This window comes from Nicotiana tomentosiformis, chromosome 8 (assembly GCF_000390325.3).
Source record: "Nicotiana tomentosiformis chromosome 8, ASM39032v3, whole genome shotgun sequence".
Classification (NCBI taxonomy): Eukaryota; Viridiplantae; Streptophyta; class Magnoliopsida; order Solanales; family Solanaceae; genus Nicotiana; species Nicotiana tomentosiformis.
In genome coordinates this window covers 52,166,779-52,238,867 of record NC_090819.1, presented here as the reverse complement: position 1 = coordinate 52,238,867, position 72,089 = coordinate 52,166,779, and the positions used below count along the sequence as shown (strand labels likewise).

Sequence of the window (72,089 nt, the reverse complement as noted above, 5' to 3'; positions counted from 1 at the left end):
TATTTTCGGACGGTTACGCATATTTGGTTGGGGTCCAGGGTTACCTGAGCGCATTTCGGAGCTTTGATGATCGATTCTTGCTATTTGATTTGAGGTAGCGAGCAAGTTTGTAGGATGTTATTACACTCGTGTGCATGTTCGGTTTGGAGCCCGAGGGGCTCAGATGAGTTTTGGATGAGATTCGGAAGGTCTTGGATTGCTGATGCCTTTGCTGGTGTCTCAGGTCTGCATGTCTCACATTTGCAATGACCTGTTCGCAATTGCAAGTCCCGCTTATGCGAAGTTGGACTTGAAAATGCGATGACTGAGGAGGGGCTAATGGCTACACTATTGTAAAGATAGTATTGCAAATGTGATCGTTAAGGCCTTCAAATTTGTTGTTGATTGGTCACAAATGTGACTGGAGCTTAGCCGGACAACCTTCGCAAATGCGAAGGTAGGGATCGCAAATACGAACGGGGAGGTTCGCAAGTGCGAGTTTTCTATCGCTTTTGCGATAACTGATGGCTGGACAACTATTCACTTTTGTGAACACTGCAATTGCGAACTAGCAACGTATGCAGCTGGGTAAAAGAAGGGAAAGTCGGAACTTAGCTCATTTGTCACGCCCCAAACCTGGGGGCAAGACCGGCACTCGGTGCCTCACCTATCCTCGCGTACCAACTTGCGACTAAGGGACTCTGAACATATAATGTCATACTTTGGCCATGGGACACATTGCAAGACAATTGCGAATACTGACTAAATATCAATAAAAAGCTGGGCCAAAAAGGCCGTCATAACTACTACAGCTGACAATCCAACAAAATGTACATAAAAGGCCTACAAGCCCCACATACTACATTAAGTGACAGGATATGTCTACAAGCCTCTATTGATGGATATACTGTGATCGGAACAAGGCTCCGACCTACTCATAATATATATATATATATATATATATATATATATATATATATATATATATATATATATATATATATATATACAAAGATGTATGTAAAGCTCTAGACCCGGCAACTCCGAAGGGTATGGAGCTTACCAATCAAGCTGAACTTGGGCAACACCTAATAAAGAGGTCTACTCGTCTGTCTGTCTGAACCTGCATGCATGAAATGCAGAGCCCCCAGAAAAGGGACGTTAGTACAAAATAATGTACCGAGTATGTAAGGCACTATACTGAAAGCTGAAACTGAACTGATAATATAATAACTTAAAGCAACTGGAAGTCAATGATAATCTGAAGATATGCTTACCTGCTGATACTGACTCAACTCTCTTAATATAGTAAGTAAAATAGTTGTCTGGCCTTATAAAGCTCAGTATATATATAACTGCTCCGCCGTAGTAGGCTCGCTCATAGGCGCTCGGCCATACTAGGCTCTGTATCTCGGCCAACTGGGCTCGCTCATAGGCGCTCGGCCACAGTAGGCTCGGTATATAACTTACCATCTAATCAGAGGTTGCCCATCGATTATAGCTCGATGGTAATGAAAATACTGTAATATTGTATATATAGACTCTCTGCTCTCTTAACTGGAAGAAGGAAATACTCAATTGAATATTGTACTTACAAGACTAGGAAAAATATACGTAAATTCCGGGACATAATTCTTTTCTTCATACCTCATTATCAAACTTGTGTAATTACGAGATCATGCAAAATGAAGGAAGAGCTTAGCCTTAGCATACCTGGAGTAGGGAAAAATTCGTATGTTATACTTTGAGAAATATTGCACCGTACTCCCTTAAAATCGCAAAATCTCACGTTGCTAAGATACTAAAAATTCTCGTTTGAATTCTTGAAGATGCTTATGAGATTTTGTTGAATTGTTGAAGATGAAAATTCTCACGCTACACTGTGTTATGAAGCCTCAAATGAGCTATGGTCATCCGTCAGTTAACAAGCTCACGTCCAAAGCCTTGGAGTTCAAAATGATTTCTTTGAAGTTTCAAAATGAATTCTTTCAATGACTTGCTTGGTAGGCCCAACTTGACTTTAATGCTTAGAAAGACTACTTATCTCAAAGTGTGACACCAACTTATAACACCTATTAGTCATACTAACCTTTAGTTGTCATGGTCCCACATGGACAAGACAATTTTACTCTTACCCACTTAAATTAATAATTAACCAATTATCTCAAATTACTTAAAATACTACTCCTTTTTAATACACTTTATACATCATATTAACATGGTCATATGGTACCTTGTATGGCACTAGTCCATAAATACCTGGTATTATATCTCGGACCGTATTTTATCCTAAATTGCCAAACTTCGACAAAATTTAATTTCTTCGATTTGCTTACCCTCTCACCTTCACGAATTTACTTATCACTTGTTTGAAATAACATAATACTTATAATCCCAAGATAATCTCATTCCCGAACTTATGTTGCTTAATTTACGATGAAACTTTAACGTATCAAAAATGCAGGATGTAATATCTAATTTCCGAGCTTATATCAATTTACTTATGGCGTACTTTCACGTACGAAAACATGGGGTGTAACATTATTCCCCCCTTTGGAACATTCGTCCTTGAATATTGACTGATGCATTTATCATTCACATAACCCATAGCTCTTGCGAATACTTTAATACTCTTCTTGCCATTTAGGCAACTGTTCTTTGAATAATTTCAAAGGCCAGGGCATTCCCCCCTTTAGGCCTCTTTCTCGCACCACGGTTTGTGGTCGGGATTCATCCAATCTCGTAACTCTTGCTATCTTCTGTCATGCAGCTTGTACGACTTTTTCCTTGTATGTGCGCCTATGTGATTCTTCTCTCCTCTTTCATCCAGCTTTTAGCCAATCTTTAGGCCTCACCTTGCAAATATATATATAGAGCTTCATAAAATGTCCCTCTAGGCATCTGTAGGTATACTGAAGTTCTTCGCTCGGTACTTTGTCAAACTTACGAATATTGCTATACCTTATTTCATAGATCCGCTTATCCATTCGTACGACTTTACTGCATCTAAGTAGGTCTTATTATATCATAACTCTTACTTCGATTCATTGTTACTAAGGTCTGCTACCGAACTCCAGGTTACTTTCGTTACTTATCCCATATGTATAAATCTAAGTCCTTTAATGCCTCCTTATTACTTGTTCATCTTAAGAATGACAGCCTAATCTCACCTCATACCTTGTGACTTTTGTCTGTCCACTGTTGATTCACCTTAATATTGATCTATCATCTACCACTGATGACTTGATCTCTTATGTAACACTGCCGCTAGGGCTCACGTCTCATCAGGGACATCTGGAGTAATTAGATTGATCCACCTAGGGGCGATACTATACTTCCATAACCGTATTTTTTAGCATCCCAATATGACTTACCTTACATGGTTATTTTAATCCTGTATAATTCATGAAATCCTCTTCAAGTCATTACTCAATCGAAGGCCCAAACGTCATCCTTTATCCATCACAATTACACCCTCATTCTACTACCAGGGCAGCATTCCATTTCTTCTAAATGCCATTAGTCTTAGACTCTTTTGAGTTCATTCAGGCTATACTGAGCTTTGTATAACTTAGAGAAACCATCAGTTCTTCTTGGTTTCATGGGCTTAATCTCGAGGACTTATCCATTCTCGTCACCTTCTTACTCACCTTTTCTTATCCTTACTCCTGTCTTCCTAAAACCTTGTCTCTCTACCATACTTTAGCTTGCGACCTATACCTGCTTATACTATTCACAACCTTATTTCAACTTGCTTGCACCATAGATTTCCTTATGTTATTCTAGAACATCAAGTGAGACATCACACCGTCTATAACTCCTCTTCACTCTCTTGGCTAAATCTTTCGGTACTTAGAAACCATAGGCTGGAAGGTACGCCACTGACGCCGCCGCTATCATTCCTGGATACTGAATCCCAACACTTCTAACCTTCTATCCGAAGTACGGACTACTCACGATCTTCTGCCTTTGAGTATCTCGTACGTTGTTCACATTTACCTTACTTACCTTAAAACCTCGCATCATATCTTCTACGGCTATATGATTGTCAATATATATGCTGCATGGATAATACTCTGAACTCTTAAGTGTGTTCATAATGTAACCAACTCTGGACCATTAATTGAATAATTCCTTCCGTTCCTTCTCAACTTTCTTTAAACGTAGGTAATTACTTTTCCTAGTCTTTCTGCCTCCTTGTTGCGCGCATACTTAGCTTATCTTAGTGCCCACGCATATTGGAATTCCATACAACTCATATGATCTTGGTTATCACTTCTGATTTTACTTCCCGTTCATTAGCCATGGTAGGTGCCATTTTCTTATGGAGTACATACAATGTTGTTGTGAGACTGTTGTTATAAGACCATTTCCGCCTTAGGTCACTGAGCTTAGGTTGAAGCCTTTTACCTTACTTTCTCAGCTAGTCTTTCATTGTAGTATTTAGGGAGGATCCTCTGACTCTTGTAAAGCTGTGAGCTTATTACGGACCTTTTGATGTCCTTCCTTGCCTATAATTATTCGTAGTTACTTATCTCCACGCCCTTGTGCTTGTAGGGTTGCCTCTGAACTAATATTTTGACTGTCTTCCCAGTAGCACTCTCTTTTATTCCCGTAACATTCATACGATACCCTTAACTACCCCGACTCCTATCTGAATATTTCCCAAGGGTCCTGATATCATATCTGCGAGATTGAATTCTCCATGTTGGGGTTCACTATGTTTATCTTACATGATCTGCTGATTTGTCTGTAACCTCTTGTCTAGCCATAACTAGGCTCTTCCTGAATCAACTGCTACCTAGTCATTAGCCCATTCTCATGTCAATATTCCGCGTAATCTTTCTTGGGTTATTTCCTTTGTCTTAACTTACCTCTCGCACTGGCTCCTTATTCATCAATAACATCTCGGGCAGGAACCCTTACTTCCTCTCCTTGACGCCATGTTTGAATAATGTTCTGGAATCATAGCATATCTGTAGGCTTTGAATAAGTGCAATCGCAACCCTTTTTCATTTTATCGCATTCTTCCTTTACCGTTCCATAATTACTATAAACACTTAATTCTAACTTAATGCCACATCACTCCATATTCCCCCCTTTAGAGGAGTGCTTAATATTTAGTGCTACGACGATCTACCTATTGATGTTTTACCTCTTTATCTTTGGCGTCTTCTCACATCATTGATGACCCTTACTCGCTTTGTGGTGATCCTTCTGTACCAAGGATAGCAACTTCCCGTACTCGTGAGGGTGACACTTAGTATAACTGGCACATACAATCCCTTAAGCTTAACTTTGCTCACATTGCTTGCTTTAGGGAAGCGTCTTCTTGAATGACCTTTCTCTGAATTTCTTATGAATCTTCTTCTGTTGTCCATTCTATTATCGCTGGAATGCAAATCTGAAATTCTCATAATGCCGATCATTATCAAATTACTCAGTCCCTAATTCATGTTTAGCTTAACTTGTTCACCAGCCCATACTGATTTCTATTACTTTGAGGTCTAACTTTTCCTCCTGACAATCGCGTTGGAGTCACGAACTTATTTCTCGAAATGAGGATACAACCTTATGACCTATACTCTATTGTTGTCTCCAAGGCTGGCACCTCTCATCTTTTCCTTCCCTCGATTATAGACTATGTAACACTTAACATTCTCTCTCTACTAGGGACGGGAGCCATACTAAGATAATATTTATCTCTTTCAAGGCTTCCAGTGCCTATCTTTGTAATACTCATATCTAACCATACTATTTTAGAGTGCACCATCTGGGTGCCTCACAAGGAAATCTATTAGCATATTTGCACTATCCTTCGGAAATGTCAACTAACGCAAACATTCCATCCCCCATTTTGGGTCACTCTAACCCCAGCCAGATCCTGATATTCGTCCTTCTGTTATAGTACTTTTGTTAACTTCCATAGGACATAAATGAGATGGGTGTGGCCATTTGTACATACCTCTACTACCGTTGAAGGTAACTCAAAATGCTTATATCTCCCGTCCTGAATGGTAAATAATGATAGTCTTCATTAACTGGGCGCCTCGTACCTTTCTTCACCTTGCTTCTTTTACTTATTGAGACTTGTACTATCTTTTGAATCTTTGATTGCCTTTCACCATAGGGGTGGATAGATATCCTTGTCTTAAGGCTCCTTATCAAGAAGCTTACACGTCTTAGTACACACATTATCTACTGAAGACCTTACATTTCCTCATCATAAGCATCATGAAAAATCGAGTTCCTCTGACACAACTCTTCCATATCCGCATTCAATCTCTTACCAACTGGAGGTATCGTCATATAACGGATAAAATAAAAGCTAGGAGTTTGAATTCTTATAAATGAGCTCTACCACACGATCTAGAGCAAGAAGAAAGAATGACAGTCCTAAATGCCCTGTAGCCTCCTGCTTATAAGTGTGGTGCACGACACACCCACAAACAAGACTCTACTAGACACAGCTTGTAGACTCCCTAGGACAGAACTGCTCTGATACCACTTTTGTCACGCCTCGAACCTGGGGGCGAGACTGGAACTCGGTGCCTCACCTATCCTCGCGAACCAACTTGCCGCTAAGGGACTCTGAACATATAATGTCATACTTTGGTCATGGGCCACATTGCAAGACAATTGCGAATACTGACTAAATATCAATAAAAAGCTGGGCCGAGAAGGCCGTCATAACTACTACAGCTGACAATCCAACAAAATGTACATAAAAGGCCTACAAGCCCAACATACTGCATTAACTGACAGGATATGTCTACAAACCTCTACTGATGGATATGCTATGATCGGAACAAGGCTCTGACCTACTCATAACATATATATATATATATATATATATATATATATATATATATACACACACAAAGATGTACGTAAAGCTCTAGACCCGGCAACTCCGAAGGGTAAGGAGATTACCGATCAAGCTAAACTTGGGCAACACCTAATAAGGAGGTCTACCTGTCTGTCTGTCTGAACCTGCACGCATGAAATGCAGCGCCCCCAGAAAAGGAACGTCAGTACGAAATAATGTACCGAGTATGTAAGGCACTATACTGAAAGCTGAAACTGAACTAATAATATAATAACTGAAAGCAACTAGAAGTCAATGATAATCTGAAGATGTGCTTACCTGCTGATACTGACTCAACTCTCTCAATATAGTAAGTAAAATAGCTATACGTCCTTATAAGTCTCGGTATATATATAACTGCTCTGTCGTAGTAGGCTCTCTCATAGGCGCTCAGCCATACTAGGCTCTGTATCTCGGCCAACTGGGCTCGCTCATAGGCGCTCGGCTACAGCAGGCTCGGTATATAACTTACCATCTAATCAAAGGTTGCCCAATAAGGGCCTGCCCATCGATTATAGCTCGATGGTAATGAAAATACTGCAATACTGTGTATATATAGACTCTCTACTCTCTTGACTGGAAGAAGGAAATACTCAATTGAATATTGTACTTACAAGACTAGGAAAAATATAGGTAAATTCTGGGACATAATTGTTTTCTTTATACCTCGTTATCAAACTTGTGTAATTACGAGATCATGCAAAATGAAGGAAGAGCTTAGCCTTAACATACATGGAGTAGGGAAAAATTCGTATATTATTCTTTAAGAAATATTGCACTGTACTCCCTTAAAATCACAAAATCTCACGTTGCTAAGATACTAAGAATTCTCATTTGAATTCTTGATGATGCTTATGAGATTTTGTTGATTTGTTGAAGATGAAAATTCTCACGCTATACTGTGTTATGAAGCCTCAAATGAGCTATGGTCATCCGTCACTTAATAAGCTCACGTCCAAAGCCTTGGAGTTCAAAATGATTTCTTTGAAGTTTCGAAATGAATTCTTTCAATGACTTGCTTGGTAAGCCCCACTTAACTTTAATGCTTAGAAAGACTACTTATCTCAAAGTGTGACACCAACGTATGATACCAATTAGTCATACTAACCTTTAGTTGTCATGGTCCCACGTGGACAAGACAATTTTACTCTTACCCACTTAAATTAATAATTAACCAATTATCTCAAATTACTTAAAATACTACTCCTTTTTAATACACTTTATACATCATATTAACATGGTCATATGGTACCTTGTATGGCACTAGTCCATAAATATCAGGTATTATAGCTTGGACCGTATTTTATCTCAAATTGCCAAACTTTGACGAAATTTAATTTCTTCGATTTGCTTACCCTCTCACCTTCACGAATTTACTTATCACTTGTTTGAAATAACATAATACTTATAATCCCAAGATAATCTCATTCCCGAACTTATGTTGCTTAACTTATGATGAAACTTTAATGTACGAAAAAAATGTGGGATGTAACATCTCATTTCCGAGCTTATATCAATTTACTTATGGCGTACTTCCACGTACGAAAACATGGGGTGTAACATTATTTCACTCTATTTTTCAACCCTAAACACTCTAGATGCAATTTTCTTGAGAGCATTTCTTCTCAAAATCATTGGTAAGCAACTTTAACTAGTTTTCAATCTATTCCCATTACTTTTCATGAATTTTTAACATCAAATCTAGGAATTTTATGGTAGAAATTAGGAGTTTTGGGTAGAATTTTACGGATTTTATAAATTTAAGATTTAGACCTCAAATTGGGGTCGGATTTCAAAACAAATCACATAACTAGGCCCCGGGGTTAATGGGTAATCGAGTTTTGGTCCGAATCTCAGATTTCGACCAAACGAGTCCGGGGTAGACTTTTGTTGACTTTTTAAAAAATAATCAAAATCGAACCTTTTTCATTCGTGGGTAGTATCTAAAGCTTACTTTGAATTGTTTGAACGATAATTGGCTAGATTCGGTTGGTCTGGAGGCTTGTTCAAAATGAAAAGTTGTGGTTGGTTATTGATTTGACTGCGGAAAGAGGTAAGTGTCGTATTTAACTTTGACTTGAGGGAATTAGGACTTGTTGATCTATTTGTTACGTGAATTATATGTAGGGACGACGTATATACGAGGTGACTAGTGTATATGCGTTTTCATGGGTTAAAGCCTGCGGGTTGGGCTATTTATCTTTATATCTTTAATTATTTTATGTTATATTTCGTTACTTTCTTTGATTTGCTACATGTACTTACTTGTCACTCATGCCTGATTTGTTATTTGTCAATTAGTTGCTATATGTTTCGGTTTATTCATTCTTTAATCAATGCTTGCTTACCTGCTATATGTTCCTACATGTATTAATTGTATATCTTCAGTGATGCATGTCTTTACTTGTCTTTATTGTCCTTAACTTACTTGTGCACTTTATTATATTATGTTCCATTGTAGGAGTCTTTTAGCTATTCTTGTATTGATGACTTGTCGAGATTTGTAAATACGAGGTATTGGTTATTCTCTGTTTGTAATGGTAGTTCCTTGATGTTCTATACACTTTATTTACATTTGTGCTGAGATTACGGAATTTGGTTGTGTTGAGTTGTTCATATTAATGAGTAGACATTGGGAAAGCATTGTGCGCCGCAACATTATTGAAATGAATTGATAATGGGATCGGGTTGCACGCTGCAACATATATTGATGTGATAATGGGATCGGGTTGCACGTCGCAACATATATTGTGATGAATGTTGGGATCAAGTTACGCGTCGCAATGGAGTATGATGTGTTGTAATGTTGTAGCTGTAATTGTTATACCCCATGTTTTCGTACATGAGAGTACGTCGTATGCCAATTCATGTAAGCTCAGAAATGAGGTCATCTTTTAAAGTACATAAAGTAAGTTAATCATGTTACCTTGGAGGTTACAAATATTTAAGATCATGGATAACAAGTACCAATAGGGTTGGAAGGCTTAGAAGCTAAACGAATTGAAGAAAATAAGTTTCGTCGAAAGTCGACAAGTTGGGAATGTTATAACATGTACTTCTGGGGTGAGAATAGGGTGCTTAACAAGATAAGGAGGTTATTTTATAAGTTATTTCAGTCTTATGATAGTCGTGTGTTATGTTTTGAAGTCAAGCGAGTTGTCGAACAAAAGTTGGCAAAGGTCATCACAAGTTACATTCATAAATGTGATGAAAATTAGGTCAAATATAGCTGAGCTTTTCTCCCAATATACTTGGAATTACGGGATGATCAACCTACTAAATTGAATATCTACGAGTCTACTTTCTAACGCATTAAACTGTTTGTCAATATGATATCGGAGTAGAGAGATATTCATATTGCAAAACTGCGCAAGATGCTTCAATTGGGACCCACTTAGGCGGTGGATGATTCTCCAACCTTTAAAGATCGGGGCAAGGCTCATTTGGATTCATTTTTCGACCAAACCAGACCCTATAATCTCCCAAAACACTCTCAAAGCAGTCTCCATGATTCTAGAGTGAAAACCAAAGATAAAAACATGAATCAAACGCTAGAAATCCCATTGTGCTAGTGAGTTTCTTGTTCTTCTTGTGGTTGCTGATTTTGGTGTGGTTCCAGCTCGTGTGGGTGATTGTTTTAAGTGGTATATGTTCTGGAAAATACTTTCTTGAGGGTTTCATATTATCACGCTCTGAACTCAGAGAGCGCGACCGGCACTCAACCGAGTAAACCCAGTCGAGCAAGCCTAATTTACATTAACCTCTCATCATTACCCACGCATGATTTACCATAACATAATTAGATCTTGACTTTCATATAGAATACATTTGGCTCAATGGCCCATAAATTCTTTCTCATGATGGTTACATAGCTTTATAAATACACATAGAATCACATTTCAAGTCTTATTATACTTGCACCATTCTAAACTTCTTTTAGGATCAACTGAGCCATATGAACTATATGTGGAATACATCATATAATGTAATTGTAACAACATGTACAAACAAAGCCAATGAAAGTGGCACCTTCCTCTCTTATTTTACACATATACATTTCGTAGACTGTCCTTAGTGTTCACATATCATATTATACACCTATGCGTCTCATAGACCATTCACAGTATTTACTTACACAATACAAATACACCTATTCAAGGGCTTGGAATACAACATGAATATGATCAATCATGGTAACAATAAAAGGGCTTAGATAGCCATCAACGTCGAGCCAATTTACTAAGAGCTTCCATTAATCATTTATAGATATTAAGTCAGGGATCCTCTATAACCACCTTTACACAAAGCGGCCCTGCCGCCTCACCCCAACATATGCAAGTGGAGGTGTATCACGATACCACAATCTCTACACAAATCGGCCCTACCGCCTCACCCCAATATATGCGATGGAGGTGAATCACAATACCACAATCCCTACACAAAGCGGCACTACCGCCTCACCCCAATATATGCGGGTGGAGGTGTATCACAATACCATAATCCGTACACAAAGCGGCCCTACTGCCTCACCCCAATATATGCGGGTGGAGGTGTATCATAATACCACAATCCCAACACAAAGCGGCCCTACCGCCTCACCCAAATATATGCGGGTGGAGGTGTATCACAATACCACAATCCCAACACAAAGCGGCCCTACCCGCCTCACCCTAATATATGCGGGTGGAGGTATATCACAATACCACAATCCCAACACAAAGCGGCCCTGCCGCCTCACCCCAATATATGTGGGTGGAGGTGTAATCCCAATCACAATACCATATATAAACTCATAGCGACATAGTTTGTCATTACATTTACGGTCGTAATTTATCATATCATTTGAATACTTCATGTTCATGCTCATCATAGAGAAACACAATTCATTATATTAGAACATGCATGGTAAATCAATAAGTCGATAACAATGCGCATGGCCCAAATACGCTATCCATAAGATTTATCATCACTTAGCATAGGACATCCCTCTTCCACTACATTATATACTCTCTTGTTATCTAAAGGTCATCGGCTAAGTTCATGATTCTTGGGGACTTAAAATTGAAGTCATTTACATACATTATTTCAGAAGCATACAACTATAGTTGAAACCATTGGGACATACAACACCTCATAATTCTCATTTAGGCAAACGGCCACACTTCATGTTCATACCATCACTTACTTGTACTTGCCATGGGTGATCATAGGACATCAAGAACATTTAAAATATTTAGGAACACCATAGCCTCTCCTCATGAGGGCATAGGATCTTATAACACATTGGAAACATAAGCACAAAGACGTTCATCTCATAACCTTTCACACCATATATCACTTCACAATTTCTTTAAACTACTTACAACATCATTATTTCATTGGATCCCTTGGCTATACATATTATTCTTCATTCATGGCACTGTGGCCGTATATCATATTCCGCACTTTCATTTCTTTACTTTCAAGGATTATAATCATAAACATCATCATATAGAATACTCTTGAAATAGTTTTCCCTAAAAGGGCAATACACATTTTCAACTCATGAATATGTATGAACTCAAAACATATTAGAAATACCTACCAAGCATAGCATTAGTTAGAACAACCACATTTGGACATGACTTGAGTACATAAGCTTTTGGATAATTCTATTTTCGGAGTCAATTTGGAACAGTTGAATCAAGGCTCATTTCATAATATTTCACACATCATTTTATTTCATCGGCGCTATTGGCCACAAGTATAACTTTCATTCTAAGCACGGTGTCCACACTTTATATCCCCAACTCACTACTTTCACTTTCAAGCATCTTTATAGATTATTGACAACAAAGAATTTCTAATCACGACTTTTAGTACACCTATGAGCAATTAAGAGTCTTAAGCACATTGAGATTTTTTACACAATTTGGCATAATAGCCTTCATTTGAAATACTACTTGGAGTCATAACATTTTTATACACAACTCATGCTTTGAACACATTCCTGAAGGATAACATCATATGATAAGAGCATCCTAAACACATTTTGAACATATACCTTTCAATACAAAGCTTATTCGGAATAGTTAATTTATAATGGATAACTCGGGACTTACAAGAATATCATGGGATTCAATTCTAGGAGAGAAGTTTAGCCAACATACCTCACTTTGAGCTTTCCTTAAATTACCACAACGTTCCGGAAATTCTAGCAATCCCAATCTATTTTGAGACATAACAAAATTGAACACAAATTAGGAAGATATTCATGGTTTCAAATTATTTGAGCATTTTATCAAACACTAGGTGTGCAAATTTGGCTACAAGGTTCTTCTACAAGATTTCCTTCACTCCTCAACACAACGTTTACTTATTTTAGCTTAGAAATCTTCCCACAAACCTTATTGGTACACGCATGTATAATTAATACTCTTACACCCAAGAATCATACTCTCAATCACTCATCTTTTACCCCAAACTCAAAATTGAAGACTAAGGGTTTGAATCTTACCTCTTGAGTGAATATCTTGTGAGATTTCCTTGTTGGATTTCAAGGCTTGAACAAGATCTTGATGAACAAAACACTTCATCTACTTACTCTCTCTAGAACACTCTCACTTCATTCTAAAAATATCAGGTTATAACTCAGAAATGACTTAACCCACATCTCTACCTGGCCTTGGGGTTATTTAATGGGCTCCTACATATGCGGCCGTGCACCTGGGCAAGTGGTCACGCATCTGGCCGCGCACACAAGGTAGAAACTCTCAAATATGTGCGGCCGCACATCTGGGTGTGCATATGACACAGGTCCAGTAACATGGCCATACATTTCTGTATACATATCCAAATGATGAACGGTTTGATGAGTTGGAAACTAGACTCAAAGGGGTTTAATTTGATAGGTAGATCACCTCCTAAGTCTTTATAGTTTGGTAGCAGCATACATTTGAAGTAGGATATTGTGCGAATTGGGATATCCTTTCCACTTAATGTATCCAACTTGTTCCACACAAGTTCTTGCCATTCACAAAACTCCTTAGTATGTTTCAACACACCTTAAACATACATTATCAATTCAAAATGATGTGGCTCTATCCCATAGGTCTCCTTTAATACCCAAATACGTTATTCCCAAATACCATTGGCGCACTTTAAAATCTTAAATCATTAGAAAATTTTTACGGAGCCTTACACATATCAACCCTAAATTATTTCAAGTATTTCAAAGTGATTCTACTGCCGAGAAACCTGAAGTGCTTGCTAGTTTCTTTTTCTTGTTCTTGTGGCTGCATTGGAACGATACTTTGTTGTGAAGTAATCTCAAATTCGAGTTGTTCTATCTGTTTGAAGGTAAGGAACCTCTTACTCTACGTGTATTTGAGTTTATCAAAGTTACGGCTAAGTTATTGAAGCTAGAACTTGTGAGATATCGATTGAAAGGCTTGTTAGTAATGTTGTTGATTGTTGGATTGTTTGGGAGGTGTTCTTGCAGCGTTTTATGGCTGGAAAATTTATGGAATAACCTGAGTATATTGTGTTGTTATTATCAACAATTTCCTGAATATAAATAAGAGGGGAAGGCTTAAAAATATAGTGTTATTAGACATGAACCGAGCTTGCCGCTCGACGTGTTATTGTGTTGGTTGTGTTCCATAAAGCTACTGGTTGTTGTTTGGGTTATTGTTGCAATATAGGATGTGGGAAATGTAACAAAATCAGGGTAGATGTTGCCCATTTTAATATAGAATTAGCTTGTCGTTCGTTGTACGTTAGTTGTACTTTTCGTAGCTTAATGATAGCATCATTATAGTGGTTGTAGATTAAGGTGCGACCAGTTGAGTTCAGCATGGTTATTGGGCAGATTGCTATAGGTATGTTAAGGCTAAACCTTTCTTTCATTTTGGCATTATCTCATAACTACATGCATTTGATAATGAGACATAATGAGAAGTTCGTATTCCTAAATTTATATACATTACCGTAGTCTCATAAATTATCGTATTCTCCCTTATCGGGACTTTATATTCAGTTAAGTATTGTCTTCTTCCAGTCAAGGGAGAAGAGGGTCTATATATATATATATATATATATATATATATATATATATATATATATATAGTATTACATTATTTTAATCACCATCGAGCTATAATCGGTGGGCAGGCCCCTATTGGGCAGTATTACAGTATTTTTGCCACCACCGAGCTATAATAAGTGGGCAGGCCCCTATTGGGCAACCTCTAATCAGATTGTAAGTTATATACCGAGCCTACTATGGCCGAGCGCCTATGAGCGAGCCTAGAATGGCCGAGATACCGAGCCTAGTATGGTCAAGCGCCTATGAGCGAGCCTACTACGGTAGAGCAGTTATACGTACCGAGCCTTATAGGGCCGGACAAATTACTTACTATATTGAGAGAGTTGAGTCAATATTCGCAGGCAAGCATATCTTCAGATAATCTTTGACTCCCAGTTACTTTCAGTTATTATATTATCAGTTCAGTCTAAGCTTTCAATTATTCTATTACCTTACGTACTCGGTACATTATTTCGTACTGACGTCCATTTTCTGGGGATGCTGCATTTCATGCCTGCAGGTCCTGATAGACAGCTGGATAAACCTTCCCAGTAGATAGAGCCAAACATCAGCCTAATTGGTAAGCTCCACTACCCCCGGAGTTACCAGATCCAGACTTTGGAGTCCATTTTATATATACAGGTTTGATGGGTAGGTCGAGGCCCTGTCCCGACCATGATTTAGTTCAGTTATCTATAGAAACTTGTAGACGAGTCCTATATATTTTGTATATCAGTATTGTGGCCTTGCCAGTCCTGTGTACATGTTGAGTTTGGTATTGTTAGTTGTAGATGTTCATGGCGGCCTCGTCATCCTACATAGTTATATATATGATCTTTTGGGTATGTTTACCCCTTAGATGAGAGAGACGTTATTTTCAGATGATTCAAAATATGGCCTCGTCCACTTTGATTGGTATTATCAACTTGCAGGTAGGCCTCGTCGGCCTAAGTTTAGGGCTAGCCATCCAGAGTTCACAGTTACAGAGTGGTACGCCTGGGCCGAGTATGGCACCGGGTGCCTTCCATGCCTCCCCAGGTTTGGGGCGTGACAGTAATGTTTTATTCCGGTACTGTGATATGAGTATTTTGAGAGGATGTTATTCTGGGGCCCTCTGTTAGTTGACCTTCGGGTCTCGTTCTTATGAGTTTATCAGTTTTTTATATACTGTTGTATTTTATTTACTACCCATACATATTTATTCTGAGTGTCTTGTCATAGCCTCGTCACTACTTCATCGAGGTTAGGCTCGACACTTACAAAGTACACAGGATCGGTTGTACTCATACTACACTTATGCACTTCTTGTGTAGATCCCGGTGTTGGTCCTAGCGGCACGTAGAGGAGACTACTCAGATGTGACTTCTACAAGAGACTTGAGGTAGATCTGCTCGGCGTTCGCAGTCCCTGAAGTCCCTTTCTATCATATATTCTTTACTGTTCATCTAGTTTCAGACAATTGTATTTTATTTCAGATCATATTTGTAGTATTCTAGTCGCTCATGTACTTGTGACTCCGGATTTCTGGAATATGTTTAGACTACATTAAGATTTCATTTATCACGTGTATTTCAGTTTTAAATTATCAATGTTATGCTTTTAAATTGTTAAAATTGGTTAACACTTTAGCTAACGTTCGCTTGCCTAGCAAGTGGATGTTAGGCGCCATCATGACTCCGTGGTTGGGATTTCGAGTAGTGAGAATTTTATTTATTAAATTTTTTCTTATTGTAATTATGCTGGAAGTCCTAATATTTAGGACTTTGAAACCGATTAAAATGATACCTTATATAATTTCTTTCCTTATTAAAAAAATAATCTGTATTGAAAAAAGATGCTACGAACTAAAAGAATAGGACTATGAATATTATTTCATTGAAAGATTAATTTCGACACCAAATCTCATAAGGAATCCTTAGAGGTTATGGATACCAACATTCATTGTTGGAGATTAGTCAACCAAATATAAATATTTATAATCAAAAAATTAAAGTAGAGTAGTGCACATTTAAATAATTAAAACTTGAATAAATAATTAAAACTTGAATAGAATACAATACAATAATATACCCAGTATTATCTCACACCGTGGGGTCTGGGGAGGGTAGTATGTACGCAGACCTTACCCCTGCCTTGTGAGGATAGAGGGGTTGTTTCCAATAGACCCTCGGCTCAGGAAAGCATAAGCACCAAATTAATGAAATTATAGACAAGAAGGTACAATACCAAAAAGCCATATAAAAGCAGAATAAAAACGACAAGACTGTAAGGTGATCAACAATGAAAGAAAATAAAGGTTAGTCATAAAAACCTACTACCAACAGAAAGCGAGATTGCGTGCCAATACCACTGTTATGAACATTCTAGACTACCAACTTTACTACCCTAATCCTCAACCTCCATACCTTCCTATCAAGGGTCATGTCCTCGGTCAGCTGAAGTTGCGCCATGTCTTGCCTAATCACCTCTTTCCACCTCTTCTTTGGCCTACCTCTACCTCTCTGTAGGCCCTCCAATGTCAACCTCTCACACCTCCTCACCAGGGCGTCTGTGCTCCTCCTCCTCACATGAACAAACCACCTAAGCCATGCTTCCCCCATCTTGTCCTCAATAGGGGCCACACCCACCTTGTCGCGAAGTATTTGGAGTTAAGTTGAAAAATGATGTTTGGAACTTGAAATTATTTTTGGACATACATTTTATTTGAAAAATTGTTACAATTTTGTGAGCGGGGAAATTGTTTTTTGAAAATTTTGAAAAGTAGTTAAAACTATTTTTTGATTTTAGAAAAATTCATTTTCGAAAATTTCCAAAAACTTGTAAGATTCCACAAATACACTTTTGAAAAACTATTTCGAAAAAAAGAAAAAAGTTTTTATGGACAATCTATGTTTCCGCTTATGTTTGGTAAAAAAGTAGTATTTGTTATAAATATATTATGGATGTTTATTTAGTACTCCGTTGTAAATAAGTTTCCTGAAGAAGTTTATCTATATGAGACTCCACCGTGAATATGTTTATCTATTTAGTACTCTATTGGAAATAAGTCTCCTGAAGAAGCTTATCCTTTCGGTACCCCGTTATGGATAAACATTACCCCCGAAAGAAGATTATCTATACCTGGTACAATGAGCTTATCCTTTCAATACCCCCGTTATGGATAAACATCACACCCGGTAGAAGATTATCTATATCTGGTATAATGAGCTTATCCTTTCGGTACCCCGCTATGGATAAATATTATCCCCAGTAGAAGATTATCTATATCTGATATAATGAGCTTATCCTTTCGGTACCCGCTATGGATAAACATTACCCCGGTAGAAGATTATCTATATCTGGTATAATGAGCTTATCCTTTCGGTACACCGTTATGGATAAACATTATCCCCGGTAGAAAATTATCTATATCTAGTATAATGAGCTTATGCTTTCGGTATTCCATTATGAATAAACATTACCCCTAGTAGAAGATTATCTATATCTGGTACAGTAGCAGAAGCAGATTACACATCAGCTTGCTTTCTTCTATAAATAGAGGAGATTCCAGTTCATTATGTACATAAGTTTGAAGTTTGAATAATATATCAGTTTCTCTCTATACTTGTCTTTACTTTACAATCTTTATTTTATAACACGTTATTAGCACGAGACTCTGCCATCTCGAGCAAATACTTTGAAAGTATCAGAGGTACAAACTTTTTTTTTCTAAATAATGTCAAATCTTTCTAAACTTGAATTTGTAACCCTGGATATATCGGGCAAAAGATACATGTCTTGGGTACTTGATGCTGAAATTCATCTTGATGCGATGGGTCTGGCAGATACCATCAAGGACAAAAATCAAGCATCAAACCAAGACTGTGCCAGAGCAATGATATTCCTATGCCATCACCTTGATGAAGGCTTGAAATGGAATATCTCACTATTAAAGATCCAGTCATACTGTGGAATAATTTGAAAGATAGATATGACCATCTGAATATGGTCGTTCTTCCACAGGCACATTATGATTGGACTCATCTAAGGCTACAAGATTTTAAATCTATCAATGAGTATAATTCTACTATGTTCAGAATTATTTCCCATTTGAAATTATGTGGTGATAATATTACTAAACATGATATGTTGGATAAAACTTTCACCACTTTTCATGCCTCGAATATGCTCATGCAGCAGCAATATCAAGAGATGGGATTCAAAAAGTATTCTGAACTTATCTCACATCTTCTTGTAGCCGAGCAACATAATGGGCTATTAATGAAAAACCATGAAAGCCGACCAACTGGTTCTTGTCCATTCCCTGAAGTGAATGAGACAAACTTCCACCAAGCTAAGCGTGGAAGAGGATGTGGCCCCAGTCATGGTCATGGCCGTGGTCGGGGAAGAAACGCTAATCATGGTAATAATAATGCACCAAAGAACCCTCCTCACCACCAGCAGTGGAAAAGAAAGGAACAAAAGCATGAAGCGGTGCAAGCAGTAAAGGCAAAAAATGCATGCTATAGATGTGGAGGAAAAGGGCACTGGTCACGTACATGTCGTACGCCAAAGAAACTGGTTGAGCTGTATCAAACCTCCCTGAAGAAGACAGAGAAAAATGCTAAAGCAAATTTTATTTCTGAAGATAATTTAGACTTCATGCATTTGGGTGTAGCTGATTACTTTACACTCCCGGAAAGAGAAACAAGTCATATGATCGGTAATGAATCTGTAGAAATGTAAATATTTTAATTTTTTTGTTTATAGTAGATAGTATGGTTATGTAATTATTATACATAAATAAAAATTATGCTTTGATAATAATGTTTACTATCATATTTATTTTGTTTATATCATTTTGAAAAAAAATTCTCTCATGATACTAGAAGTGTGTGAGAAATATTTGATAGTACAAAATGTATCAACAACTCCTGAAGAGCTAGCTTTTTGTCTAGAAGACACATGACACCAATAGTGTTCGATAAATATTAGATTGAAGTTTGAATAATATATCAGTTTCTCTCTATACTTGTCTTTACTTTACCGTCTTTATTTTATTACACGTTATCAGTACGAGGCTTTGCCATCTCGAGCAAATACTTTGAAAGTATCAGAGGTACGAAGTTTTTTTTTCTAAATAATGTCAAATCTTTCTAAACTTGAATTTGTAACCCTAGATATATCGGGCAAAAGCTACATGTCTTGGGTGCTTGATGTTAAAAATCATCTTGATGCGATGGGTCTGGCAAACACCATCAAGGACACAAATCAAGCATTATTCCTACGCCATCACCTTGATGAAGGCTTGAAAATGGAATATCTCACTATTAAAGATTCAGTCATACTGTGGAATAATTTAAAAGATAGATATGACCATCTGAATATGGTCGTTCTTCCACAGGCACATTATGATTGGACTCATCTAAGGCTACAAGATTTTAAATCTATCAGTGAATATAATTCTACTATGTTCAGAATTATTTCCCATTTGAAATTATGTGGTGATAATATTACTAAACATGATATGTTGGAGAAAACTTTCACCACTTTTCATGCCTCGAATATGCTCATGCAGCAGCAATATCAAGAGATGGGATTCAAAAAGTATTCTGAACTTATTTCACATCTTCTTGTAGCCGAGCAACATAATGGGCTATTAATGAAAAACCATGAAAGCCGACCAACTGGTTCTTGTCCATTCCCTGAAGTGAATGAGACAAACTTCCACCAAGCTAAGCGTGGAAGAGGATGTGGCCCCAGTCATGGTCATGGCCGTGGTCGGGGAAGAAACGCTAATCATGGTAATAATAATGCACCAAAGAACCCTCCTCACCACCACCAGTGGAAAAGAAAGGAACAAAAGCATGAAGCGGTGCAAGCAGTAAAGGCAAAAAATGCATGCTATAGATGTGGAGGAAAAGGGCACTGGTCACGTACATGTCGTACGCCAAAGAAACTGGTTGAGCTGTATCAAACCTCCCTGAAGAAGACAGAGAAAAATGCTAAAGCAAATTTTATTTCTGAAGATAATTTAGACTTCATGCATTTGGGTGTAGCTGATTACTTTACACTCCCGGAAAGAGAAACAAGTCATATGATCGGTAATGAATCTGTAGAAATGTAAATATTTTAATTTTTTTGTTTATAGTAGATAGTATGGTTATGTAATTATTATACATAAATAAAAATTATGCTTTGATAATAATGTTTACTATCATATTTATTTTGTTTATATCATTTTGAAAAAAAATTCTCTCATGATACTAGAAGTGTGTGAGAAATATTTGATAGTACAAAATGTATCAACAACTCCTGAAGAGCTAGCTTTTTGTCTAGAAGACACATGACACCAATAGTGTCCGATAAATATTAGATTGAAGTTTGAATAATATATAAGTTTCTCTCTATACTTGTCTTTACTTTACCGTCTTTATTTTATTACACGTTATCAGTACGAGGCTCTGCCATCTCGAGCAAATACTTTGAAAGTATCAGAGGTACGAAGTTTTTTTTTCTAAATAATGTCAAATCTTTCTAAACTTGAATTTGTAACCCTAGATATATCGGGCAAAAGCTACATGTCTTGGGTGCTTGATGCTAAAAATTATCTTGATGCGATGGGTCTGGCAAACACCATCAAGGACACAAATCAAGCATTATTCCTACGCCATCACCTTGATGAAGGCTTGAAAATGGAATATCTCACTATTAAAGATCCAGTCATACTGTGGAATAATTTAAAAGATAGATATGACCATCTGAATATGGTCGTTCTTCCACAGGCACATTATGATTGGACTCATCTAAGGCTACAAGATTTTAAATCTATCAGTGAATATAATTCTACTATGTTCAGAATTATTTCCCATTTAAAATTATGTGGTGATAATATTACTAAACATGATATGTTGGAGAAAACTTTCACCACTTTTCATGCCTCGAATATGCTCATGCAGCAGCAATATCGAGAGATGGGATTCAAAAAGTATTCTGAACTTATCTCACATCTTCTTGTAGCCGAGCAACATAATGGGCTATTAATGAAAAACCATGAAAGCCGACCAACTAGTTCTTGTCCATTCCCTGAAGTGAATGAGACAAACTTCCACCAAGCTAAGCGTGGAAGAGGATGTGGCCCCAGTCATGGTCATGGCCGTGGTCGAGGAAGAAACGCTAATCATGGTAATAATAATGCACCAAAGAACCCTCCTCACCACCAGCAGTGAAAAAGAAAGGAACAAAAGCATGAAGCGGTGCAAGCAGCAAAGGCAAAAAATGCATGCTATAGATGTGGAGAAAAAGGGCACTGGTCACGTACATGTCGTACGCCAAAGAAACTGGTTGAGCTGTATCAAATCTCCCTGAAGAAGACAGAGAAAAATGCTAAAGCAAATTTTATTTCTGAAGATAATTTAGACTTCATGCATTTGGGTGTAGCTGATTACTTTACACTCCCGGAAAGAGAAACAAGTCATATGATCGGTAATGAATCTGTAGAAATGTAAATATTTTAATTTTTTTGTTTATAGTAGATAGTATGGTTATTAATTATTGTACATAAATAAAAGTTATGCTTTGAAAATGATGTTTACTATCATATTTATTTTGTTTATATTATTTTGAAAAAATTTTCTCTCATGATACTAGAAGTGTGTGAGAAATATTTGATAGTACAAAATGTATCAAAAACTCCTGAAGAGCTAGCTTTTTGTCTAGAAGACACATGATACCAATAGTGTCCGATAAATATTAGATTGAAGTTTGAATAATATATCAGTTTCTCTCTATACTTGTCTTTACTTTACCGTCTTTATTTTATTACACGTTATCAGCACGAGACTCTGCCATCTCGAGCAAATACTTTGAAAGTATCAGAGGTATGAACTATCTTTTTCTAAATAATGTCAAATCTTTCTAAACTTGAATTTGTAACCCTAGATATATCGGGCAAAAGCTATATATCTTGGGTGCTTGATGCTAAAAATTATCTTGATGCGATGGGTCTGGCAGACACCGTCAAGGACAAAAATCAAGTTTTATTCTTACGCCATCACCTTGATGAAGGCTTGAAAATGGAATATCTCACTATTAAAGATCCAGTCATACTGTGGAATAATTTAAAAGATAGATATGACCATCTGAATATGGTCGTTCTTCCACAGGCACATTATAATTGGACTCATCTAAGGCTACAAGATTTTAAATCTATCAGTGAGTATAATTTTACTATGTTCAGAATTATTTCCCATTTGAAATTATGTGGTGATAATATTACTAAACATGATATGTTGGAGAAAATTTTCACCACTTTTCATGCCTCGAATATGCTCATGCAGCAGCAATATCGAGAGATGGGATTCAAAAAGTATTCTGAACTTATCTCACATCTTTTTGTAGCCGAGCAACATAATGGGCTATTAATGAAAAACTATGAAAGCTGACCAACTGGTTCTTGTCCATTCCCTGAAGTGAATGAGACAAACTTCCACCAAGCTAAGCGTGAAAGAGGATGTGGCCCCAGTCATGGTAATGGCCGTGGTCGGGGAAGAAACGCTAATCATGGTAATAATAATGCACCAAAGAACCCTCCTCACCACCAGCAGTGGAAAAGAAAGAACAAAAGCATGAAGCGGTGCAAGCAGCAAAGGCAAAAAATGCATGCTATAGATGTGGAGGTAAAGGGCACTGGTCACGTACATGTCGTACGCCAAAGTACTTGGTTGAGCTGTATCAAGCTTCCTTGAAGAAGACAAAGAAAAATGCTAAAGCAAATTTTATTTCTGAAGATAATTTAGACTTCATGCATTTGGATGTAGCTGATTACTTTACACTCCCGGAAAGAGAAACAAGTCATATAATCGGTGATGAATCTGTAGAAATATAAATATTTTAATTTTTTTGTTTATAGTGGATAGTATGGTTATTAATTATTGTACATAAATAAAAGTTATGCTTTGAAAATGATGTTTACTATCATATTTATTTTGTTTATATTATTTTGAAGAAATTTTCTCTCATGATACTAGAAGTGTGTGAGAAATATTTGATAGTATAAAATGTATCAACAACTCCTGAAGAGCTAGCTTTTTGTCTAGAAGACACATGATACCAATAGTGTCCGATAAATATTAGATTGAAGTTTGAATAATATATCAGTTTCTCTCTATACTTGTCTTTACTTTACCGTCTTTATTTTATTACACGTTATCAGCACGAGACTCTGCCATCTCGAGCAAATACTTTGAAAGTATCAGAGGTATGAACTATCTTTTTCTAAATAATGTCAAATCTTTCTAAACTTGAATTTGTAACCCTAGATATATCGGGCAAAAGCTATATATCTTGGGTGCTTGATGCTAAAAATTATCTTGATGCGATGGGTCTGGCAGACACCGTCAAGGACAAAAATCAAGTTTTATTCTTACGCCATCACCTTGATGAAGGCTTGAAAATGGAATATCTCACTATTAAAGATCCAGTCATACTGTGGAATAATTTAAAAGATAGATATGACCATCTGAATATGGTCGTTCTTCCACAGGCACATTATGATTGGACTCATCTAAGGCTACAAGATTTTAAATCTATCAGTGATTATTATTCTACTATGTTCAGAATTATTTCCCATTTGAAATTATGTGGTGATAATATTACTAAACATGATATGTTGGAGAAAACTTTCACCACTTTTCATGCCTCGAATATGCTCATGCAGCAGCAATATCGAGAGATGAGATTCAAAAAGTATTCTGAACTTATCTCACATCTTCTTGTAGCCGAGCAACATAATGGGCTATTAATGAAAAACCATGAAAGCCGACCAACTGGTTCTTGTCCATTCCCTAAAGTGAATGAGACAAACTTCCACCAAGCTAAGCGTGGAAGAGGATGTGGCGCCAATCATGGTCATGGTCGTGGTCGGGGAAGAAATGCTAATCATGGTAATAATAATGCACCAAAGAACCCTCCTCATCACCAGCAGTGGAAAAGAAAGGAACAAAAGCATGAAGTGGTGCAACTAGCAAAGGCAGAAAATGCATGCTATAGATGTGGAGAAAAAGGGCACTGGTCACGTACATGTCGTATGCCAAAGCACCTGGTTGGCTGTATCAAGCCTCCCTGAAGAAGACAGAGAAAAATGTTGAAGCAAATTTTATTTCTGAAGATAATTTAGACTTCATGCATTTGGATGTAGTTGATTACTTTACACTCCCGGAAAGAGAAACAAGTCATGTGATCGGTGATGAATCTGTAGAAATGTAAATATTTTAATTTTTTTTGTTTATAGTAGATAATATGGTTATATAATTGTTGTACATAAATAAAAGTTATGCTTTGATAATGATGTTTACTAACATATTTATTTTGTTTATATCATTTTGAAGAAATTTTATCTCATGATACCAGAAGTGTATGAGCAATATTTGATAGTACAAAATGTATCAACAACTCCTGAAGAGCTAGCTGTTTTCTAGAAGACACATGATACCAGTAGTGTCCGATAAATATTAGATTGTGGATAATAAACGAAGGTTCTCGAAGAGCTTATATAAAAATATGTCATTCATATTATGTGATTATGGTCAAAACATATGTTGTAGTAAACCTGAAGTTGGCTATCATAATGAGACTACAAATGATTGGAAGATTGGAAATCTTTATTTTTCCACAATCATAGGGGGTAAAATAATATGTATGTGAGAAGTGACCCACCTTATTCTTCAATTTGTACTATATCATGTATCACAGTAAACCAGAAGTTTACTAATGCAAAATCAGTCACAGTAAATTAGAAGTTTTACCGAGGCAAAAGTAGCTACAGTAAAGCAGAAATTCGCTGATACAAAAGTAGCCACAGTAAATCCGAAATTTACTAATGCAAAAGTTTATGCCATAGTAAACCAGAAGCTTACTAAGAGATAGCATATGCCGTAATAAATTTGAAGTTTTCATTTTCTATTTCTAAATGAGCTATTTGAGAATTCAGATAAGCATATACTGAAGAACTAGAAGATTCTTCAAGAATTCTCTTGTGTTGCTTGTTCTCATAATAAATTGATTATACCAGCTTAAGTTGGGACTAAGACCCCTGAATTCTGGAATATATAAAAGGTGAATATGGGCCCATTCACCTATCATATAAACCACTTATAGATGCATATATGAGATGGTTACATGTGTATTTATTGTCAACCTGCAGTTTGGCATTTGAAATTGCTTTTCTCAATAAGGGCATAATTTTCAGATTATAAAATCAAGATAGTTCATCTTGATGATGCTGGTTTATATCCAAGCTAGTTTATCATTGAATACCTTCTATTAATGATTAAACTATTGCTTATGAGAACAAAACCTCATGTGTTGGTCTAAAATTTTCTAAATTGCATACAACAACACTTGTATGCATCAGACCAACAAAATATGATAAGTCATTCCCTCACAATTGGTTTAGGATCAGAAACTAAATATTTTTACTATCTAATAAATTTTGATATGTGGTATATGATTAATTTCTCTACCACAATGCACAAAGATAGGTTTTCCAAAGAAGATTGGTGATATGTGTTAGTTTTTTAACATTTGGGGGATGGAATAAACAGCTGAAAAATATGTTATATGAATCGAATTATCATTAATATGATCCTCACTTAGAAGATAATTTAAGTCAAATGCCAGAAGCATTTGTTGATCCAAAATTAAATATCATATTTCAGCTGCAAATGCTCCTATTAAAATTAAAGTCCCTGAAGGATAAAGTTTACTGCACGCATGAAGCGTAGTAAACCGATCGGTTCCAAAGGTAACAATCCTTGAAAAATAATAGGAGCAAATGATCAAAATGATCATAATGAGGAGGAATGAGCTCTAGAAGAGCCCACGACATAACATTTCATGAAACTCCAGAAGAAGTTCAGGTACCTGAAAATAAAGAAAGTGATGAGATCTCAACAAGTTATGTCGCTTAGGAACCGATACAAAATGATCGTCAATGATATATTTGATACAATATAGTTCACAATATTGTAAGAGATTGTGAGGATCGGACTTGTAGTCCAGACACCTGAAGATGCCATGCCATCTAAATGCAAGTCATAACTTATATGACTCATTTGATTAAGTCTATATGAAGATCCCTGAAGGATTTATAATGCCTGAAGCATATAGTTCAAAGTATCGTGAAATGTACTCAATCAGATTACAAAGATCTTTGTACGGTTTAAATCAATCTGGGCGCATGTGATATAATCGCCTCAGTCCATATTTGATGAAAGAAGGTTACATAAATGATGTTATTTGTCCATGTACTTTTATAAAGAAAATGGCATCAGAATTTGTTATACTTGTTGTTTATGTTGATGACATAAATCTTGTTGGAACTCGAGAAGAGCTCCAAAAAGCAATTAAATATCTTAAGAAAGAATTTGAGATGAAAGATCTTGGAAAGACAAAATTTTGTCTTGGTCTACAAATTAAACATTTAGCATACGGGATCTTTATCCATCAATCTGCCTATACAGAAAGGGTCTTAAAACGATTTTACATGGACAAAGTGCACCCATTGAGTACATCAATGGTTATTCGATCACTTGAAGTGAAAAAGATTTGTTCCGACCTCCAGAAGAGGATGAGGAACTCCTTGGTCTCGAAATACCTTATCTTAGTGCAATTGGTGCACTTATGTATCTTGCTAATGCTACAAGGCCTGACATAGCATTTTCTATTAATTTACTGGCAAGATATAGCTCTTCTCCTACACAGAGATATTGGAACGGGATTAAGCATATATCGCAATATTTAAAAGGAACACTTGATATGAGTTTATTTTATTCTAACAAAGGTAGTGCAGATCTTGTTGGTTATGTAAGTGTAGGTTATTTATCTGATCTACATAAAGCTCGATCTCAAACCGGGTACGTGTTTACATGTGGAGGTACTATCATATCATTGCGCTCAATAAAGCAATCTACTTTCATAATAACTATTCATGAATCAAGTAGGGAATGCATATGGTTGAGGTCAGTGATTCATTTTATTCAAGGAAAATGTGATTTGGAATGTGATAAAAGATCCACAATTTTATACGAAGACAATGCTGCATGCATAGCCCAATTAAAAGGGGGATTTATAAAAGGAGATAGAACAAAGCATATTTCACCAAAATTATTCTACACACATGATCTTCAGAAAAATAATGACATTGATATGCAACAAATCCGTTCAAGTGACAATCCGGCAGATTTATTCACTAAATCTTTGTCAACTTCAACTTTTGAGAAGATGGTATACAAGATTGGAATGCGGAGACTCAAATATTTGAAACAGGATTTTTATTAGGGGGAGTAATATATGCGCTTTACTCTTTTTCCCCTACTAAGATTTTTCCCACAGGGTTTTCCTTATAGGGTTTTTAATAAAACAACTAGTTATGCGTATTACTAAATATGTGTACTCTTTTTCCTTCACTAGGATTTTTTCCCACGGGGTTTTTCCTAGTAAGGTTTTAATGAGGCACATTATCTTTTAATGAATATCCAAGAGGGAGTGTTATAAATATATTATATATGGATGTTCATTTAGTACTCTGTTGTAAATAAGCTTCATGAAGAAGCTTATCTATATGAGACTCCGCCGTAAATATGTTTATCTATTTAATACTCTATTGGAAATAAGTCTCCTGAAGAAGCTTATCCTTTCGGTACCCCATTATAGATAAACATCACCCCCGGTAGAAGATTATCTATATCTGGTACAATGAGCTTATCCTTTCAGTATCCCGTTATGGATAAACATCACACCAGTAGAAGATTATCTATATCTGGTACAATGAGCTTATCCTTTCGGTACCCCGCTATGGATAAATATTACCCCCGGTAAAAGATTATCTATATCTGATATAGTGAGTGGAGTTGGTCGTAACTGGAGTTGGTCGTGATTGGAGTTGGCCGTGACTGAAGTTTCGAGGGTCTAGACATGTCTGCAGACGAATATATTCTTGTCGATTTTTACCATGGTGGACATATTGTCAAGGATCCTGTCCCGAGATATGTAGGAGAGAGGGGTGAGGATGGTCACATGATAGACAAGGACCACTTCTCTTTTTGAGCTTCTATCCTACACAAAGGATATGGGCTATGCTGAGGTAGATGGTTTTTATTTAATTAATCCTAAATCTAATGACTTTGTCTTGATTGAAAATGATGAACAACTGTATAATATAGTTTGTCACCTTAATCATCTTGATCATTTAGATTTGTATATTAAGCATGTATTTAATGAGCTTGTGTTGCTTGATGAGATTGTCCCATGTGGCCTTTTATGTGGGCCAGAAGTTGTTGAACCAAGTGAAAATACATTAAATAAAGAGGCTAGGGAAACATCTACTATTCCAGAGGATATAAATGTCCAAGAAAGTGCTGCAGATAACACATCTATGCCTGAGGAAGATCTAGCTTATGTTGGGGTTGCAGGTGAGAATTTACAAGGGGCTGAAGAAACAACAAACATAGATGCTAGTTTGGCATCAAATCTATCAAGTAGTGAGTCTGAATTAGATAATATTACTAATGAAGATGATAGTGATGTGAATGAAGAGCTCACTTCATTAAGGCATAAAAGAAGAAAGAAGAAAAAACAGAAAAAACAAAGAAAGAAACCTACTCCAACTAAAGAGATTATTCTGGGAGAAGCTGGAATAGATAAAGACTTTGAGGATATTGGCAGACCATCTAAGGAGGACAGGTTTGCTGGAAAATTAGGAGGGGATGAAGACTACTACACCAGTTCTGATATTGGAAGTGATGATAGCATAGATGAGTTAGATATTTTAGCTGAAAGCGGTATTGACTTACCTCCTAGAAGGAGAAGTAAAAAGGTAAGGTTTGACCCTGACTGTTACCTTGCTATTTTTGAGCTTGGTATGGTATTTGAAAATGCTGTAGAGTTTAGAAAAGCAGTAGCCTCATATGCTGTGGAGAACAAAGTGCAACTAACAATTAGGCCTAATGAAAAGGATAGGGTTAGAGTTAAGTGTAAAGGAGCCAAGTGTAAGTGGGAATTGTATGCAAGCAATTATGGAGATTCATGTGACTTTACTGTGAAGAAGTACCATCCAGCTCATAAGTGCAACACCAAAAATAAGAACAAATTATGTACTTCTAAGTTCATTGCCAATAAGTATAAAGATAGGATTATTTCCCAGCCAAATATTAAGTTGTGGGAGATTCAGGATTTGGTCAGGGATAAGTTAGGTTTGTATGTTGGAAGGACTGTTTGTTACAGGGCTAAGTGTAGGGTGATAAGTCAATTCATGGGTGAATGGAGGATGGAATTTAACAGACTTGCTGATTATGCTGATATTATTAAGCAAACAAATCCTGGGAGTTCATACTGGATCAAAACAGATTGTGAGACTATTCCTGGCAAGAATCTGTTTGTCTATTTCTATCTATGTTTAGATGCTTTGAAAAGAGGATGGTTAGAGGGGTGCAGAAGGATTATAGGATTTGATGGCTGTTTTCTAAAGGGAATCTGCAAGGGTGAATTACTTGTTGCAGTTGGTAGAAATGAGAACAATCAAATCTTTCCTATTGCATGGGCTGTAGTTGATCAAGAGACAAAACACTCCTGGAGCTGGTTCATCACATATTTGATTGCAGATTTACAGTTGGGAGATGGTGTTGGCTTAACTGTTATGTCAGATATGCAAAAGGTAAAGTTACAATCAACTTTTAATTTTTCTTTTTCCTACTTTATATATACTGTCCACTAACAGTTATTACTATTTTTTGTAGGGACTAGTACCAACTATAAGGGAATTACTACCAATGGTAGAACACAAAATGTGTGCTAGACACATTTGGTCTAACCGATCCAAGAACCGGAGAGGTGAAGAAAGGAGGAAACAATTCTGGAGATGTGCCAAAGCATCTTATGAAGTAAAATTCAAGGAAGAACTGGAAGCAATGAATAAGCTTGGTTATAAGATATGTGAAGACTTGTTGAAGTATGATAAAGAGTATTGGTGTAGGGCATACTTTAGAGAAGATTCAAAGTGTGATGTCATTGAGAATAACATGTGTGAAACATTCAATTCTTGGATAGTAGGTCCTAGGCACAAGTCTGTTATAACTATGTTGGAAGAAATTAGACATAAAATCATGAATAGGATCATTAAAATGAGGAAGTTTGCTGAGACTTGGGTTACTGACATTGCACCAATGGCTAGGATGATACTGGAAGAGAACAAAGCCCTTTCTAGGAGGTGTAAGGTTACGTGGAATGCAGAACATGGGTTTGAAGTTGATGAAGGTGTGTACAGATTCATTGTTGATTTTAGGACCATGACATGTACTTGTAGATCATGGATATTAAGGGGTATTCCATGTCAACATGCAGTATGTGCATTCTATGATAGAGAAATGGACTCATATGATTATGTTTTCCACTGGTATAGGAAGGAAACTTTCCTTAAAGCTTACCAGCATTTCATTCAACCAATTCCCAACATGAAGATGTGGTCGGATTCAACAAATCCATCTTTAGAGCCTGCGGAACCTAAACCTATGCCAGGTAGACCAAAGAGATGTAGGAGAAAAGCCAAGGATGAACCAAGAAAAAAGCATAGTAAACTATCAAAGAAAGGGTTAAAGATGACTTGTTCAAACTGCCAACAAACAGGACACAACAAATCTGGATGCAGGAAAGGGGTAAGTTCTGATATTTGTAATTCTGTCTTTTACATTCTTTTTTGCAATTCTGATATTCTTTTCTTTTACTTCTGTCAGCATGTTCCAAGAAGTGCTACTCAACAAAGTCAAAATATGCCACCACCTCCACCAAGATCATCTCAGAAAATACCATCTCAACAAAGCAATCCATCCTCTATATGTGAGGATACAAGTATTGTCAAAAGACAAAGCAACAACCAATCAACTGGGCTTGGTAGAGGAAGGGGAAGAGGAAGAGGCCATGGACTAGGTAGGGGAAAAGGAAGAGGAACTACACTAGGAGGAGGTTCGGCTAATGCAACAACCATTGGACATAAAAGGCCAAGGCATACTGGTTTTGGGATTTTCACTAACACTATGACTGGAACTACTATCCTGAATGTAAGGGTGTATAGTTTATTATAATGCAGTTTTGTGGGCTGGAATTGTTCTATTTTTTACTAATTCATTATATTTTACAGCCTGGTATATCATATGAGAGAGTCATATCAGCTGGGACATTCAAGGATATATCTGCAACTAACATAGACATTGGATTTAAGCCCTCCGGATTGAAGTTTAAAAGAAGAAATGCAGTGACAAGGTCACAACTTCAGCAAATGAGTGCAGCAAGGAAAAAAGGTTCTTCAAGTCAAACAAGTTCAGCTGCATCTACACTGTGAAGCAGACCAGTTTTTATTTATGTTATCTAAGATGTCACTACCAGTTTTTTGTTTGGGCAGTTATGCTCTATTAGAGTTTACTAGTTTGGGCAGTTATATGTTTGGGAAAACAATGCTCTATTTTTTTGTAATTTATAGACCAAAACAATGCTCTATTTTTGAGCTTGGATGTAATGCTAGTCCATCACATTATGCAATGGACTGTTTAGGCAGTTATGTTTTCAATTCATGAATATGAATTTGCATTTCATTCATAACACATTATGGAAGTGCAGCTGAACTTAAATTTACATTAAAAATTGGTCATTTCCATTTTATTCATAACAAGATAGTGTACATTAACAAAAGACCAAATTCCTAGTACCTGCTTCCAACATATTACATTTTTCTTGAACTAATAGCAGCAACTACAACACTATTAGCAAAAGCATATCATAAAAATACTACATTGTTCTTCAAACCACCAACATCACCAAAGCCAAATCCATAGAAACAGCACCACCACCACAACAAATAACCACTTTAACCGCACAACTGTTTTCTCAGTTCTTTCGACTCTCTTCAACAGACCCCGTATAACCCTCTTAGCTTGGTCAAACATTTCATCATCATGCCATTTGAAATATTTGCAGCCACCTCGACACTATAAAATTCAAAAAGAAATGCGGCCAAAAAAATTAAAAACAGATTTTTTTATTAAGAAATTCAAGGGTCTAACAAAAACAATACGATCGACTTACCAATTTACAACCATAAAATCGACGACCTGGGTTTGCAGATGACCATGATATAGTCAGTGGCGCATTAAATCCACAGTGGCAAATTTCCATTCCATTGCGAGAAGTTATTGATTTTTGTGACATGGAACTGATAAACGAGAAAGATGAGGAAGAAATCAGATCAAGATTCAAGCTTGGGCACCTAAGCTTCAGTAGAAGGGGAAAATGACGAATTTGCAAGGGAAGAAGACGAAAGAGAAATTAGGGCATTCTTGAGAGAAAAAATGGGAAAATTTGGTGTTTTAAAGTGGGTCTAACGGGTGGGTTTTATTTTTACCGTTGGAATATCTACCTAAGCAAATATTAATAACATTCACGCGCTTATCATGTGTGGACATAACGCTCTTTTGGCCGGACATGCGTTGTGTTTAAATGGTATACACCAAAATAGAATTAAAGTGTTCAATAGGAAAAGAGCTAAGTTAAGGTGTCAAAATGAAAACTGGAGCCAAGTTTAAGGGGTCGTCTATATATTTGCCCTATCTGGTACAATGAGCTTATCCTTTCGGTACCCCGCAATAGATAAATATTACACCGGTAGAAGATTATCTATATCTGGTACAATGAGTTTATCCTTTCGGTACCCCACTATGGATGAACATTACCCCAAATACAAGATTATCTATATTTGATATAATGAGCTTATCTTTTCGGTACTCCGTTATGGATAAATATTATTCCGGTAGAAGAATATCTATATTTGGTATAATGAGCTTATTATTTCGATACTCTATTATGGATAAATATTATACCCGATAGAAGATTATCTATATCTGGTACAGTAGTAGAAACAGTTTACACAATAACTTGCTTTATTCTATAATTAGATGAGATTTCAGTTTATTATGTATGTAACTTTAAAATTTGAATAATAATATATCAGTTTGTTTGTATACTTATATTTACTATACGTGTTTATTTTATAACAATATTTCATTTTTTGCGCCGGTCGGCACTTGTAACGTCATCACCCTTACTTTTGACTTTCACAAGTCATCAGTCCACCGCCAAGACTACAATTTTCTCCGGCGAGATCGTCGTTCCGTCAATATCTCTGGCCGCACAAAAATCGCCAATCCTGACGGTGTTTGCATTTCAGTAGTTTTCGCCGTATTTCTCGCTAATGCATGTCGCTATTCTTATAGAGAGGGATGGGATTATTGCGAAGACTAGCTGGATTTCTAGGGTTTTCAAGAGAAGAAGGGCAAGAAGCGAGAGATGTAGAAGATAACACCGACGGTAATATAGCAGCAGCAGCTGCAGCAGCTCAAGCTCAGAATGTTCCACGCAGGGGTTTCAGTGTCCCAATTCAAGTCCCGGTTGAGAAAGCACAATTCGGCCCTATCCTCTTTCCTTGTAGTTCACGCGACGGTGCCATTCAGGTATTTAAACGGAGATTATATTCATTTATTGTAATTTTGACTTTGATTTTGTTGATATGCTTTAAACGGACTCATAAATCCTAATTTTATTGTTCTGAGTTAGTATTCTTATTTAAAAAACTCACTCTACTAACCAATTGAAGAATGCCTTTGAAACGTGGTAAATGAGTTACTGCTATCTCCATTTAAAATCTCGAAATGATGTGCTTGTTAACCACGATTTATCAGTGCACCTAAAGAGTTTGTTATGTTTGTTACACACATTGAAGTACACAATTAGAGAAGATTGCATTTGAGCAGTTAGTGTTTGGGCTGTTGATTGATCCTATACTTGATAATTTTGGGTTTTGTGTGTGTGCCGACTTCACTTTATTTAAGATTAAAGATAGGGGCTGGGCAGTAAGGAAGGCACATTTATTGAACAAAGAGTAAGCTGCAAGCACCTACTCCTATCAAAATGAAAAGTAGCAAGCAGTAGTTGAACTTGAAGAAGCAATGTATATAAACAGGTAGAGGTTTTTGTTGTTTCTTGTTAAACTCCAATCAGACCCAAACTCATAAATGTAGATAAGATAAGCCATTTGGTGGAAGGTGGAAGGTGCAAGGTGGCCGAAAATTGTGTAAAGAGGATGTGCTAATGTTGGTGCTAAACTGCTAGTAAAGAGATAATGGGGTTAGAGGGGAAGCGGTTTCTGTAAATTGACCATTGGCAAGATTCTCAAAGTAGCACTACCATTGATGCTTGCTAGAGGTGTCATAGAGGGCCCAGTTGTATAATCTCTTCGGTAGAGGGAATATGGAGTTCCTTATTTTGCAGTTAAATGTTGAAAGTAACTTTTGGTGACATATAGGCAAAGATGAGTCACCTCTGAAAGTGTAGCCATACATATCTAGCTTGGTATCCATCCCTCGCAAAAGTTTCTATAAGTAAGATAAAAGAGCTTGAACTTCACCTAGCTAGATCGGATTGTCATCGGAAGATTCCGTATATGCTTTCTATCCAAATTGTTGAAATAAGATGGAAGTGGTTTCACTTGGCAGAAAGTTATGACTTATGAGAGTGGTGCAGTACTGTGGAAATAGGCCAGTTCAACATTTAAAGTATTTTGCCTGGGAAACTACCTTCTTTTACCTCTAAAATACGCTTTAAAAGATTGCATCTAAAGGTAGCTCCAAGAAATGGGAAAGTAAGGCAGTCAATGTTGTCGTCACTGTATAGAGCACTTCAACATGAGACCACTCCTTCGCTAAATCTATATGGATTCCCGGAGATTGTAGGTCCTTCGAATCCTTCCGTATGATTTTAGGTCTACTCCATACTATTTTAGCACCTTCACTCACTATGGTTTCACAATTATAGACCGGTGCATCTGAGATCGATGCAAAACATGACCAAATCATGTCAAGCAACCTTCTTATTGTTTGTGCTCGATGTGCTATTTGAATCTTCTCACCAGTGTTGTGAAGAGCGTGAAGCGAGGGAAAGCGACAAGCCCTTTTTCGCTTAAAGCGAGATTCGCTTCTCGCTTTTTTGAAATGAAGCGGAATTTAAAAAAAAATATTAAAATAAATACTGCATAGACAACACATGTAACTGTAAGAAAAAATGGGCAGCATTTCAATCTTTTTATCACTGAAACAGTGCAACAAAATGAAGAAGAAGAGGAGAAGAATGAGAAAGAAGAACTGAAGGGAAAAAAAAAAAATTCGCCAGCATTTCACTGCTATTTGGACGCTGAAACAGTGAAAGAAAAAGAAAAAAAAGAAGAAGAAAGAGGAGGAGGAGTAGGAATAAGAAATCACATACCTGGGACCAAACTTGATGATCTTGAAGTTGAAAAGCGTAGAAAACTTAAACCCTAGGTCGCCTCTTTCTTTCTCTATTGCTGCTGCTCGATGGTGTTTTAAAAAAAGACAACTTTTTTAATTAAATACGTTGGCAGCCCAGTTATAAAGAGAAGCACTCGCTTCTTACGCTTCGCATCGCTTCATCGGTCCTCGCTTTTTCAGGTGAAGCGAGCGCTTTTGTAAATCTGCTACGCTTCAGCTAACAGAAGCGCCAGATACCTCGCTTCGCTTCTCGCTTTAAGCGAGGAAACACTCGCTTTTTACAATCCAAAACTTAGCCTGTCGTGATGGCGCCTGAAAAAATTTCGCCAGCATTTCGCTACTATTTGGACGCTGAAACAGTGAAAGAAAAAGAAGAAGAAGGAGGAGGAGGAGGAAGAAATCACATACCTGGGACCAAACTTGATGATCTTGACGTTGAAAAGTGTAGAAAACTTAAACCCTAGGTCGCCTCTTTCTTTCTCTGTTGCTGCGGCGTTTTAAAAAAAGACAACTTTTTTTATTAAATACGTTGGTAGCCCAATTATAAAGAGAAGCGCTCGCTTCTTACGCTTCGCATTGCTTCATCGCTTCTCGCTTTTTCAGGTGAAGCGAGCGCTTTTGTAAATCTGCTACGCTTCAGCTAACAGAAGCGCCAGATACCTCGCCTCGCTTCGCTTCTCGCTTTAAGTGAGGAAGCGGTTCGCTTTTCACGACCCAAAACTTAGCCTGTCGTGATGGCGCCTAACGTGGTACTAGGTAAGTTGACACTTCAAAATACTTCCAACACTTTTAAATGAAAAATAAGAATAACACAGCTGTAAATCATCAAAATCCTCAAAACTGGATAGAAAGTCAAAACTCAATATGGAAATTCCCAATATCGGGGTGTCACTGAGTACATGAGCGTCTATACAACACAAGTCTAGAAATACTGTCTATGAAAGACTAAAACTAAGTACATAAAGCTGAAAGATAGGGAAGGAGAGATAAGGTCTGCGAACGCCCTTGGAATCTCCAAACGATCAAGCTGTGCAAAGAAATCAACACCCACCGTATCCGGAAACACCTGGATCTGCACACGAAGTGCAGAGTGTAGCGTTAATACAACCAACTCAATAAGTAACAAGACTAAATAATGGACTGAAAGTAGTGACGAGCTTCACGAATATAGTTCAATTACAGAAATTACAACATAGAAAAATAGACATGCTTTCAAGTTCAACAGTTAAACTCAGTGCAAGTATGATCGATCAATTTTGAATGATATGAGGAATACGACCTCTCTATATCTACATGCCAATCTACATGCTGTATGTAATGCACCACACTAGAAGCTTCGTGTACTCACACTCTCGGAATACTCAATCACTCAGTACTGTATATGGCCAATCCAACCCAGGAAAGAGTACTGTATAAGGCCCATCCAGCCCAGGGAAAATCCATCCCTAAATATAAATGATTCGGGCAAGATCCATGCCCTGGGAAGATCCATCCCTCAATATAAATCAACTACGCTCACTGTGGGTGTGCAGACTCCGGAGGGGCTCCTTCAACCCAAGCGCTATAACATGCCAATCATGGCATAAATCAATAAAACATGTTGCGGCGTGCAGGCCGATCCCATAAATATCCTCATAATCAGGCCCTCGGTCTCACTCAATCATCAACCTCTCCAGTCTCTCAGGCTCTCAGTAATCATGATAATTAGTCCAAACAGCAATGATATAATGTATCAACAATGAACAATAGAGACTTATGTCGCGGAACCGTTTTTCTGAGGGTTCGACGAGGGCAGCGAAGTTAGCCTGACTGCTACTTAGCTTCAGCCCTTAGACAATAAATAGCACAATCGTGCTAAAGCGATGGCAATCACACGAAACAAGCAAAAAAGCTATGAAAGAAAGAGACTCGGATTTGGAAGGCAAGTGCCAATTTTCTGTTGTATTATGCAATATCTGATGCTTCCAAAGAATGAGTATAAAGCCTATTTATAGAAACTAAAATGGCTATACAAAGGGGGTGGTTGGCAGTGCTGGTAAGGCTGTTCTAGCAGCCTGGTGCATTCTAGCATGGAAAGCTGGAAAGACAGACTTAGTGGATCCTGCTGTCAACCATGGCCCAGAAGGTCAAAGATGCCTTCCCACTTTCGGCTGCTTGTCCCTTGGTCTGCTGACTTTGTGCCAAAGGTGCCTTCTGATGGCATCTTATGATTTCTGTGTGGCCCCAAGTGTTTTTCCACTGATGGCAGTCCGAGATTTGGGCTAGGACAAGCCACGCCGTCGCTGAAATTGCGGAAAATTAATAGGTGTGACGGCGGGGCGGTGTACTCTCCCCCACTTGAAATAGCGACGACCCCGGCGCCGCACAACTGAAGATAATTGTGGACTTGTTCCCTGAACTGCCACAAATCTTCGTACTTCTCCCATGATGCCTCCTCTAGCAAAGTTCCTTTCCGGTGAACAAGGAACTGTGCGCTCGAATTGCCCCATCCTTTTCCACTGACCAACTGATGGTCTATGATGGCTTCCACTTGCTTGTCTGTTGCTGGTGGAGTAGAAAAAATTTGGCTTCGGCTGGACTGCGCCCGATCTTTGTCTTCCATGTCTTCGAAATATGGTTTTAATTGGCTAGCATGGAAGACAGGATAGATTTTCAGATGACGCGGCATGTCCAGTCGGTAAGATATTATACCCACCGTGGCAACAATTTCGAATGGGCCCTCATATCGGCGAATCAGACTATGATGTACGCCTCGCAGTGATTTGAACTGCCGTGGATTCAATTTCACCATGACCTTGTCTCCAATCCTATAGTTGACTGGACGACGCTTCCGGTCCGCAAATTTCTTCATTTTGCGGGCAGCCTTGTCTAGATATGACCTGGCTAGATCGACTTGTTCTTCCCAAAACTTGGCCATGTGATAAGCCCCCGGATTTTTCAATCCGACGTTGGCGGGCAATGATTGAGGAGTGTTGGGCTGTTGCCTAGTTGCAAGCTCAAAGGGACTCTTCCCGGTCGCTTCGCTGCGTTGCAAATTGTAAGAGAATTGGGCTATATCCAGTAGCTTAGCCCAGTCTCTTTGATTGGCGCTGACATAATGCCTCAGATAACATTCAAGCAAGGCATTAATCCTTTCTGTTTGTCCATCTGTTTGCGGATGGAAACTTGTTGAGAAGTGCAGTTGAGTTCCCAACAAGCTGAACAATTCTTTCCAGAATGCGCCGGTGAACCGAGGGTCTCGATCGCTTATGATGTGCTTAGGCACGCCCCAATATTTTACGATGTCCCTCAAGAATATACGTGCTGCCTCTTTAGCTTTGCAACCGGCAGTGGTGGCCGAAAATGTTGCATACTTGGTGAATCTATCGACAACCACCATAATGGTGCCGATTCCTTCTGAATTTGGCAAACACGTAATAAAGTCCATGGTTATGCTGTCCCATGGCTTCGCCGCAACTGGCAGCGGCTCCAGTAAACCCCTAGGAAGCTTGGATTCTACCTTGTCTTGTTGACAAACTAGACAAGTGCATACGTATACCTCGATGTCGCCCCGCATCCGAGGCCAATAATAAGAAGACTCAATCAGGGCCAATGTGCGTTTTTGCCCTGGATGACCTGCCCAGGCAGAGTCATGACCTTCTTTCAGCAGAGTACGCCTGAGATTTGCCCATTTGGGCACGTATATTCTTTTGCCAGTGGTGTACAAGAGACCATTTTCTTCCCAAAATCTCTGAGTTTTGCCTTGAGTGGCCAAGGCAAGAAGTTGTTTTGCCACGGGGTCATGTTGCATGCCCTCTTTGATGGTCTTGATGATGCCACTGCTTGCTGAGCTAACAATGGTTGCTAGTACTGTCTTGCGACTCAAAGCATCGGCAACTACGTTAGCTCTCCCTGGTTTGTATTCTAGGGTGTGGTCGAATTCGGCCAGAAAATCTTGCCAACGGGCCTGTTTGGCAGATAGCTTCTTCTGTGTTTGGAAGTAGCTTGTTGCAACGTTGTCAGTCTTGACAATAAAATGTGCCCCCAACAAGTAATGACGCCAAGTCCTTAGGCTGTGGACTACAGCCGTCATTTCTTTCTCTTGGACCGTGTAACGCCTCTCAGCGTTGTTCAGCTTTCGACTCTCAAAGGCTATAGGATGGCCCTCTTGCATCAGTACGCCTCCTATAGCAAAGTCAGACGCATCAGTCTGGACTTCAAAAACTTTCGAGAAATCAGGCAAGGCCAATACGGGTTCCTTGGTGATTGCTGCCTTGAGTTTCTCAAATGCCTTCTGGCAGATGTCGCTCCATTCCCACTCTCTGTTTTTTTTCAGCAAGTCAGTGAGGGGGGATGCAATAGCCGAGTAACCGAAGATGAATCTTCGATAATAGTTGGCTAAGCCGAGAAAGGACCGAAGTTCCGGTACCTTTGTTGGAGCTTCCCAGTCCTGGATAGCTTCCACCTTGTCCCTATCCATCCGGATTTCCCCATGGCTGATTGTATGCCCAAGGAACTGTACTATGGGCTGTGCGAAGCTGCATTTTTCACGTTTTACGCACAGATCATTTTCCCTTAGTACCTTGAATACCTTGCGAAGGTGTTCCGCATGGTCTTCCATATTGTTGCTGTAAACCACAATATCATCTAAATAGATGACAACGAACTGATCCAAGAAAGGATGGAATAATTTGTTCATCAAAGTGCAGAAGGTGGCAAGAGCGTTGGTCAAACCGAATGGCATTACCAACCATTCAAAAGCCCCATAGCGTGTAACACAAGTTGTCTTGGGCTCGTCCCCGTCGGCAATCCGCACTTGATAGTAACCTTTCCTCAGATCCATCTTGGTGAATACCTTGGCCTGCTCCAAGCGGTCAAATAAATCAGCAATGAGAGGGATAGGGTACTTATTCTTCACAGTGACCTTGTTAAGGGCCCGATAATCAATACATAAGCGCATGGTACCCTCCTTCTTTTTCTGAAATAAGACAGGAGCTCCGTAAGGTGCCTTGGTATGGTCGTATGTGGCCAGCCTCTAGCAACTCCTTGAGTTGCTTCCTTAATTCCTCTAATTCCGGGGGCGCCATGCAATAAGGCGACATGGCAGGTGGCTTCGCCCCTGGAACCAGCTCGATCTGATGATCAACTTCCCTTCGTGGTGGCAATTGTTTGGGAAGTTCTTCCGGCATCACGTCCTTATTATCATCAAGGACTTGCTCAATGCAGGGAGGCAATGCTACTGCCTCAGGGGAATTCTCAACGATTCCCGTCAAGGTTGCAAGAAATGTTGGTTCCCCTTTCTTGAAATCTTTCACAAGTTGCATCGCTGACAAATGCATTCCATTTTGTGGTACCCGAACAAGGGGCACAATACACGAGCCTCCGGGATCGCTCATGTGAAGCTGGTTGATACGTGGCGCAATAAGTGCGTTGATCTCGTACCAAAAGTCCAATCCCAGTATGATGTCAAAGACGTCCATGGGAGCAACGGTGAAGTCCGTTAACCCTGCCAGCCTCCTAAAGCAATATGTACGTTAGGAGCAAAGCCATGAACGGTAGTGGGAAGGGCATTGACGGTCTTCATCAGCGTGTCGCTGGATATAAAGACAAGTCCAAGCTCCCTAGCTCGTTCCTCTGTCACAAAATTATGTGTCGCACCTGTGTCCACCATGATGCGCACGTCTTTGCCGTTTAACTTGGCATCGACAAATAATGATTCACGGGGCCTCACACGAGGCGGTTGGGCAGCAACAGCGGCAATGGTCATATGGTTTATCAAGGCCATATGATTGAACAAGCCTACGGCCTTGTTCTTCCCTTGTCCTGCACCATCAGCTGGTGCTCTTCGCTCCTCGGGTTGCCTGTCAGTAGGCGCAGCAGTTTGTCCTTGCTGCTGGTGGGCTGCAACAATTGCTCCTAATTTGTTCAGTGTAGGGCAATTTCGAGCAGCATGAGAAGGGTCTCCGCAAAGATAGCAAACATCTCGCTGAGCAGCCTTTTGTGCGCCTCCTTTCCTCTTCTCATCATAATCCTTGCGGTAATTAGAAGAGTGGTTGCGGTTGCCTCTGTTATCGTTGTTCCGATTGGGAACAAATTTGCCTTTGCCTCGGTGGGTGTCCATCTTTGGAGCAGTAGCAGCTTGGCTCCGGTTGTTATTTCCCTTGGACGCTCTGTCCGGAAATCTGACAATGATTCGGCTATTACAATAGCTTCATCGACGTTGTCGATCTGTCGCCTTTGCAATTCTTGTTTGGCCCAATGCTGCAAGCCATCCAAGAAATGGAACAATAGATCCTCAGTGGTCAAGTTGGGGATCTGAAGGGTGAGTTTTGTGAAATCCTTTACGTACTCACGGATGGAGGATGTTTGCCTAAGCTCCCTCAACTGTCGGCGAGCCTCGTGCACAACGTTTTGAGGGTAAAACTGCCGTTTTAGCTCCTCTTTGAACTGCTTCCAAGTGTCAATGGAGCACGTTCCTTTCTCTATATCTGCCTTCTTTCTGCACCACCAAAGTATGGCGGTTTCTGCTAAGTACATGGCAGCCGTTCGGATTTTGGCAGCATCGCTGGTTATGCTTACATGTTCGAAATAAGCATCCAGCTGCCACAAGAAGTTTTCCACGTCTTGAGCGCTTCTTTCACCCCGAAACTCTTTGGGTTTAGGAGCCTCAATACGTGTTTCTCGGACAGTGATAGGACCTCGCCCACTGGTTCCTGCTGTCTCTTCTAGACGCAGTTTTAAAGTTCCAACTTCTGCCTGTAAGGCAGACAAAGCCTCAGTGAGCTTGAGTTCAAGGTTGGTTAGTCCTTCGTCTTGGTCCTTAACTCTCCCTTTGATTTCGCCAAGTCCATCAAGGGCAACTGACTCAAGTGAACAAATATTGTTTTCGGCAGCGGCGATACGACGGTGAAAGGCCGACAGACCCTTTTCTACCATGTCAACTCTCTCATCGAGAGTTCTGGTTTCGGCAGTTTCAGGTTCCACGTAGGGTAGCAGCTCGCTAATAGGTGGAGATGCGTCTCTGGCCCTACTTTTGTCGCGCTTTCGACCAATACCTCTCTGTGGTTCTGGGTTCTCTTCGATCTGGGTTTCGTCTATGTTGCGATGTGAGTTCTTAGCCATGCAAGAACCTAGGCTCTGGTACCAATTGTCGCGAAATCGTTTTTTCCGATGGTTCGGCGAGGGCAGCGAAGTTAGCCTGACTGCTACTTAGCTTCAGCCCTTAGACAATAAATAGCACAATCGTGCTAAAGCGATGGCAATCATACGAAACAAGCAAGAAAGCTATAAAAGAAAGAGACTCGGATTTGGGAGGCAAGTGCCAATTTTCTGTTGTATTATGCAATATCTGATGCTTACAAAGAATGAGTATAAAGCCTATTTATAGAAACTAAAATGGCTATACAAAGGGGGTGGTTGGCAGTGCTGGTAAGGCTGTTCCAGCAGCCTGGTGCATTCTAGCATGGAAAGCTGGAAAGGCAGACTTAGTGGATCCTGCTGTCAACCATGGCCCAGAAGGTCAAAGATGCCTTCCCACTTTCGGCTGCTTGTCCCTTGGTCTGCTGACTTTGTGCCAAAGGTGCCTTCTGATGGCATCTTATGATTTCTGTGTGGCCCCAAGTGTTTTCCCACTGATGGCAGTTCGAGATTTGGGCTCGGACAAGCCACGCCGTCGCTGGAATTGCGGAAAATTAATAGGTGTGACGGCGCGGCGGTGCACTTAGATGTAATATGCAAGTAAAACTGTGACTGAGTACAAAACAACAATTTAGCAGATAATTCAACATGTACACGACCTCTGTGTGTCCCTATAGTGCCAACACATAGTCTAAACATCATTTCTAACATGATTTGCAGTTCAATTTCTATAACACATGGAGAATATACGGATAACAACATATGTTTTTCAACTATTCAGTTTCATGGAATTGACCAAGTCATAATTCCTACGGTGCACGCCCACACGCCCGTCACCTAGCATGTGCGTCACCTCAAAACCAATCACATGACACACTATGGGGTTACATACCATCAGAACCAAATTTAGAACTGTTACTTACCTCAAACCGTGCAAATCCCTACTCCAACACGCTTTTGCCTCGTGAATCGGCCTCCAAATGCCTCGAATCTAGCCACAAACAGTTCGATACAATCAACACGAGCTAAAGGATTTAATTCCATAAGAAAAACACTAAGTTATTAATCAAAAGTCAAAAGTCGACTCAAAAGCCACCCCCGGGCCCACGTCTCGAAATCCGATAAAAGTCATAAAACCCGAAAATCCATCCAACCACGAGTCCAACTATACCAAATTTACCAAAATCCGACACCAAATCGCAACCCAAAACCCCAAATCAAACTCTCCAAATCCTTAGCCTCAAATTCCCAAATTTTACCTTAAATACACACAAACTAGGTGGGAAATTCAACGGGAAAACAAGATTATTGATTAAAAATGAACACAAGTGGCTTACCTCAAGAAACCCCTCGAAAATCCTCTCAAAATTCGCTTTAGACCGAGTTTGAAATGTCCAAAATGAAGAAAAATCGCGAACCCTTGAATTTAAATATTCTGTCCAGCCTTTTCGCTCCTGCGGACACTTAACCGCATCTGCGATTCCACTTTTGCGGAAAAACCCACCGCTTCTGCGGTTTTGCCAAGGCTGCACTGCCTCCGCTTCTGCGATCGCCCTTCCGCATCTGCGGACACCAGCGCATCTGCCACCTCCGTTCGCATCTGCGATCACGTAAGTGCGGAATTTCCCTTGCACCTGCGGCCACTGCCCCACTCTACCTTTTTCTGCTTCTGCGCTGCCATGCTCGCTTCTGCGAGCTTGCACCTGCGATAAAAAATCCGCAAGTGCGATTGCACCAGCAGACTCCTTCCTTCAGCAATGCACTAAGTCTCGTTTTTGATCCGTTAACCAGCCAAAATCAACCCGAGGCCCCCGGGACCTCAATCAAACACACCTACAAGTCCTAAAACATGATACGAACTTAGTCGAGCCCTCAAATCACCTGAAACATCAAAAACACGAATCGCACCCCAATTCAAGCCTATTGAAACTAAGGAAATTCCAACTTCTACAAACGGCGCCGAAACCTATTAAATCACGTCCGATTGACCCCAAAATTTGCACACAAGTCACAAATGACACCACGGACCTACTCCAACTCCCACAACTCCAATCCGAGCCCGGTAACCACAAAGTCCACTCTCGGTCAACTTCTAAATTTTCAACTTTCGCCATTTCAAGCCTAATTCAACTATAGACCTCCAGATTACAATCCGTACATGCTCCTAAGTCCAAAATCATCCAATTGAGCTAGCGGAACCATCAAAACTTCATTCCGGAGTCGTTTACGCATAAGTCAACATCCGGTCAACCTTTTCAACTTAAGCTTCCAACTTTGAGACTAAGTGTCTCAATTCATTCCGAAATTCCTTCGGACCCGAACCAACCACCCCGGCAAGTCACATAACAACTGTAAAGCATAAAACGAGCAGTAAATGGGGGAACGGGGCTACAACTCTCGAAACGACCGGCCGGGTCGTTCATTCTCCCCCTCTTAAACAAAGGTTTGTCCTCGAACGGGTCTAGAAACGTACCTGGAGTCCCAAATAGGCGTGGATATCTGCTTCGCATCTCCCGCTCGGTCTCCCAAGTAGCCTCTTCAACTGGCTGACCTCTCCACTGCACCTTCACTGAAGCTATGTCCTTTGACCTCAACTTTCGAACCTGCCGATCCAAAATGGCCACCGGCTCCACATCATAAGTCAAATCATCATCCAACTGAACCGTGCTGAAATCCAAATCAAGAGACGGATCGCCGACATACTTTCGGAGCATAGAAACATGACACTGGATGCACACTCGACAAACTAGGTGGCAAGGCAAGCTTGTAAGCCACCTCTCCGATCCACTGAAGCACCTCAAACGGCCCAATATACCGAGGGTTCAACTTGCCCTTCTTCCCGAACCTCATAACACCCTTCATGGGTGAAACCTTGAGCAGTACCTTCTCCCCAACCATGAAAGCAACATCACGAACCTTCATATCGGCGTAACTCTTCTGTCTAGACTGCGTTGTGCGAAGCCGATCCTGAATAAATTTAACTTTGTCCAAAGCATCCTGAACCAAGTCAGTACCCAATAGCCTAGCCTCCCCCGGCTCAAACCAACCCACCGGAGATCGACACCGTCTCCCATACAAAGCCTCATACGGAGCCATCTGAATGCTCAACTGATAGCTGTTGTTGTAGGCAAATTCCCCGAGCGGCAGAAATTGATCCCAAGCACCCCCAAAGTCAATGACACAAGTGCGTAACATATACTCCAATATCTGAATAGTGCTCGGACTGTCCGTCCGTCTGAGGGTGAAATGCTGTACTAAACTCAACCTGGGTGCCCAACTCTCGCTGTACCGCTCTCCAAAACTGCGTGCCCCGATCTGAAATGATGGACACCGGCACACCGCAGTGTTGTGAAAAGCGGACGCTTTCTCGCTTAAAGCGAGAAGCGAAGCGAGGCGGCCCATCGAGCGCTTCTGCTATCTGAAGCGTAGCAGGTATTCAAAAGTGCTCGCTTCTCACTAAAAAGCAAGAAGCGACATGCGAAGCGATGCGTAAGAAGCGTGCGCTTCTCTGTTTTAAAGGGCTGCTAGCCTATTTAATTAAAAAAGATGTTCTTTTTTTAAAACATATCGACCAACAGCAACAGAGAAAGAAAGAGGCGACTAGGGTTCAAGTTTTCTACACTTTTCAACTTCAAGATCATCAAGTTTGGTCCAGGTATGTGATTTCTTCTTCTTCTTCTTTCACTGTTTCAGCGTCCAAATAGAAGCGAAATGTTGGCGAATTTTTTTTTTCCCTTCAGTTCTTTCTCATTCTTCTCCTCTTCTCCTTCTTCATTTTCTTGCATTGTTTTTTCGTTGAAATGCTGCCCATTTTTTAGTGGAATGGTATACTGCCCTTCCTCTTATTTTTATATCCTTTATTCTTAGTTCTTATTGCCTTTTTTATGTGTTATGTAGTTGTTCTTATAGTTATTCGCTTCACTTCAAAAAAGCGAGCGCTTCGTTTCTCGCTTCTCGCTTTAAGCGAAAAGGGGGTTGTCGCTTTTCCTCGCTTCACGCTTTTCACAACGCCGGCACACCGTGAAGACGAACAATCTCGCGAATGTAAATCTCAGCCAACCGCTCCGAAGAATAAGTAGTCCCAACTGGAATGAAGTGCGCGGACTTGGTCAGCCGATCCACAATCACCCAAATAGCATCGAACTTCCTCAAAGTCCGTGGGAGCCCAACTACAAAATCCATGGTAATCCGCTCCTATTTTCACTCTGGAATCTCTAGCCTCTGAAGCAACCCACCTAGTCTCTGATGCTCATACTTCACCTGTTGACAGTTAAGGCACCGAGCTACAAACCCCACTATATCTTTCTTCATTCTTCTCCACCAATAGTGCTGCCTCAAGTCCTGGTACATCTTCGCGGCACCCGAATGAATGGAATACCGCGAATTGTGGGCCTCCTCAAGAATCAACTCAAGTAGCCCATCCACATTAGGCACACAAATCTAACCCTGCATCCTCAATACCCCATCATCCCCAATAGCAACATCTTTGGCATCACCATGCTGAACCGTGTCCTTAAGGACAAGCAAATGGGGATCATCATACTGACGCTCTCTGATGCAATCATATAAGGAAGACCGAGAAACCACACAAGCTAGAACCCGGCTGGGCTCCGAAACATCTAATCTCATGAACTGGTTGGCCAAGGCCTGAACATCAACTGCAAGAGGTCTCTCACCAACAGGAATGAATGCAAGGCTACCCATACTCACCGCCTTTTTACTCAAGGCATCGGCCACCACATTGGCCTTCTCGGGATGATACAGAATGGTGATATCATAATCCTTTAGCAGCTCCAATCATCTCCGCTGCCTCAAATTTAGATCCTTTTGTTAGCACAAGTGCTGGAGACTCCGATGATCTGTAAATACCTCACAAGACACACCATAGAGATAGTGCCTCCAAATCTTTAATGCATGAACGATGGCAGTCAACTCCACATCTTGAACATGGTAGTTCTTCTCATGAGGCTTCAACTGACGCAAAGCATAAGCAATCACTCTACCCTCCTACATCAAGACACACCCAATACCGATCCGAGAAGCATCACAATACACTGTATAAGAACCTGAAGCTGAAGGCAAAACTAGAACTGGAGCTGTGGTCAAGGCAGTCTTGAGCTTCTGAAAGCTCTCTTCACACTCATCCGACCATCTGAAAGGAGAACCCTTCTGGGTCAATTTGGTCAAAGGCGATGCAATAGACGAGAAATCCTCCACGAAACGACAATAATAACCGGCCAAGCCGAGAAAGCTCCGAATCTCAGTGGCTGAGGACGGTCTGGGACAACTCTGAACCGCCTCTATCTTCTTTGGATCCACCTGAATCCCCTCATTGGACACCACGTGCCCCAAGAACGCCATTGAACCAAGCCAAAACTCACATTTGGAGAATTTGGCATAAAGCTTCTCCTCCCTCAACCGCTGCAACACATTCCTCAAATGCTGGGCATGCTCCTCCTGGCTACGAGAGTACGCCAGGATATTATCAATGAATACTATGACAAACGAGTCGAGATAAGGCTGAAATACACTGTTCATCAGATGCATGAATGTTGCTGGGGCGTTAGTAAGCCCGAAAGACATCACAAGGAACTCATAATGACCATAACGGGTCTTGAATGCTGTCTTTAGAATATCCGAGTCCCGAATCTTCAACTGGTGATACCCAAACCTCAAGTCAATCTTAGAGAACACCCTCGCTCCCTGAAGCTGGTCAAATAGATCATTAATGCGCGGCAAAGGATACTTGTTCTTGATTGTAACTTTGTTCAACTGCCTATAGTCGATGCACATCCACATAGTACCATGCTTCTTCTTCACAAACAGAACCGGTGCACCCCAAGGCGACACACTAGGCCTAATAAACTCCTTATCAAGAAGTTCCTGAAGATGTTCTTTCAATTCCTTCAACTCAGCTGGTGCCATACGATACGGAGGAATAGAAATGGGCTGAGTGCCCGTCACCAAGTCAATACCAAAGTCAATATCCTTGTCGGGCGGCATGCCCGGCAGATTTGCAGGAAACACATCCGGAAAATCTCGCACCACCATAACAGAATCAATAGTAGGAGTATCAGCACCAACATCCCTCACAAAGGCCAAATAAGATAAATAACCCTTCCCAACCATCCGCTCAACCTTCAAAATATGAAATCACTCTGCTGGGAACATAGTCTAGAGAACCTCTCCACTCAATCCTTGGCAACCCTGACATCGCCAACGTCACGGTCTTAGCGTGACAATCCAGAACGACATGACATGGAGACAACCAATCCATACCCAAGATCATGTCGAAATCAACGATACTAAGTAATAAGAGATCAACTCTAGTCTTCAATCCCCCAATAGTCACTACACATGACCGATATACACGGTCCACAACAATAGCGTTGCCCACTGGCGTAGATACATGAACAGATGAAACTAAGGACTCACGGGGCATATCCAGATAATGAGCAAAATACGATGATACATACGAATAAGTGGAGCCAGGGTCAAATAATACAGAAGCATCCCAGTGGTATACCGAGACAATACCTGTGATCACTGCATCTGAAGCAACAACATCTGGCCTGGCAGGAATATCATAGAATCGGGCCTGACCCCCATCTGATCGGCCTCCCCCTCTTAGGCGACCCCTAGCTGACTGAGTCCCACCCCGAGCTGGCTGGGCGGGTGGTGAAGTAACTGGTGCTGAAGTCGTAGTTTGACTCCTCTCCTGAGCTTACCTCCCGAAAGGCGGGGGCAAAATCTCTTTATGTGACCCAAATATCCACACTCAAAACAACCCATCTCTGAAAATGGCGGCAAGTACTGAGGCGGACTCCGAGAACCAGAATACCCGCTAGAAGCACCCGGTGCAGATGAACCCTGAACTGAAGGAGCACGGGATGAACTCTAAGCTGGAAGGGCACTAAGAGATGACCGACTCTGACGAGCACTGTATGAACCATGGTTGGATGATGCACCACGGTGAACTGGACGAGCCATCTGAGCGGGCATATAAGGACGACCCCTACTGTGGTAAGGCTGTCCCCAGAATGAACAACATTGGGACCACCCGAACCTCAAGGCCTCCTTCTCCTCACGCTCCTGACTACGGACCATCTCTATCTGCCGAGCAATATCGACCACCTCGTCGAAAGTAGCACTAGATACCCTCTCCCGAGTCATAAGCAACCGCAACTGATATGTGAGGTCATCAATGAACCTCCTAATCCTCTCTCTATCAGTGGGAACCAACCAAACTGCGTGACGAGCCAACTCCGAAAACCTCATCTCGTACTGGGTCACAGACATGCCCTCCTGATGAAGCTGCTCAATCTGCGGCACGAACTTCTCCAAGAAGAGAACGGAGAACTCACGCCATGTAAGTGGTGCTGCACCGACTGGTATGCGCCTCTCATAAGCCTCCCATCATCTGAAGGCAGCCCCAGTAAACTGAAAAGTAGTGAATGAGCCCCCACTGGTCTCCAGAATACCTGTCGTGCGAAGGATCCGCTGGCATCTGTCCAAAAAGTCCCGGGCATCCTCAGATTCAGCCCCATTGAAAGCTGGAGGCTGGAGTCTCCCAAATCTCTCTCGTCTTCTCTGCTCATCATCATTTATAACGGGACCCACCTGGGCCTGAGCAGCTGCAACTGGCTGGGCTAGTAATACCCATCTGAAGTCCCTGGACTACCTGCTCTGGAGTACGGGTGACGGGACAAGTCACAAATGACACCATGAACCTATTCCAACTCCCGGAACTCCAATCCGAGCCCGGTAACCACAAAGTCCACTCTCGGTCAAACTTCCAAATTTCCAACTTTCGCCATTTCAAGCCTAATTCAACTATAGACCTCCAAATCACAATCCGGACACGCTTCTAAGTCCAAAATCACCCAACGGAACCATCAAAACTCCATTCCGGAGTCGTTTACACATAAGTCAACATCCGGTCAACCTTTTCAACTTAAGCTTCCAACCTTGAGACTAAGTGTCTCAATTCATTTTGAAATCCCTTCGGACCCGAACCAACCACCCCGGCAAGTCACATAACAACTGTAAAGCATAAAATGAGCAGTAAATGGGGGAACGAGGCTACAACTCTCGAAACGACCGGCCGGGTCGTTACAACTAGCCTGTTTTGTGTGTACTTCTAACATTGAGTTTGATAACATAGATACCATTAAGTGCAATGAAACTGTAATAACCAAAATTGAATTAAATCAATTGTCTAATAACTGAGTTACATGATCCTAACGTAGCTAAACTGTGAACTATAACCCACTAAACCAAGTCATGAGCCTCTAAAGATTTAAACCTGAATACATAATTCCCCAAGAATAAATAGTATGCCAAATAAAATAACATAAGCCAAAGAAATCCAGTAACCACTGGGAAGAGTCAACGGGGCTTACAGAGTCTACGGAGCATGTCTCCCGCCATGTGTATCGTCACTTGCAATCTCAATACTTGCCACTAGTGTATTGGAGAGCGGGAGGCGACAAAAAATAACTAGCGCCCGCTTCACTGAGAAGCAAAGCGCTCGCCTTTTTGAAGTGAAACGCCAATTAATACAAAAAAGAATATTAAATTTGCATGTATAAATAAAAAACTCAATAGCAATAACATATTAGCAAATATTTCAAGTCAAAAACTATATGTGGATTGTAGAAACTAAAATAATTACGTTATTATACAATCAATTGTACACTAAAACTTAAAAATAAAAGAAAAGAAAAATGTAGGTAATGGAGGAAGCAAAAAACTGAGCAAAAAAACTCCAAAAACAGAGGAGAAAACAGAGAAACAACCGAAAAATTATTTGCTGCCGGAAAAAGAGAAAGGAAAGAAAGAAGAAAGAAGAAAGAAGAAGAAGGAAAAAAGTATAGAAGAAAAGAGCTCCAGAAAATGATGATACTGCCTGAAAAAGATGAATGATGACGCTACCGGAAAAAGAAAAAAAAAGAAAGAAAAAAGGAGTAGAAGAAAACTGATGTTGAAGCACAGAAGAAAGAAAAAGAAAGTAGAACAAAAAAGAAGTAAAAGAAGAAGAAAGGAGACGAAAAGGTACTTGAAAACCTTAAGTTTGATCCTTGATGAAGAAGAGCTTCCAAGTTGAAAAAGAAGTCGTTCTTTGCTTCCTAAGAGGAGTAAAAGCAAACCCTAAAGATCTGATCTCGTTTTTTTGCTTTTAAGACCTCGTCTTTTAATTTTTTTTAAGGAAAAACATCACTTCTCCTGCTTCACTGCGCCTCAATACTTCTCGGATAAGCGCTCAATTTTTTCAAAACGCCTTGCCTCTATCAAAAAAGGCAACAGTGCCCTGCTTCTTGCCTCATGCTATAAGCGTTGAGGCGCTCGCAATTCATAACACTGCCTGCCACACGATGTGGCAGGTCCTAACGAGCTAAGTACCACCAATGAATACTAGTAAGTCTCATAGGCTACCTCCTAAAAAAAGGTGGAGTGAGACCTTCTCGGAAAAATCATAATATGAAAGTAAGCAGGTTCACACGATATCATATAAATCATTTAAAATCTGTAAACAGGTAATGAGCTGAAAACTGAAACTATAAGCTGAACTATGGACTGATAACTAAAATTGAACTTGGAAACTGAGTCTATAATTGATAACTGAAATTAAAGTTGAAAGCTAAGTTATTTTTCCAATAAAAAAATAATTGCACATAGTGGCCTTGCATACGTGAGATCTGGCAGCACCTATGGGGGAGTGTCAGCCTATCTCCCCAACAAACAAATAGCGCATACGAGCGTGGGGTTGCTAACCCTGGCCCTTATAGCACTCCCGCAAGGGGATGTCGGCTAACTCTCCCGTTTGAATGTTATAACATTAATGCATGAATGAATGCTTAAACTGAATGCTAGAATGAATGTGAATATCACAAACAAAGTCATCATAACAAGTGGTGATACACACAAGTATACAATACTGTCACATTTTCATATAAAGTCATACAGATTAAGAATGGAGTGAATTGAGTTCTAGAGTGCAAGAAGACATGGCTTAGGAATTTCATCGAATACATATAGCACGTGGGTGCTAATGGAATTCCTTATTAGGAGAGAGAACCTTAAAACTTACCTAGAAGCTACCAAGTTTAAACTTGACTTCTCACATCTATCAAGCCATCCCGTGCATTCACTGTCTTCGCTGTAAACTCTTCTTCTTCGCTACAATTCGATGCTACAATGGTTTTATTATTTCGTGCTATGATTTGTGAATCAAAAATCTCTTTCACGCAACTGATTGCTAAGCACATAGAAATCAGATTATATACTCAGTTGCTTGCTATATGAAAATACAAGCAAGTTAGTAAAGCTTTCGTTTCCAAAATCTCAAGAAGTCCTTTTTGAATCACTAACTGAGACCCTAGCATCCTTTAAGACTAAAGTGAGATTCGCCAACAAATTAAATTTCTATTTAAATACCTATTCAACTCTAGAAAACTTCTGCTGAAATTTAATTGTCTCCTCCACCAGCACTTTATGCCCTTGATGGTATCTTAAGGGCTTGACCCAATTGCACTATTTTTCCACTTGACTTGTTGAGCTCATTACATTATTTGCCCTCTTAAGACTCTACATATATCCCCTTGATCATGTGTTAGATAATTGAATCACTGAATTTAATTCCCTTAAAGTTGCAACAACAATGTAATGCCAGCAACTAGAGTCCTCATGTTTCTCCAATATAACTCTCAATAGATGTATTTAATCATAAAAAAGATTTAATTCGTCAAGTGTAAAGGGTGAAAATTACCTTTTGAAGTAAACCCTAGAAATTCACCTCCTTGATGTTCTTGATGGATTTTGAAGAAATCTAAAGCTTTTAAGGTATATAAAGGTTGATACTAGTAATCCATGAACAAAATGTACCGAAAATTACCATGAAATACTCACCTTAATTGTGTATTTGCACCTTAATAACTTGGACTGAAGAACCTTGGACTTTACTGTTGCTAACATCGAAACCCCTAAGCCTTTCCCCATCTCGTTGCCCTGTGTGATATCAAAGTTAATTACATTGTTTCTTCACAAAGGGATTCCTTGGATCACTCAAAATCTCCATGTTGTGCTAGTGTATAAATTGTAAAGCAAAACTTCAGTTATTTCTTTTCTCCATGTTTCGTTACTAGTTTATTGAAGCTTGTCAATACCTTAAATTTTCCTATTCTTTCAACTCTTGGGGGCCACGTCCCATAACCCCTTTCAGTTTTTCTCTGTCTTAAAATAACGTAATTACCCTCATTCATTTTGGGTTATGACATTCTCCCTCACTTAAAATAACATTAGGCACGTCATCTTCAGAGATAGAAAAGAAAGAGGTATAGACACTTTTCCTTTACACGAACCTTGATTTTCCATACTTTACAACTTCACTCGCCTCTCGTAGGATGATTCGAATCAATTAACTCTTATTTTTTTGTTTCGCCGGAAGTCTCTAGCATCTTACTTATAAAATCTTCTTTAAAGGTAGCTTAATATCAAAGGAGCACATCCATTTCGGCGGAGGATTCTGTTTATCGCATAGGGAAACCATACCCATCTAACTGGTTCGAAATGGTCTTTTAACGTTCATCTTGACATTAACGCCGTCTCATATTGTAAAGAAAAGAAATGATCGAATTTCCTTCATAAATATAATTTCTTAACCATGAATTTAAGCTTTCCAATAGAATTGAAATACCAGGGTATTACACTTCTGTTTGGCATATAGTGAACTGTTCGTCTGTCTGAAAAAAAGCAACTGGTTCCGATATAGGGGGAGGTATCTAAGAGTTTTGTCTTTACAGCCCATAATGAATCTCTCATTTGTATTTGTGAGGATTCTTGAGAATAACAAAAAAGAGGAGCATCTGAGAAGTGAGAAGGTAAAATTATGTCATTTCCATTTTAACTTACTCGTAAGACTTCTTTGTCACTCTTACCACTATATTTGTTTCGACCTCTTTCACTTCCTCTCATTGAATATCTCGTTTTACTTTTCATAATAGCTAATAATTCAAAAATCTACAGTAGGCAAGGGAATAAAATCTTTAGCAGGGGTACTCATGCAGAAAAAAGAATTGATGCATTAAGGAGGGATTTCATCTAACACGGTAATAGAGTTAAGAGAGCTATTCATTTGGTGAATTGGAACTCATTTATCACCCATAAAAGGCAAGGGATTTGGGACTCAGGAACCTCAAGGCACACAATCAAAGTTTACTTCTGAAGTGGCTGTGGAGATACAACTAAGAGATAATGCTTTATGGAGAAAGGTAATAAGTGTGAAGTATGGCCAGACTGAATAGTGGTGCACAAGATCTGTTAATAGTCCATATCGGGTTGGTGTTTGGAAATCTATCAGGCAATTTTGGAATTCTCTTCTAGTTAACACTAGCATAGGTGGGTAATGGAAGAAAGACTTTATTTTGGAGTGATTATTGATTAGGACATGGTCCACTTAAAGAGGTGTTTCCAGAATTCTATGGTATTGCCACCATACCTGAAATTAAAATGGAAGAAGCCTGTGGACAACATGGTTGGAATATCACTTTCAGAAGAGGATTGAATGATTGGGAAATGGGGAGAATTGCTCACTTCTTTAAAGCTTTGAAAGTTTTCAATGGTCTCACTGATCATGAAGATACAAATGCAAGAGTGGGAGCTACACTGTCAAATCTGCCTATCTTGTGCTTTTAAATACAGGCCAGTACATAGAGAGACGGCCATGGAAGAATATATGGATAGTCAAAGCTCCAATTTTAAGGTGGCCTGTTTCTCATGGCTGGTAGCGAGAGAAGTACGCGTAACTCAAGAAAACCTGAAAAGAAGGGGATTTCAGTTATGTTCTAGATGTCTGTTATGTGGCAGAGATCTGGAAACAAACAGCTACCTGTTCCTGCATTGTCCTATCACTAGGCAATTGTGGCAACTGTTCCTTAACATTGTGGACCCCAAATGGACCATGCCTGCAACTATTGAGGAGCTTTTGGAGTGTTGGAATAACAATGGAGGTTTAGTTAGACAGAAGGCATGGTGGAGGTTAATACCTGCTTGCATTTGGTGGACAGTATGGAAAGAAGGAATTAAAGAGTTTTTGAAGACATATACAATCCCCTCTAGAACATTAAGATGAATTGTATTCTTTTATTTTATTTTTGGTGTAAAGAAAGTCATGTAGAGAACACAGAATTCTTGGTTGATGTTAGGCTTTTTGTAACTTTGATGGGTCAGTTTTGATCTATCCCCCCTGGAGATATTGTTTTGCACTGCCTTAGTGCTTTTTCTAATATATTGTTACCAATCTCCAAAAAAAAGAGGCAGGGGTCCTGGAAAAAACATTGATTTTCTAGTTCAGGAATGATGTGGAGATTATCTAGAAGCGGTTTCATCCTTATTGTTAGTTCCACTTGAGATGTTGTAGATTAAGCTTATGACAGCTCCGTTTATCTTGTCTGTGGGTTCTTCTTTGATGAAGATTTTTGTTATATTTCTTGTTTTTATTTTTCCTTTGTTGCTGGTAGAACACCTTATGTTAAGCTCATTTTTTGTTGGTCTTGCACTTTTGGGTGGTTGACCTTGAGTTTCATTGGGTTTTTGGTACTGCAAACAAATTTCAACTCGTTGGTTGTGTGGTAATAAATTGTTAATTTTTCGAGAAAAACTCATCAAGCTTCACTGATAGTTTGCAATCATCTGCAGTAACGGTGTTTTGTTCGTCAGCGGTGTAGATGAATAACAACTTTTTTTCTTTTACTGATTCCAAGACCTCGAAAAATTTGTTTGTTTATCAAGTCTGAATTTGGTGAAAACTTCCCCTCTTTGTGCTCTTGTAGTTCTGAAATTGGGATAACTTGTTGCTTCTAGTTTGCATCTTTAATCATCTCTTTTTTCACTGGGCTCAGGGATTGAGATGGTATGCCAAGCGTCTTAGGATAGATGAAGATGGAGATGTTGCAGATGAGTTCTTTAATGAAATCCTAACGGATACACCTTCAAGTGCAGAAGAGCATCAGAGGCGATATCCCAAGTTCGAACTGAAGTACAGTACAAAACCTGCTAAAGTAACAACCCAGGCACTCTCAGCTGCTGGTAGAATTCAACATTGCGTGGAACATCAAGGCAGATTGGAGTGGATTTAAGGCGTATACTGTGTACTTGATGTATTTGAGAATGGGGTTTGGCTAGATTACTGCAGACAGGTACTCTGCTTCATTGTGTTTACTCGGGGTGATATTTATTGGGCACTCAATGTCCTCTTGTCTCTGATTTTTATTTTTGAAACTGTCGTGATAAGAGGAAGCAAAGTTTCATTTATAGAGCAGCATAATTTTACTTGGAAAACTATCATTGTATACATGATACTAGCTGTCAAAATGTTAGGTTTTCATGGTCATTAGTTGTTGGATCCATTGACTTAACATTTGGATGAGCACTTCTGCAAACTTTCTGTTTACCCTCAAATGCGGATAATAATTAAATTTGTAAGTGGTTTTAAAGATACGCGGATTAATTTGATTCAAAGCGATAGATTAAGTTAAATTGAACAAACAAAGATAAAACAGATTCAAACCGCACGAGGGGATAGTTCCAGCCTTAGTGAAAAAATTTGTCCTCGATCCGGGCTCGCTATGGCCAGCATTGATGAGCAAGATAAAGAGCTAATAACAGAGAAAATAATAATATATTGCTTTGGAATGTGTGTTACCATGTCTTTAATGAATTATCAGACCCCCTTTATATAGTAGGGGAATCCTACTCGAGGTACAACTCTATAAAAGGTAAAAAATCCTCTGATTAACTGATTGCCGGTTCTTCATCGATACGTGTCAAGATCCCCGCCGTGATCCCCGACCGGTCAAGGATATAACGGCCCTCCGTTGGTCGTGCTTGATTGCCCAACAATGTTCTTCAAAGTCGTTCAAGGCTAAGACCGATTTCGAACCGTGACTCGATGAGACTTTTGCCTTGATTTCGGTCCCCTGTCATCACGTCTCGAGCTTGGCTTATTTTGTCGGAGACCGGGGTGTACCATGAGCCCGATTTTACCCGTATACAGATAGTTCCCTCGTTTCTCGGAGAGTAAATGACGAGAAACGACATGAGCTCCTGATTCTTACTTCGACATATCGCGACAGAAACGACAAAACATCTGAAACGTCTCGTCAGTCATGGCATTAAATGCATGTCAGCCGCCGGTCGGCCGTCCTTGGATGTGAAACGTCGTTGAACCCCTATAAATACGCCCTCTTCTATCCATTTTTCACTTTACAGCAAATCTTCTACCTTCGTACCTTTAGGATTTCAATATTCTCTAGCATTTTTACCCCCGTTACCCAAGGTTCTTCAGTACTTTGCAAACACTTTTACCCATCTCCTACTCAAGCCAACAAGTCTGATCTTTCAACTTTCACTCTTTCTCCATCTTTTCCAAGCTTTTTCTTCCATAACAATGGCAAAAACCTCAAAATCTGTTCCTCAGAAGGATGCTCCTTCTTTCTCGCGACCGACTACTGAGGTCGAGGAGACCGTCCCATTGATGAACCGGCGGAAGAGCTCCCCTTGAAGATGTTCATCCCCGGTGGCTGTTCGGTCACCGACGACTTTAAGGTTGAGAAGCCTTCTTCTGCACAGGGTCGGTGTGAGGAGGCCTCGCGATACATCTGCTCAATTACCGAAGAGGTCCTCCCTACGGTCCGAAAAGACTGCAACTGGGCCGACAAAGATATAGTGGTTCCCTGATAACAACACGATAAAGGTCCAAGAATTACTAAAGAAAATCAAGAAACGTGCGGAAGCTAAAAGAAAATAAAGAAACAAAAAAACAACGGAAAATTAAAGATAGATTGAATTCAAGAAAGAGTTTCTTGAATTCAAGAAGTCTATTCTTGAAGTTGAATCCTAACAACAACAATTAGCTAACAAAGAACTAATTGCCTTTGGTAGAGAATTAAAAACAAGAGATAGATTGTGAAACCGACCCTTTAGAATAACAAGAACAACAATAAGCCTAAACTTATCACTTTTCTTGAATACCTAGAAGTGATCTAAAATTTCGAAAGAGTTTAATCTTACCACCTTAAGTTGAGTCTTGAAGGTTGAAGAATAAATCTAAGAGTAGCCACACACAAGAGTGTAAGAAAAATCTCACAATTTTTATTGATAATAGTCTATAATAATCTAAAATATAAAAATAAAGAGGACACCCCTTTATATAGAGAGGGGGTCACGAAATTTCTACCTAAAAACAAGAAAATAAAGTCCTAAACTACTTTGGACAACAAGTCCAAATACATTAGGAAAAGGAAAAACACTAGGAAACAAAAATCAAGTCAATCTTGGAAAGTAACTCCAACAATCTTAGGAAAAGGAAAACATAATCTTAACTACCTAGGAAAGCAATAAATCTAGTACCAAAATATATGAAAATAAGTTAAAACCAATCTTGGATAGAATCTTGAAAGTCGCAAACCAATCATGGATAAGATCTTGGAAATCTTGAAGGCAACTTGCAAGCAACTTGGCACCAACTTGTACCCAACTTCTATCACGCCTATTGAACCTTTCTTGGGCAGCAAGTAAGTCCTTTTTATGTTATAAAAATGTGGCTTCATGTAGGACTTATTGGGCTGCAAGTTTGGACACATTTTTAGGTGCCAAATAAATCCAATAGTGGCCTGATTTGGACCTTCTTCCGAGGATGTCTCTTGGGATCTAATCCACCTTTTCTTGGACATGAATTTGGACCATAAAATAAGTATAATACCTAGACAACTCATATCCTTTATCCTTTAGCTCTCCATCCCAATTAACAACTTCTTTATTTGCACTTGAAGTCTAATGACCTTGTTTTGCAACTCTTTAGCTTGACATCTTGTTAAAGGCCCTCTTTGAGATTCCAAAGCTTCATTCTTATCCTTGAATAGATTTGAGCTTCCTAGGATGCTATCATTCCCTTCTTCTTGAAGAAAATTCGTCCTCGAATTTCGACCTTGCAAGAAAAAGAAGTCATGCACTAGTAAATGGCATCCACTAATCTGAAAAAATAGTAGGAATAAAATAAAATAGTGACCATGTGTCCACTTAACCCAATTAAGCCTAATAGGTGTAAATGCTCCTTTATAAAGCATATGGACGTCATCATCCCAATAAAATTTATGCCTACTTAGAGTTGTCCAATAAAAACCTCTCTTAGATGCACTATGTAATAAAATTTGCAATGCGATCTTGTCAATAAGGTAGTCCAAACATGTGCATGCCAAAGAAATTATAAAATATTGGTCATGCATCCATTTAACACAAGTATCTCTGCCACATGTATCAAATAAGACACTCTTATGATATAGCCAAGTATCAATTATAAATCCCATGGATTCTTCTACATGTAAGTTATTCAAAGAAGCACATAAATTCTCATAAAGGTCAGAAGAACCCATAAATTCCAAAATACAAATTTCAATACATTCAAGCTCATGATTATAACTTTCCCCAATAATATTCGCAACATCAATGGATTCTACATAATTGCTCAAACTGTCACAGAAAGAGTCATAGATAGGTTCATGAAAGAGTATTTGATCACTAACGTCACAATAATCATGCATATCCTCTTTAATAGTAGCAAACACTTTTACAGGCTCACAATCAACATGCCTAGAGGAATGACTTCTCATCAAACAACAAAACTCACATTCTAGTAATTTATCACATGAAAACTCATTAGACACTTGAATAAGAGAAGAAAGAACATTTAACTCATTAGCAAGCCTCTTCTCATAAATTTCATGCCTCTTTCCACCAAGTTGGAATGCATAATCATCTATGTCATACTCAATTTCAAAAGGAAGCAAATTACTCTTGCACTTTAACTTAGATATTACAGTTAATGACTTGATATGCATCAAAATATCATCCACAAAAATTATAAAGTCACCAACATAAGAAATAAGAGTATAGTTCATTACCTCCAAAAATACCTTAGGTATTCTAGGAAGGCCAAGAATGTGAATGAACCAATTATACATATCATACTTGGACTTATTTACTAATGGAACAACATTACCTTGTATTCTTTTATGCAATGATTCCAGCTTAGCAATGGCTTTAGGAAACTCCATGTCATAAACATGTAAATAAGAATTAAAATAGTCAAAAGGTTCAATAACAAAGAATTTAACCAAGCTTTTATCTTCCACCATCCAACAAGAATTAATTTCGCCTAATTCATGTTGGAATCCAATTGGATCCTTTACCACCATTTCTCGCGCCTCACCTCTCCTTTCAAAAGGTCTTTCAACACGTGGCTGCACAAAATCACAAGAACTAAAACAAGAATGAGTTAATGGGTTAGGAAGTAAAGAAATTTTATTCTTGCTTACACTCTCTTTGGCTTTTATCACAAAACTAACTTTTCCCTCACCCTTAGCCTCTTTTCTCTCACTAAAGTTTTTTTCTTCTTCTTTACTCAAACTCTCTTGTTTTTCTCTCTCTACCTCAAAGACTTTTCTTATCTCATTGCCTTCTCTCTTTTCTTTTCCCTCAAGTCACTCTTTTTCTCAATTGACATCACATTCTCTTCACTCAATACAACCTCTCCTTTTTCCTCTCTTGGGATGTCAACATGCATTCCCTTACTCTTCTCATTCTTTTCTCTCTCATATTTTTCCATATTCTCTTTAACAGTCTTTTCATCTTCATAAATTTGTGAGGGAGTCAAAGGTCTAAGAATAAGTTTCTTCCCGTTAACCTCAAAAGAGTATCTATTCTTTTCCATGTTATAAGAAGCTCTTCTATAGGTATACCATGGCTTTCCCAACAAGATATGATAATTATTCATGGGAATCACATCACACCAGATCGCATCCTCATACCTTCCAATAGAGAATAGTAATAACACTCTTTTATCTACCTTTACTCCTCTCAACATGTAGGGTTTAATATGCTCAACACAAGGCAAGTTCAATTTTTCAACCATATAAGTGCTAATTGAGTTATAGCCAAACTCTTTGTCAATTCTAAGGGCACAAATCGCAGACATCACTTTAGCTCTTGTTTGAAAAATAATTTTACCATTGTCTTCCTTCCATTCAGTATACTGTAAGTTCGACTTTTCAAGTTGTTGAGTCATAGCTCGCCTCCTTTCACTATAACTACCTGTTTGAAACATCTTGAACAAAGATTAGAAGAATTATGTATCTCTCAAATTTTGGCTTTTTCCTCTAATGTTCTCGCCTCTCTTGCCTTTTTCCACTCAAAGCAACTCTTGGTCGTTAAACTTTAGATTTATTAATAAACCTTACTAGTCACAACCCTTAGTGATAAGAATGTGGAGTTAGAAAAAGAAAAGGAAAGTGAAGGACCAAACCTTGGAAGAATAGGAACTGGTTATGTAGAAAAAATAAGGAAAGAATTTAGGAAACCCAAAACCCACAAGAATAAGGAAAGAAGTTACCTTAATCTTCAAGAACTAGGATCCCCTCTTCTTGTTTCCTTTCTTGACTTGGAAACCAAATAACACTGGGATTCTACACATAATAATGAGCCATAATGCTTTTCTTTTGGCTGATTTTTGTTTTTTTTGGGGTGTTTTATTTTGTTTTGTTTTGTTTTGCTCAAGAACCTCCCAAGATTATCAAGATTGAAATCTTGATTAGCCTATTCTTTGATACCACTTGATAACAACACGATAAAGGTCCAAGAATTACTAAAGAAAATCAAGAAACGTGCGGAAGCTAAAAGAAAATAAAGAAACAAAAAAACAACGGAAAATTAAAGATAGATTGAATTCAAGAAAGAGTTTCTTGAATTCAAGAAGTCTATTCTTGAAGTTGAATCCTAACAACAACAATTAGCTAACAAAGAACTAATTGCCTTTGGTAGAGAATTAAAAACAAGAGATAGATTGTGAAACCGACCCTTTAGAATAACAAGAACAACAATAAGCCTAAACTTATCACTTTTCTTGAATACCTAGAAGTGATCTAAGATTTCGAAAGAGTTTAATCTTACCACCTTAAGTTGAGTCTTGAAGGTTGAAGAATAAATCCAAGAGTAGCCACACACAAGAGTGCAAGAAAAATCTCACAATTTTTATTGATAATAGTCTATAATAATCTAAAATATAAAAATAAAGAGGACACCCCTTTATATAGAGAGGGGGTCACGAAATTTCTACCTAAAAATAAGGAAATAAAGTCCCAAACTACTTTGGACAACAAGTTCAAATACATTAGGAAAAGGAAAAACACTAGGAAACAAAAACCAAGTCAATCTTGGAAAGTAACTCCAACAATCTTAGGAAAAGGAAAACATAATCTTAACTACCTAGGAAAGCAATAAATCTAGTACCAAAATATATGAAAATAAGTTAAAACCAATCTTGGATAGAATCTTAAAAGTCGCAAACCAATCATGGATAAGATCTTGAAAATCTTGAAGGCAACTTGCAAGCAACTTGGCACCAACTTGTACCCAACTTCTATCACGCCTATTGAACCTTTCTTGGGCAGCAAGTAAGTCCTTTTTATGTTATAAAAATGTGGCTTCATGTAGGACTTATTGGGCTGCAAGTTTGGACATATTTTTAGGTGCCAAATAAGTCCAATAGTGGCCTGATTTGGACCTTCTTCCGAGGATGTCTCTTGGGATCTAATCCACCTTTTCTTGGACATGAATTTGGACCATAAAATAAGTATAATACCTAGACAACTCATATCCTTTATCCTTTAGCTCTCCATCCCAATTAACAACTTCTTTATTTGCACTTGAAGTCTAATGACCTTGTTTTGCAACTCTTTAGCTTGACATCTTGTTAAAGGCCCTCTTTGAGATTCCAAAGCTTCATTCTTGTCCTTGAATAGATTTGGGCTTCCTAGGATGCTATCATCCCCGACCCCGAAGAGGCCATTACCACTCATGTCGAGGGATATCTAAGTATTTACACTTATCCTTTTACATTAGGTTCGGTAGACCCGGTCATCTTAGACTTCTGCAGGAGGTATAACGTGTGCCTTAACTAGATTCATCCATCAATGTGGAGGATCGTGATACTCCTCCGATTTTTTGTGAACAAAATCGATGGGTTCTCGTTCACCATCGATAATCTACTCCGCTTATACAGTCCCTGAATCTTTCGGGGGGGGGGGAGGGGTGATAAAGCTAGTACGCCGGGCCAGCAAAACCCCGTTCTCGAGCATCGATGAGGACCGGTATTGGGGTTGGCAAGGACGTTTTGTTCGAGTGAGGACCGCGGACCTGGTACCTGCCGAGTGGAGGTCGTTCCCCGAAAGGTGGAACGCATCAAGTAAGTACTCCCTTTAAGCGTCGATTTTATGACTTATCTTCCATTTTCTTATCAGTGCTTGTTATGTTGTAGCCCTTGCTCGAGTTCCGAATGCTATCCCTCGACTCAAGGAGTGGGTCGAGGGCATTGTGTCATAGATGCCCTACTCCGAGCGCTCATGGCGCAAACTGTCAAAAGGCCGTTGGGAGTTCTTTTCCCGAACAAGTCGTATTGAACTTTTTCTTCTAACATCGCGTCCTTATCTCCTTTACTTTCTTTTGCAGGTTTGCCTAAGAACCTCGAGCTTAGGCCGTTGGTCGGGGACGAGGACTTGCCTGTTGAGTCTCCTGCTCCGGGGCAAGCCGAAGAGAGGAAAAGGAGGAGGGCTCCGAGTTCCCCGAGCTCGGAGAAAAAGAAAACAAGGAGAAGGCTGGTGCACAAGCCAAAGGAAAACACTAGCTCCCGAGCACCAGCTTTGGACTTGCTCTATCGGCTTAGGGACGAGTCCGAGGGGGAAGAGCCTTTTGTTTTTGTGGCCCGCGAGTCGTCGCCCCTCGAAGAGCAGGGGGCCGTTGAACCAGAGACCCGTGAGGACAATCTGCCTTAGACTAGGGAGGTCGATGAGGAGGCTAGGGCTGAGGCTTCTCGGGATGCAGGCAGTGCCCCGAAGGAGGCACTTAGTGTGATAGACATCACCGAGTCACCCTCGTTTACCGAGTCTATGTACAACGAGGCCCAAACGGTGAAAGAACGACCCAACGAGGGGGCCCACGGAGCGGACGATCCCCTCCTCTGTTTTTTTTATGGCATGGATTCCACTGCCACGGAGGACGTCACTGGATTAGGTGACTTAAAGGTACCGAGGAAAAGTTCGTTCTCGGGGGAAGGTGGGCCTAACTCAAGCTCGAGACTGGTTAACCAGTTCCTTTCCCTGAGTGCGGATCCTGGTCGGAAACGGTGAATTATCATCACCGTTTCGGAGGATGCCCAGGTTCTTTCCGACCACGTAGGGATAGCCAGTTACCTTCGGTGCCTGGTGACTGAAGAAGACCAGTCCAAAATGAATAAGGTAGACGCGCCATGCCTGTTCAACGAAGCACAACAGGCACTGAACCGGGTAACTATTGATAATTCCTGATGATTCCAATTTTTCTTCTGATATTTGAACTAATTTTTTGATAATTCTAATATCTTTCCTCGTATTTGTAGGCCTTGGTGCTCCACCACGAGACCTTCCTCTGGTACCGAAATGAGTTGAGCTAACTCGAGGCCGAAGCCAAAGAGCTTGCTGAGAAAAGAAACATGTATAAACTTCTCAGCGAGTAACGTGAGGGTGAAATCAAGAGCCTCCGAGCCGAGTTGGATGCGGCTCAGAAAGAACATGTCGACCTGTTGGAACAGGTAAAATGTTTTTAAGTTAGTGATGATGAGCTAGACACGGTGTCTAACGGTCAGAATCCACAGGTCCAGCCGAAGATTGATCGGGTTGACCAGCTCCGGGTTGGATGGACGATGTCAAGGCCATGGCCGAGGAGTGGAAGGACAAGATGGACCGGTTGGCTTTTGAAAAGGAAACAGCCCGGAAGCAATTGGCCTCGGCGGAGGCCCAACTTCGATCGATGAAGGAGAAGAAGATGCACGGTCCCGGGAAATTGAGGAGCTCCAGACTCAACTGAGCTTGGCTGTTGCCGATTGGGAAACCCTCGCCAAGGAGCTTATAGCAGCCAAGTCAGTGGCTGAAATAGCCAAGGCCGATGTCGATGAGATGGTGGCCCAGTACAAAGCTGATGTTGAGGCTGCTCAGGAATGCCTAAAGGCCATAGTAGATCGTGCGAAGTGGCAGTCCCGGAGGGGGGCCCTCAAAGAGGTTCAAGCCCAGGGGTTCGATTTATCGGCCAAGCTTGAAAATGTTAAGAGGCTCGAGGCCGAGGCCAAGAAGTTGGCGTACCCCGAGGATGAGGAAGATTCCGAGGGTTCGGACGGATCCGAGGACAGGGAAGATTCCGACGGTCCCGGTGATGAGGCGGGCTCCGGTGAGGATTAGGCTTCTTAGGTGCCTTGTAATTTTTTGCTTTTTTAACTTTGTATTTTGTTGAGGCCGTTTGGCCTTTGTAAAAATTTGCGTATATATATATATATATATAAGGCTTTTTCCCTTTTACAATTTTCAAGCTTGATTCTTTTAGCTTTTTTCCTTATGATTGCAAAGATTTCGGATGCCTTAGCATGTAATAATTAGGTCTTATTCAGAGGTTCGAACATTGTTCGTTTTCGAGACTATTTTGCTTAAGGCTCGTGGGGGACTTGGCATAACCGAAAGCTTTCCCCGAAATGTTCACTTAGAATTTTTTATAATTTTGCCCAGGGTAGCGTTCGAACCGGTTTAGAAATTTTGAAGGCCTTATGTTTTGGTTACGGATCTCAGACGTCTCCGAACCGTTCTAAGATGGCCGTAGCCTTTTAAGTTCGGGTATTACCCAATGAGCTCGTTAGCCCAAGATCCGGGCTTTCCTAGGACGATAGTTTCGAATGGGGATGGCCGTAGCCTTTAAAGTTCGGGCACTGCCTAATAAGCTTTGTGCCTCCAGGCTTCGATACCCCGGGTCGCCCGAGCCTGCCTTGGACGATAGTCCCCGAGTGAGGGTGACCTCTTGGATCCGGACAGAGGTGGCCCTTGGGGTCAATATCTTTAGGGGACCAAATGTAGAAACTTTTAAGGGACAAAATATTTATCCGCAAGGAGAAACTTTCTTTCATTTCTATGTCTTTCCTAGGACGATAGTTTCGAATGGGGATGGCCGTAGCCTTTAAAGTTCGGGCACTGCCTAATAAGCTTTGTGCCTCCAGGCTTCGATACCCCGGGTCGCCCGAGCCTGCCTTGGACGATAGTCCCCAAGTGAGGGTGACCTCTTGGATCCGGACAGAGGTGGCCCTTGGGGTCGATATCTTTAGGGGACCAAATGTAGAAACTTTTAAGGGACAAAATATTTATCCGCAAGGAGAAACTTTCTTTCATTTCTATGTGTAATATACAAGTTTACAAATGTGTACATGCTTCGTGTCAGAGCTTGGGTGGTCTATGTGGGCACGGTTCATTTGACCGTTTGGCCATTAAAATAAAACCTATCCACCTAGCCTAGGTAGTTCGAGCATAAAGTTTCTCTCCTTGCCAAAATCATTATTCGAGGGTGATGGCCCCCAGTATCGGAGGCCGATCATAGAGAGTCCTCGGATACTGTTGATGTGGTCCTTGACTCTGATTTTTGATTCTAAGGTAGCACGATCCACTGTTGCCTCGTTAAAAATCTTACCGAAAAATCCATTTGGGACAAAATCAGTCTAAGGAAAAAAGAGTGCAACGCGTGCTTTCAGGACCAATAGTCGTATCGTCCCTTGATCGTTACCTGCAAGTGTTAGTCTAATATGTAAAGAAAACAAATGAATGGCGTCGTACCTCAACAGTAGTATCGTTTTAAGTGGGCCGCGTTCCAGTTGTTCGGTAGTCGCTCACCGTTCATTGCTTCGAGTTTGTATGATCCTTTGCCGGTGACCTCGATAATTTGATATGGACCTTCCCAATTCAGCCCCAGCTTCCCCTCGTTCAGGTTACGGGTGCTCAATGTCACCTTCCTTAACACCAAGTCCCCGATACCGAAGTGTCGAAGGTTGGCTCTTCGATTGTAATACCTTTCAATTTGTTGCTTTTGGGCGGTTATCTGGACTAGAGCGGCCTCGCGCCTTTCATCTAGCAGTTCCACGCTCGTATTCATGGCCTTATCGTTGACTCTTCGGTCGCATATAGGAACCTGAGACTCGGTTCTCCTACTTCGACTGATATTAGAGTTTCGGCACCGTAAAGCAACGAGAACGGGCGGTACTAGACTTCGAGGTCGTACGGTATGCCCATAGGACTTCGGGCACGATTTCTTTTCATTTTCCTTTGGCGTCGGTCAATCTCTTTTTGAGGTTTTGGAGTATAGTTTTATTGGTGGACTCTGCTTGTCCGTTCCTACTAGGGTGGTAGGGTATTGATAGGATCCTTTTGATCTTATGGTCTTCGAGAAACTTGTTTACTTTGCTGCCGATGAACTGTTTTCCATTGTCGCACACGATCTCGGCCGGCATTCCGAACCGGCATATTATGTGGTCCCAAATGAAATCGATGACTTCCTTCTCCCTGACTTTCGCATACGCCTCGGCTTCCACCCACTTAGAAAAATAGTCAATCATAAATAATATAAATTGAGCCTTACCGGGTGCCCATGGAAGGGGGCCGACGATGTCCATCCCCCATTTCATGAACGACCAGGGTGACAAGACCGAATGCAGCAGCTCCCCGGGCTGATGAATCATCATAGCATGCCTTTGACATTCGTCGCATTTTCATACGAACTCCTTCGCGTCCTTTTCCATGTCAATCCAGTAGTAGCCGGCTCTAATTATTTTTCGAACTAATGATTCGGCGCCCGAATGATTTCCGCAGGTGCCTTCGTGGACCTCCCTCAGAACATACTCGGTATCTCCCGGTCCTAAACATATTACGAGTGGGCCATTGAATGTTCTTCTGAACAGGGTACCGTCTTCGGACAAGCTGAACCGGGTCGCCTTCGTACGCAGAGCCCTCGATTCTTTATGATCCGAGGGCAGTTTTCCGGTCTTCAGATACTCTATATATTTGTTTCTCCAGTCCCAAGTTAGGCTTGTTGGATTTATCTCGGCGTGACCTTCTTCCACCACCGATTTCATGAGTTGTACGACCGCCCCTGTGTTGAACTCATCGTCATCTACCGATGATCCCAAGTTAGCAAGGGCATCGGCCTCACTGTTTTGATCCCGAGGTATATATTGTAGAGTCCACTCCTTGAACCGATGTAACGTTACCTGCAACTTATCCAGGTATCTTTGCATTCGTTCCTCTTTGACCTCGAACGTCCCATTAACTTGGTTCACCACAAGGAGGGGAATCGCACTTAGCTTCGATCACCTCTGCCCCAAGCTTTGGCCAGTTCGAGACCTGCAATCATGGCCTTATATTCGGCCTCATTGTTAGTCAATTTTACAGTCCTAATAGATTGTCTAACTACATTGCCTGTTGGTGGCTTCAATACGATGCCAAGTTCGGATCCTTTTGCGTTTGAGGCACCGTCCGTAAAGAGGGTCTAGATTCCTGAAGAAGTCCCCGACAACAACTTTCTTTCGACCTCGGGTATTAGGGCCGACGTAAAGTCGGCCACAATGTCTGCCAAAATTTGAGATTTAATGGCGGTCCGGGGCCGATATTCGATATCATACCCATTGCTCTCTACGGCCCATTTGGCCAATCGTCCCGAGAGCTCGGGTTTATGCATTACATTCCTCAATGGGTAAGTAGTTACAACACATATGAGGTGACATTGATAGTACTGTTTTAGTTTCCCAAAGGCGCTTAGCAAAGCGAGCACCAATTTTCCTCGCCTAGAGTCCCGCTAACATAATAGATTGGAATTTACGTACCTTCCTCTTCCCGGACCAGGACTCCACTTACCGCTATCTCGGATACTGCTAAGTACAAGTATTGCTGCTCGTCTGTCTTCGGAGTATGAAGTAGAGGTGGGCTCGAGAGATACTGCTTGAGTTACTCCAAGGCTCGTTGGCACTCCGGGGTCCATGAGAAATTATTCTTTTTCTTCAACAGTGAGAAGAACCGGTGGGTCTTGTCGGAGGACCTCGAGATGAATCGCCCCAGGGCGACTATGCGTCTGGTTAACCTTTGAACAGCCTTGACGTTGTCCACAACAGTGATATATTTGATGGCCTTGATCTTATCGGGATTAATCTCGATTCCCCAGTTGGACACCATGAATTAGAGGAATTTTTCGGACCCGACTCTGAATGCACATTTCTCCGGGTTCAGCTTCATATTGTACTTCTTCAATATCCTGAAGGTTTCCTGCAAATGTTTCAAATGGTCATCTGCTCGCAGGGACTTAACCAACATATCGTCAATGTAAACCTCCATTGATTTTCCTATTTGTTCTTCGAACATCCGATTTACTAGGCGTTGGTAAGTGGCACCGGCATTTTGTAGTCCGAATGGCATCACGTTATAGCAGTAGGTGCCGTACTTAGTGATGAAGGAAGTTTTTTCCTGATCGCCCGGATCCATCCGAATTTAGTTGTACCCGGAATAAGCGTCAAGAAAACTGAGGATCTCGTGGCCGGCCGTTGCATCGATCATGCGATTGATGTTAGGCAAAGGAAAAGAGTCCTTGGGACACGCTTTATTGAAGTCTTTATAGTCTACACACATTCTTAATCTGTTTCCCTTTTTAGGGACTACTACTATGTTTGCTAACTAGTCCGGGTATTTAACCTCTCGGATGGACCCTATTTTAAGGAGTTTAGATACTTCGTCATTGATGAACGTATGCTTGACTTCGGACTGGGGCCTCCTCTTCTGCTTGACCGGGTGGAACTTCGGGTCCAGGCTCAGCTTGTGAGTGGTTATTTCCGGCGGGATCCCTGTCATGTCAAGGTGGGACCAAGCGAAACAATATATGTTAGCTATAAGGAATTGAATGAGTTTTTTCCTGAGCTCGGGACTCAACCCCGTGCCCAGGTATACCTTTCGATCGGGCAAGTGCTCGATCAGTACGACTTGCTCCAGTTCCTCGACTGTCGATTTGGTAGCGTAGGAATCGTCGGGGGCTATGAAAGACCTGGGAACTCCGTAGTCGTCATCCTCATCCTTCCCTGCTTCTCCGGTTCGGTCGGGGCCGATGTCAATAGTTGCTATTTGGTTTCTCCCTTGGCAGCCGAACTCGGATCCTTTGGTGTAGAAGGTACGGATATCGGGATCACCTCGTCGACCACGAATATCTCCTTTGCGGCCGGTTGTTCTCCGTAAATTGCTTTTATCCCTCCTGGCATTGGGAATTTCAACACTTGGTGCAGATTCGAGTGTACTGCCCTCATATTGTGAATCCACGGTCTCCCGAACAAAGCATTGTACCTCATGTCCCCTTCGATCACGCAGAACTTCATTTCTTGAATGGTCCCGACGGTGTTCACCGGTAATGTTATCTCCCCTTTAGTGGTCTCACATGCCATGTTGAATCCGTTTAGAACTCGGACTGTAGGCACGATTTGATCTTGTAGATCGAGTTGTTCCACGACCCTTGATCTGATGATGTTGGTCGAGCGACCTGGATCAATTAACACACGCTTAACTTGAGATTTATTTATGAGTGCAGATATTACCAGTGCATTATTGTGGGGCTGTACGATCCCGTAAGCGTCCTCGTCGTTGAAAGACAAGATTCCCTCCGGCATGTAATCCCGAGTCCGTTTTTCCCTTGTGATGGATACTGTGGTGCGCTTTAGCATTGGCCCTTGGGGAATGTCGACCCCACCGATGATCATGTTAATGACGTGCCGAGGTTCCTC

General features: G+C 40.1%; 1 protein-coding gene across 1 annotated transcript; it reads left to right on the top strand.

Annotated features, from left to right (window-relative positions):
• Window positions 1-33,988: 33,988 nt before the first annotated feature.
• LOC117274591 (uncharacterized) lies at window positions 33,989-57,804 on the top strand. Its single transcript, XM_033653915.2, has 2 exons — window positions 33,989-34,444; window positions 57,289-57,804. The coding sequence occupies exons 1-2, from the start codon at window positions 34,214-34,216 to the stop codon at window positions 57,523-57,525; spliced, it is 468 nt and encodes a 155-aa protein (XP_033509806.1). The 5' UTR covers window positions 33,989-34,213; the 3' UTR covers window positions 57,526-57,804.
• The last annotated feature ends 14,285 nt before the right edge of the window (window positions 57,805-72,089 follow it).

Coding starts and splice junctions, on each gene's coding strand:
- LOC117274591 (XM_033653915.2), top strand. CDS start 34,214: ATGGGATTATTGCGAAGACTAGCTGGATTTCTAGGGTTTTCAAGAGAA. Junction 34,445..57,288: donor CACGCGACGGTGCCATTCAG/GTATTTAAACGG, acceptor CACTGGGCTCAG/GGATTGAGATGGTATGCCAA.